At 37.8% G+C, this 72,089-nt stretch overlaps 1 protein-coding gene across 1 annotated transcript; it reads right to left on the reverse strand.

Annotated features, from left to right (window-relative positions):
* Positions 1-15,379: 15,379 nt before the first annotated feature.
* Positions 15,380-44,495, reverse strand: TNFRSF11B (TNF receptor superfamily member 11b). Its single transcript, XM_003933108.3, has 5 exons — positions 44,118-44,495; positions 24,784-25,153; positions 20,609-20,800; positions 18,573-18,797; positions 15,380-16,842 (listed from the first exon to the last, which is right to left on the reverse strand). Exons 1-5 carry the CDS (start codon positions 44,226-44,228, stop codon positions 16,454-16,456), a joined length of 1,287 nt encoding a protein of 428 aa, XP_003933157.1. The 5' UTR covers positions 44,229-44,495; the 3' UTR covers positions 15,380-16,453.
* Positions 44,496-72,089: the final 27,594 nt, after the last annotated feature.

Below are 72,089 nucleotides of genomic sequence, written 5' to 3' on the forward strand. Positions count from 1 at the left end.
TTGTTTTGTTTTGTTTTTGTTTTTGTTTTTGTTTTTGGGAACCACGGAAAGAAAGAAATTGGTAATGCCCAGGCAAATCTTCTAGGTGAGTTTCAAAGACAAGGCAAGTGGTCGTAAAACACTTCTACAGCTAATGTTTGTTGAGAGCATGTTCTGAGCCATGTGCTATGCAGAATACGTTTACCATATATTGTCTCATTTGATCCTCTCAACTCTGAGTCATTATTCTTCTCCTGGGTTTAAAAATGAAGAAAGAGAGGCACCAAGCAATTACTTAACTGACTTAGAACCTGACCACTAGTTAGAAGTGAAGCCGGGAGTTCTGAATACAGGGAGGTAGACTGCAGAACTTCCCTGTTAATCATCATGTTATATCTCCTCTATGCTGTGACAGTTAAGATGAAATTACAAAAATTCAAAAGAACAGTGGTTCTCAATCTTTCCTGCATAATAGAACTGTTGGGAGAGCTTTGGAAAAAAATCCTTTGCTCAGGTCATATCATGAACCAATTTAATCCATATCTGATATGATTTAGCTGTGTGCCTATTCAAATCTCATCCTGAATTGTAGCTCCCATAATTCCCATTCGATGTGGGAGGGACCCAGTGGGAGATAATTGAATCATGGGGGCGGTTTCCTCCATACTGTTCTCGTGGTAGTGAGTAAGTGTCACGAGATCTGATGGTTTTAAAAGGGGATACCCCTTTCATTTGATTCTCATTTGCTCTTGTCTGCCGCCACGTAAGACATGATATTTGCCTTCTGCCGTGATTGTAAGGCCTCCCCAGCAACATGGAACCGTGAGTCTATTAAATCTCTTTTTCTTTATAAATTACCCAGTCTTGGGAATGTCTTAGCAGAATGAAAACAGACTAATATCATATCTCTGATGAATGAGACCCAAGCATTTTAAAAATGTGCCCCAGGCGACTCCATGTTACAATTAAGGTTGAAAGCTACTGGATTAGAGGAATGAGAACAATACAGATGAGAATCATTAGGGAAAGCTTCATAGGTGAAGTGTTGCCAAAACTTGGCCTGTGGCAGGGAGAATAATGTTCTCCCTGACCCAAGATGTCCACATCCTATACCCTGTGACCCTTGAATATGTTACCTTCTGTGAAAAAGGAAGTAAGATTGGAGATAGAATGAAGGCTGTGAATCAGCTGACTTAAAGTGGGAAATTAGCTTGGATTATCCAGGTGGACACAATGTAATCACATGGATCCATAATGGAAGAGGGAGAAAGCAGTGAGTGATTTAGAGTTAGTGGCCTCAGAAGGACTTGGCCCAATATTACTGACTTTGAAGATGGAACGTGAATTCCAGGAATGCAGGTGGTCTCTAGAAGTTGAAGAAGGTCAGGAAAAAGATTATTACCTAGAGAGAGTAACCAGAATGGATACATTTTGGCCAACATGATTCTAACCCAGTAAGGCCCATTTTGGGCTTCTGACCTCAAAAATTATAAGGAAAAAAAAAGTAGTGTTTCGTAATGTTATTTGGCATAGAAAATAAGTTGTATTTTTAAGAATTTGTATGAAATTGTAAGTGTTGATCAAGAATAACTGGTTGAAATAAAAATAATAAAGGTTTGATTTTGGAGAAAAAATGAATTGTTAAAGCCACTGTTTGTGGAAATTTGTTTTAGCAGAAAATCAGTAGAGTGGCTTAATAAAAGGGAGAATTTAGAGAAAACATGGTAAGAATGAAAAATATGCATTTAGCTACAGATTATGTTTTCTGTTGGAGCACAGTGTATATTTTGGAGAAGAACATGAAGTCCATGATAGCCAAGCAGAAAAATGTGGTTATAAGAACAGAGGAGGCAAATCTACTGGAGTTTACCAATAACGACTAAGGCATATTGTGGATCATACACGTTCTAGGCACTTACATATCTGCACTATGGAATCCTCTACAATATAGACATTTGTAACTTGCAGTTGAACCATGATTCAAACCCAAGCCTTCTGGACTCCAGGATCAGTGCTTATTCCAGTTACCACACTGCTTTTCCTCCTTGCTAAGACCATTTGGAACTCAAGTGATTTTTCTTATCTCACTTAAGCACACAGCAAGGAACTGATTTCATAGAGGACCTCATGGTGCAGAGATAAAGCACAATTTTTTGTACGAATCTTGTACAAAATTTTTAGAGGAACAAATAAGCGATTACTAGGATGTTTAAGGAAGATTGATCTGTTACAGGCAAGAAGGATTGTAGTAGGTGAAGCTAGAAACAGGCAGATTAGTCAGGAAGTTGGAAAATTACTTGGGCTCCTCAGGGGTTCAACTCTGAGTGGAAGTGGTAGTGAAGAGGAGATGAATTTAGGAAACCTTGAGAAGAAAATCAATTGAAGGGAAAATAACCTACTTGAGAAGGGCAAAAAAATGGCATAGTCAAAGACAATTCCAGGTTTTCAGGTCTGGCAAGATGAAAAGATGGTTGGTGGTGTCCCTGACAGAACTGGGAGTGTTAGAGAAGGGAGCTAGTTTGGGAGGGGTCAGATGGGTTAAGATGGTATTACATAATAAAAGGTTTGCCTGGCCTCTGTCCCTGGTTTCTGGCAGGGAGACTCTAAATCTTAGACTGTCCCAGGTGAAGAGTGTCTTTCTTATGCTGATAAGATGACTTATGATAGGCCCGTATAATTTTGGAACAGGGGATGGTCACCAGAAAGACCAATAGTGTTGAGTAGAGTGTTGGAACTGAGTTGGCCTGACTTCTGGGGAAAGAGAGGACTGGAAATTGAATTCAATCATGTGGCCAATGCCTTAATCATGCTTGTATAATGAAATTCCAATAAAAACTAACACGTGTAGCTTCCCTGTTGGTGCACACATTATTGATGTGCTGCAAGGATAATATGCTGATTCTGTGGTAATAGGGTGTGGAAGCTTTACATCTGGGACCCTCCCAATCTTACCACTGTGGCTATCTTTTATAACAGAACTGTAATCACAAGTATAATGCTTTTCTGAGGTCTGTGAGTCATTCTCATGAATTATCAAACTTGACAGGATTGTGGGAACCCCCAATTTGTGGCCAGTCAGTCAAAACTGTGGTGGCCAGGGGATCTACTGTAACCTGTGGCTAGCATCTGAAATGCAGGAAGTTCTGGGAAGAATTTTGCTCTTACCTGGCGGATCTGCACTTACTTTCACTAGTTATTGTCAAAATTAAATTTCAGTTTATTCATTTTGGGGTGGAAACAGAATAGGTAGATATTAATATGACAAATTCCTGTCTGTGGGCAAAACTCAGTTATGTGAAACCAATTTTCCCTTAATATTTGAGGCAAAAAAATCAGAGAAAATTAAACACAACTTTTAAATATCCACTTCTTGATTTCTGATTGACCTCTCTCTGACTTCCCCCAATGACTTTTTGGGCCATTGTGATGGAATAAAATATCAGAGGTTTTAAAGACAATTGAGTTCAAATTCTGTCTTTGTCATTTACTTGCTGTGAAATAGTGGGCATGTAACTTATTCTCTTTGGATCATAGTCCCTTATCTTAGAATGGGACTACTAATGCCTAATTTGTAAAGCCTTTAAGAGGATGAACATAAAAAGGTAAGATCTTGGTACATGAGAGATGCACAAAGAATGCTATTTTCTGCTGTCCTTTAAGATTATTTCCAATTGGAATGGTTCTTTCTGAAAGACTTTCTTTTATCCAGATTTATCAAAAGGGATTCAAAGTGATTGATGTGGCTTCACTGAGCTTTCAGTGAACCCTCTGACTTTGGGGGATAGGCTAGCTCATCCTCTCAAATGTTACTGGCTTTTAGAGAGTTTTGTCCTAAGAAGAGTTTTATAGTAATTGAAGAATTTGCAATCTCTGCTATGCATGTGAAGAGAGAACATCTCTGCAGTACCTGTATCAGCTTGGCACCACATTTGTCACTGACCAGCTGAGCTACAGGTGGTTCCTGAATGATCTCAATAGCACCATTGCAAGTCATACCATATACGTAAGTGATTTTTCCGAAGAGACCAGACAAGTCTGAAGCCCAGAACGACAGCCAGGCCTGTGGATTTGTCTTTGTCTTCTCAACTGTTCTCTCTTTACTTGCCTTTCCTCCACTTTGTGGTGAGGTGGTTACAGCTGTGAACCAAATAACTGGCATAGTTGTCTTGAGGAATGCCCTGAATCATCACCCTCAAAATGATTACATGAAATGGTTGGGCACCATCTCTTTTGTGAATATTATCTCTTGTGAATAAATATGTTTTTAAAACATGTTTTTACCATGAAATACTGTGATAGAAACTTATAGAGGATGTCCGAATAGGCTTGTGAGGTTTTATTCTACCTATTAGGCAGATAGGGAGGCTGAGCCCAAAGTAATCAAGTGACTTGTCCAAGCCACACTATTTAAGAGAAGAGACAGGATTTGGAATCAAATGTCTTACTTCGAAGCCAGTTTTGAAAAACTAGCTTATTTCTAGGTGGAATCTGCTCCTATTTTCCTTTTATTCTTAGACGCTATCCGATTTTATTTTTTCTAGACACTTTATTATGACTTTATTCCTTAAATATAGTTTAGTCAACAGAGCTTATTTTCAAATTGTTTGGAAATAATATAGTACTAGATACACCAAAGTGTCACTCTGCTGGATTTAAGATTTTTTTTTTCCTAATACCTAGTTTCAAGTTCAGATTTTGGGTTTAACTGACATTTATTCTGGAGGTTTCAGCAAGATTTGCTTCTTTTGCCATCTCCTCTTAGTAAGCAAATCCTGGAGACTTTCCTTGCCACAAGTGTTTAATGGCAGAGAACATCTTGTCACCATACAAGGCATATCCTTTTGAGTGATATATTCTTCTGGCTAGAGAGAAAAATCTGACCCAGACCCCACAAATAGCAGATTTATATTACTTTTAAAACAAGTACTTCTGAAGTCTTGGCTAGTAGATTTCTGGTTTTCAGAATTTTTGCTTTTTCTCTTTTGACTCAATGTCATCACATTTCAGGGATTATACTTGACTTCTGAAGCTTAAATCTAAAGGCATAATCAAAACAGATAATTGGTAGTATGTGTAAAACTTGAGATGATTGGGACTAAGAGTTAGGCAAACGTGTCCAGTCTAAGCAGTAAACAGGTGTACAGATCCCAATAAATGGGTGGTGGATGTCAGGGGAAGTCAGCTGCTAAAGCCGTTAGGATTTAATGAAGTGATAATGATGTAATAAATGAACAGTGGAGGTCAGGGGGAGTCAGGTAATTGGGTCATTGAGATTTAATGAGATGATGTCTATAGTTGTCTTAAGCGTAGGGTTGTGCTCCTTGCAAGTTCTCAATAGATGACATTTACTATGAGGACCAAGGTCAATTAGGGAGCAATAGCAAATCAGTACAAGATGAATCAGTAATCTCTTATTTTTTGACTTTAGGAAACATTACTTTCTAGGAATCTAGCTGGGCCCAGAATCTGGGGCTAACAGGAAAGCATTTTAAATGATGTGATGATTATTATTTCCATTACCATTCCAAAAAGTATGGTAATGGTTATATAACAATGGTAACTTTGGCATTTAACCAAAGTTATATACCATGTTCTTTTGGTATATTTAACTTTTTGTTAAATACCAAAAGTATGGTAATGGAAATAATATGGTTTCAGTTCAACTAAGTACAATGTCAGCTTATAAAGTGCAACACTAGATGCATACACCCAAATAGGAAAGACCCATTTTCCCCCATCTTTATTAAGAGAAGTGCAAAGAAATGAGTATTAGTTGGGCTGATGGGTTCTAAGTTCTGCTAGCTGGGTGATTTAATTTCTTGAATTTTTATCTGGATCCCTAAAGATAATACAAAATGATAGTTCCTAAAATTGCCCAAGAAGAAACCCAGCAACCCACTTCTGACCCATAGAATCAAAATCAGCTTGGAAGATAAACTAGTAATCTCTTGAACAAACATCCCAAGTGATTCATATGATCAGTTAAGTTGAAAAACACTAGGCTAGAACATTCAAATGATCAGTTAAGTTGGAAAAATACGGGGCTAGTTTTAGCTAGAACTGGGCTAAAATCTCCCCTGCCATGCTGTAAGATTTTAAGAGATTAGAAGTTTCTCTAGTTAGGGAGCCATTTTCTCTCCATCTCAATTCCAGAGTAAGAGCTGTGGGTTCCACTGGCACACACCATCTGTTTCTCTCTCTCTCTCTGTCTGTCGCTCTTTTTCTCTGTGCATGTGCGTACGTGTGTGTGTGTGTGTGTGTGTGTGTAATCAATATACTAATAAGATATTTAAAAGTAATTGAATTGCAAGTTACCACACTTCAGGATGGTTTTGGGTATGGCTGGAGCAAAGTAGGAGCAATGAACAGATACATCATTATCTCTTAGAAACCTATGATTCCATGAAAATGATACAGGTTTTATGCATGATCTTCCCTGTTTACCTCAAATTGTCTGAAGTCAGTGAGTCATAAAAAAACAAAATTACTGTAGAAATGTCAATTTGGAAGACATATTTGTTTTAGTTAGAAGGGATTTTGTGGAAATATGACTTATGCCTTTGTGTTTCCAAAGATGAGATGTATTTCCCTGGGAAAAGACTCAAGAAAACCCAAGGAAATGGAAGATTTATTTTCTATTAAATACTTGGAAAAAGATAGACGTCTCAATCCGTTAGTCACAACCAAATGCCAGTGATGGAGTTCCTCCTTTTATGACTCTTCTGGAAAGATTAATGGCTATTTAATCCGACCCTTCCTTTCCACTCTGTGCTTCCACCCCCAGTCTGAGTTTTCTGTTTACTCATGACAGCACTAATAGTCAACCACTTGTTTTAATTGTCTATAGCTTATTTTTGCTCCGATCCATTCTACACCCCTGTGCCAAAATAATCTTTCAGAAAAGCTGCTTTACAACTAATATCAACTTCAAAAGTTCCCATTGTGTTTGTAGATAAATATTATAGAATTAAAGATTCTCAGGTGAACAGGACCTCACAAATCATGACAGCTCCTCAAATTCAAAGATTTATGTCTGACATTCAAGGCTTTCTTATGTACTCCATATATTAGTCAGTACTCTTGTTTACAAGAGAGGGACAGAAACTGGCTTGGGTAAAAAGTGAAATTCAAAATGATTCATAAAACTAAAAATGAGAGAGAAAAGATATGGCTATAACCAAGGGCTAGAACATCAGGATTCTTTGCCTGTCTCGTCTCCCTAATTCTTCTGCTGTATTTCTGTCTCTTGCTCTGACTTCTTTAGATTCAACATCTTTACGTCTTTTCGTGAAACAGAAAAATCGTCTTTGATTCCAAATGTACAGATCCTAAGAAAGGTCTCGGATTGAATATCTTGGGTTAGAGCTGGGGAAAGTTTGGGGATTATCAGTCCGCATTGGAAATATATGGTTAAGTTGAGGGGATGTGAAAGAGCAATTTATTAAAAGAAAATGATATTTAGCAAACAAATGAAAATTTCTGGATAGATAAAGCAATTAATTTTATCTACTACGATCCACATATATTAGCAGTCAGCTTTTACAAGCTTATTTTATACTAATTGATTTTTATTTTTATTTTTTGAGTTGGAGTTTTACTCTTGTTGCTCGGGCTGGAGTACGATGGCATGGCACGATCTCAGTTCGCTGCAACCTTTGCTTCCTGGGTTCTCTTGCCTCAGCCTCCCAAGTAGGTGGGATTAGAGGCACCCACCACCACACCCAGCTAATTTTTGTGTTTTTAGTAGAGATGGGGTTTTACCAGATTGGCCAGGCTGGTCTCCTCGAACTCCTGTCCTCAGATGATCCATCTGCCTCGGCCTCCCAAAGTGCTGGGACTATAGGCATGAACCACCGTGCCCAGCCCTCACTGAATTTTTATACAAACCACATGGATCTAACCAGTGTTTCCCCAACATGTTACATACATTTTTCCTACAAGACCTAGCTGAAGTTACTGTTTCTTGGTCTACCCTATGGTTCAGAGATGACATTTGATGACTCTGCCCTGTTTATATAACTCAGTTGGCACTAAGCACATACCATCTCGTATTACTAATCACTCTTTTGTGTGCATATCCTGTTTCTTCAACTAGATTATAACCATCTTCAGAACAGATGTATTTAAACTCAAGTATAGAGATAATTACTGCTAGCTATGATTGCGATTTAATTTTTGGTTTGTAATTTCCTAGTTTTGGAAAGAGAAGTTTGAAATATAACAAGGAATTCATAAAAAAATTGGAACATAGTTGTATTCAACATCAACAATTGGAATTTTTGTTCAATATTAATTGAATTAGTTCAATACTAATTAAACAGATACTAGATAATAGCCATTGGGAACAGATAATAGCATTTGGGAAACTTGATGAAGGTAAGAGACAAGTAAAAGTTTGTCCCTCAGATTGACTTTAGGTATTAGTTAAGGAAACAACTCTGAAGGAATTAAGTATTTTAGAAAGAAGCTATTTCCAGGTTTATAGAGCTCTACATTGGTAAAGAAGGTCTTAAAATTCTCTTTTATCAGAGCATGTGCGTGCACTCTCTCTCTCTCTCTGTCTGACACACATGCACTTGTACACACACAATCACAACCTAAAACTCTATGCTCTTGAATATAGTGGTGGTTTCCAACTGTATCTCTTGCTTAGAACTGGATTTAAAGTACACCGTTTTGAGTACTCAAAAACCTTTCCAATGAATTAAGAAATGAGATTTTCCACATACGAATCAGAAAAAGAAGATGACCTATTGAATGAGTTAATTAAAATAACAAACAAAAAAATAGCGTACTTCAGAAAATGTTTTTGCTAATCTATCTAGAATAGAGACTTTCAATGTAGTTTTGATATTTTAGACTGTAATATTAACCCATAAAATATTTCATGACTTGCATAGGTTTCTGGGTGGACAGGAGGACACAGTGGATCGGGACTCATGGAGATAATTTTAACTCCAATTTAATCGTTTACTACAAGTCTTTAAACAACGAAATTGACTTAATATATTCTGGCTCCTACCCTGGTATAGATGAAACTGGGAAATGTAGACAGCTATTATTAGTGATACTCTCTAACTAATGACAAAAAAAAGTCAAATTCAAGTTCAAAAATTATGACTTTTAAATACTCATTGGAGAACTGAGGTCACAGAACAAATAACTGGCCCCGAATCTAAGGGACAGTAACTCAAGGGAGAGAGGAGGTACAAATGAGTGCCTGTCTGAGGTTTGATACACCTGGATACCAGTAGGAAGAATTCAGTAGACTGGCTGAAGAATCAGTGAAGGCCTAGAGTGGCTTGGTGGAACAGTGCGGCTATCTCTGGCTATTAGAAAAACTGGGGGAATCTGTAGCCTTTTGCAGGATCTTTCTCCATTAATCCATTAAGCACTCAAAATAAAGATCAGAAAAAGCCATGCTGTCTTGGAGAGCAGTCGCCCTGCATGAGGGCAACGAATCTCACTGAAAAGTGTTTAATCTAGGGAGGGAAAGAAAAACTGCTGACTTTAGGATACTGATGACCACTCATTGCAGAGGAGGAAAGGTAACAGAATGGAGGAAATAGAAGTGTATTCCTAGAAGAGTAGTTGGATTCAGTGCTGAGCCCACAGATATAGCCAAGAGAAAGGCAGGAGAGTTGAAAAGGCCACACACCCCAGGGACACAGACATACTTAACAAAGTCTTAATGAGAACAACAAAAACTGTACCTAACACCCTATACTGTGAAGCTAAGAAGCTTCCAACAGCAAGTAGCAACAGAATACCGTAGAGGGAGGGATAGGAGAAGAACAAGAGTGCACAAAGAGAACCTCTTAGAGGCATAGTTCAAAGGTAGACCTAAGCCTCAGAATCAAGTGAAGATTGCTCTGATATATATCTGCCACCCTAGAAGTAAGCTGTCTATAGGAATTTGAAATCTGTGGTTCACTGAGTATAACCATAGCAACAACAACAAAATCATAAAACCTGTTCAATTGTCACTTGGGTTAATGCAAAACCCTATATTAAGGTTCTACGGGAAGAAAGAAAGACATGGCCATTGCCAGGTATAAAAACTATCTCCCAGATTTTCCTAACCTGCAAGACTTTTAACAACAACAACAACAACAAAAATTGAGGCATACTAAAAGGCAAGAAAAAACAACACATTCCAAAGTAACCAAGCAACCACCAAATAACTTCAAGACTTACTATTAAGCAAATGTCATTAAGATAGTGTGGCATTGGTGAAAAGATAGACTTAGTAAGTTATTGGAATAGAATACAGTGTCCAGAAGTATACTCGCACAAACATTTCAACAAATTTTTAACAAAAATGCAAAGGCAATTCAATGAAGAAATGCTAACCTTTTCAACAAACCACACTGGGGCAATGGGCCATTCATATGCAAAAAGAAAACAAAGTCTTCAATATATGTTGTACAAAAATTAACTCAAAAATGGATCCTAAACCTATACTTGAAATGTGAAGCTATAAAAAAGCATAAGGAAATCTATGTATGGGTTTTGTATGTGTAGATATGACACAAAAAGCACAATTCATTTAAAAAGATAAACTGTACCTACATCTAAAACTTTTGCTCTGTAAGAATACACAGTTGAGAGTATTAAAAAGTAAGCCCTAGATTGCACAACTATGTTTGTAAATTGCACAATTGAAAAAGGGCTTGTCTCCAGAATATGTAAAGTACTCTTAAAACTCAACAATTAGAAGGAAATAAACAATATAACATAAAAAATGGGCAAAAGATCTTGACTGACATTTCACCAAAGAAGATACATGGATGGCAAATAAACATGAAAAGATGCTCGACATCATTAGTATTATGTAATAAACTATGTCCCCCAAATGTGTATGTTAAAGCCCTAACCCTTGAGATGTATTGCGAGATGGGACTTACAAGGAGATAATTAATTTTAAGTGAAGTCATAAGGGTTGGACGCTAATCACATAGTGCTGGTCACCTTAAGAGAAAGAGACATGAGCTCTCCCCCTCTGCATGTGCACAGAGGAAAGGCCATATGCCGATACAATGTGCAATGCAAAAGCAGCCATTTAAAGACCAGGAAAAGAGGCTCCAGCAGAAACCAAGCCTGACAGAACCTTGATTTTGAACTTCTGGCCTCCAGAAATATGGAAAATAAATTTCCGTTGTTTCAGTACCCAGTCTGTGGTATTTTATTATGGCAGCCCTAGTAAACTAATTCAATTATTCATTAGACAAATGCAAATTAGGAGCACAATAAGATCCCGTGAAACAATTTAAGAATGGCTAAAAATAAATAATAAAACATGACAAAATGAGGTTCTGGTAAGAATGTAAAGCAATAAGGACTCTCATTTATTGTTGGAGGAAATGCAAAATAGTACAGCCAAGTTGGAAAAGAGTTTGGCAGTTTCTTACATTTAAATATAAACTTATTATATAACCCAGCAATCTTGTTCACATAAAAATTAGTATGCAAAATTTATACTAACTTTATTCATAATCATCTCAAATAGCAGATAACTACGATATACTTCAGTAGGTGAATGGAAAACCAAAACAATGGTCATCCGTTTAATGGAATGTTACTCAAAAAGATAAAAGAGCAAACTATTAATTCATATAGCAATATGAATGAAATGTTTAATACTTTTCACTATGTGAAAATAGTCACAAAAGGCAATATATTGTATGATTCCATTTATATAACATTTTAGAAAAGGCAAAATTACAAGAATGGGAAATAGTTCAATGGTTGCTAGAAGTTAGTGGAGGGGACACAGACTAACTACAAAGGACCTACCCAGTGACATTCTTAGAGTAATGGAACTGTGATGACGGTAATATATTGGTGGATACATGATTCTATGCTGACGTCAAAACCATTGGTTTGCCACAAGAAGTATTTAATTGTATGCAAATTTTAAAAAATTCAGGTTATAGGGGGATTCACCAGGATATAATGTAGACTGTAAGAATTAAATGTAATTATTTCAATATATGACATAACTTTACAGAAGGGGATGAGGATGAAAGCTGGCCCAAGTGATTTTGAAAAACATTTTGAATGGACACCATAAAGCTGAAGACAAAAAGAACTGTAAATTAATACTATATTCTAGTTGATAAAATTGTTTCTCACAGGGATACCCATTAGAAAATTTGAAAATACTTTACATGCATCTGTGGTTAACAAATAAATAAATTATATATAATGTGAGCCATGTTTTTCACTCTCAGAAGGATGACACAAATAATCAGAAGGAAGGAGAGTGAAGGCTAGAATGAACCCAGTGACTTATATAGCTGTGTGTGTTACATAGAATATATATGTATACAGATATAGAAATAAGTATTGTAAACATATGTGGGTTAACATACATGTTATTTACTTACTCTGTCTACTGAGATGTCCTATAAACAGTGACACCTCAGTGGCAAAGAGCACACCTGGCACCTGGATTGTGGTTTTTAAGTACCATTTTACAATAAAAAAGAAAAATGCCTTATTTTAGGGTTGGGGAAGAGGAAATGCAAGTTGAGTATGGAGAATCTACTAGTGCCAGAAAACACAAAATATTCAAGAAAAATAAAAGGATGGGGAGGGCCATTTTGAAAGGAAACAAGAGGCAATAGCCAAAGCTGAAACAATTTGAGAAAAATAAATAGTGATAGTATTGGAATGTAATCCAAAGAATAACATTAATATTCTTGAGTCCATAAGCATATAAATAAATGATTGACACACATAGGGAGAAGAAAATGAAAGTATTTAAATGTAGGGGACGTGAGGGAAATAGAAAATCCCCATTAGAAAAGCATAGTAACAGTTGCTGCAGGCAAAATTGATTGTTGAATGCTAAAATTAGTGGAAGAATCTTTAAGAAGAAATGGTATTTTCAAAGCCTTCCAGAATCTCTTCCCTAAAGTAACTAAATCTGTGGTGGTTTTAATATATTACCACAAATTCCTTGAAATCTCTTTTTCCAATATGAAGAGTTTAATTCTCCTTTCCTTGAGTGTGGACTAGATCTAATGTTCTAACAAATAATTCTAATGAACAGAATATATCAAAGAAGAAAATAGTAATGTTACAGTGGAAAAACCTGGCAAAGCCATTTTAACCAAGTTATCACATTTAAATTAACATCAGCAGTAATTAGTCATGCTGATATGGCCCCTGATTGGATACACTGCAAAGAGTTATGGATTTCACAATATTCTTTCCCAAACCCATAATCTCAGTGTATTCATGAGAAAACATCACAAAAACAAAAATTGAAGGATGTTTTACAAAAGAGCTGATCACATCTCTTCAAAAAGCATCAAGTTGAGGAAAGACAACACAGGCTGAGAAACTGTCACAGATCGCAGGAGCCTAAGGAGAAGCGATAATGAAATGAAACATGGGCTCTTCAACTGGTCTTGAACAGAAGAAGAACATCACTAAACACACTGGGAAAATTTCAGTAAAATTGGGAGTTTAGTTAATAGTATTATACTAAGATTAATTTCTTTAAATAAGTGAATAATAGCAATGAAAAATAATTTCAGAGGAGGCTAGGTGAAGCGTGTACTAGAAAACTATTTACTATATTTTCAGTGATTCTGTAAATCTAAAATGAATTTAGAATTAAAATTTAAAAAATAGAAGAAAATGGACTGTCATGATATTTACAAATTTTATCTCCCCCGGAAGAGAAGCTCAAGACAAACTGAACCCAAAGGAGCAACCAGGGAGGCCAACCAAATAAGCATTTGAATAATTTAGCCTTGACGCGATGAACTTTCAAACTTTTCTTAAACTTTGTGGAGTTGTGTAGACTATTTCATTTTCTGCAGAGAACTTTAAAGGAAGAACTGGTGCTGCTTAAGGACAAATGAAGGCTGTTAGTTTACTCTTGGCCTTCTGCTTCTGCCATCAGGATGTCGTTTCCACCACTTTTGTCATGTGTAGTATTGCAACAGTGGGACGCCTGTTCCCCAGGTGAGAACCTCTTGGCTTCACCTTCACTTTTAATTTTTCCGGGTTTATGAGTCTGTGTGATATTTACCTAGGTGTAGACTTCTATCAAGGTGGCCATAACTGATCTAATTTCACAAGTCTGCTTTCAAAGGGATGGTCTGTGTCAACTCTGAATTCTAAGTCATAGTAAAGTGAAGAAGAGGATATAGACGAGGAAGAGATAGGAAGCAGTTACTGGGCCCTGTTCCCAATGATATCTTCTTCTTGAGAAGTGCAACTGATAAGCAGGGACAGAGCCTCAATTTCCATGTCTTTACATCAGTCTCAACCTAGGATAATTAGAGTCTCTTTCCTGGAAATTTGGAATTTAGAACTAAAAGATACAAAGATGTTTGACTAGGAGAAAGAGCTGAAACTTCTGCCCCAACGGACCCAGAGTTCTAGAGAGGCCTGTTTTAGTGCCTACTAATCTCCGGTCCTCCTGTGCTAGCCTCACTGAGGTGTGGCTGGGTTTTTACAACAGAAGGCAGTCTCTCCCCTCTTACCTCAACTTCCTATTCTGGGAGTAGAAGGAACCAGTGATAGTGAAGATAGCTAGTTGCTATGTTACGGGTTTTAGTTGCATTTTTCTATAAAACAATCTTGTTCGGACAAGCATGTGGGAGAAAGGACTTCTTCCCACACACACATTGAGACAGACGGCAATTGGTCTGTGATCTTGTTTGCAAGAGATTCTGTTGGTCAAATGCCTAAAGATAAAGGTGAGATGGCCCTTAGATTGTACCAGCTTAGCTAGCATTGCTAAGCAATTGTTGCAGGCTCTGAAAATAAAAAAAAAATTGAGCCACCACCATTCTGCTCTTTCTAAAGCTTGGGTACCATCTCTATTAGTGTCCTGTGGCTGCTGCAGCAAATTCCCACAGACTGCATGGTTTCAAACAATAGAAAAGTTACTCTCTCACAGTTCCAATGGGCAGAATTCCAAAATCCAGATGTCAGCAGAGCCCCACTCCCTACAGAGGCTCCAGCAGAGTGGGGGTAGCCCATTACTGGCTGCTCTTAGCTTCCTTGATTTACAGCTACATCACTTCCACTTCCGCCTCTGTCTTCACATCACCTTCTCTGTTTGTTTACTCTGTGTGTCTCATAAAGAAGACACTTGTCATTGGATTTAAGGCCCACCTGAATAACCCAAAATGCTTTCTTCATCTAAAGATCTTCAGCTTAATTACAACGACACTTTTACTAAATAAGGTAATGTTCACAGATTCTGGGAATTATGAAAATACCTTTTGGGCGACCACTATTCAACTCAATCAACACACTACTCTTCCAATTATTCTTTTTTCCCTTTTCTTAAACTAAGTAATGCTAGTTTCTGTTATTTGCTGTCAAAAGAGCGTACATAGTTTGGTGTCTCAAGGTTGGTGGCAGCAGTTGTAAGTGGCTTGCACTATCTGTAATCTAAGGCTGACTTCAGAAGTTCTCCAGATTTAGTGTAATAAGTATTACTTTGGAACTTGCTAAAATTGCAAGTTTCTGCTCTCATTGCCAGAGTTTTTCAACAAATTGGTCCAGGAATCTGCATTTTTAACACTTCCCAGGTTTTGCTGGTGAAAACAGGGAAAGTATGAAAGCTCAAACCCATTAATGTCCCATTCAAATAAAAGCAACAGAAAAAGCAATAAAAAATAATTTGAAAACTTTAATAATGTCAATTATATAGTTATAAAACCAAAAAATCTTTTAAATAAAGTACATTCAATTTCTTAGAGCATCTAATATTCAGATAATTTATATTTCATATACTTTCCAACATTAAACAATTGACTAAATAATGCATTTTCTATAAAATGATATTACAGCTTATACAGATAAAATTATAAAAATACTCCACACAGAAAAAAATGGCAGTACCTATTAGAAAAATGCGACAAACTTCCCATTAAAAATATATATTTTATCTCTTTTGTCATAAACATAATTTTTTCTTTCTAAAAGTAAGTCTTATACCATTTCTTTATAGGATGATAATATGTACAAACCCTATATCTGAATGAATATAAATAGCAATACTGTAATAGTGTTACAGATATATTAGTAACTTTTACAGAAAAAAATATGGCTTTCTAATAAAAGCCTCTAGCATAGCTGAAGTCTCAAAGCTATTTAAGTTAGACATTCTCATATTCAGTAAGGCACAATGGAGTCTAGTTTTTTTGTTTGTTGTTTTGTTTTTTTTTTTAATTTCCATCTGAATTACTGCAAGCAGTAGTAAGGGAAAATATAGTCAGTAGATAATGGACCAGATCTGATAGTTTGATTAACCATTTGGGGTTTATTTGGGGAGATAGTAGTTCTTTCTCCACATCCTAGTTTCTTTTAATGTTCTGTGGCAAAATCAGTCATTGGTGATGAGAAAGAAATCACTGAACCCCTCAAGTGCCTGAGAAACAGTTTACTCATCCATGAGATCTGGCCAATTGCAAAGAAACAGCCCAATGGCCATTTCCAGTTATAAGCAGCTTATTTTTACTGATTGGACCTGGTTCCCTATCATTTCTAAAAATAACTTCTGATACAATTTATACATTGTGAAGCTATGAAGGAACCTGATGGTCTTCTTTAGACTCTGAGTGACAGTTTTGGGAAAGTGGTATGTCTTCGAGTGCTTTAGCGCGTGCATTAGGCCCTTCAAGGTGTCTTGGTCACCATTTTTTATTCTCCACAAGCTGAGCAGCTTCAGGATCTGCTCACTGGATTTGCATGCCTTTGTTGTTTTTTCAATGTCTTCTGCTCCGACTTTCTTTCCCGGTAAGCTTTCCATTAAGCTACGAAGCTGCTCGAAGGTGAGGTTAGCATGCCCAATGTGCCGCAGCACGCTGTTTTCACAGAGGTCAATATCTGCATAAAGCAAAAGCCCAAAAAAGCATTCACATCATTTATATTCATCCAATGCCATCATAAAACCAGCCTGAGGCAAAAGGTTCTTACAGAATTTCATAATTATATTTCAATGGTACCCTTTTCCTTTTTTTGAGGGGGGTTAAGTGACACCATTTATTTCTAAGAACTGAGATAAATACTGTTTTTTGTTATAATAAGATAGTATGCTATATATTCTTGACATCCATCGAAACTGTGGATAAAGCCCCTAATTTTGAAAATTAACAGTAGAAAATAACACACATCACTCTGTTTTCTAAGAAAAGCTGGGAAATTAAAACCCTAACATTTCAGAAAAAGAAAGTATTCAAGTTAGCTTTGTAATATAAAGTTTCATTAATAGGCACTAGTTGATGAGTTTATTGCTCTAACTAGTCTTTAAAGAATACACATAGCACTAGAGGACTGCCTCCATGAAGAGGATATCCGAAAACCCAAAAATATGAGGTCAAGGAACTGAAGGAAACACCCAGTCTGGAGAATATTTCAGTAATAAGCTAGGGTATAAATCTAAAAGGAGGAACTAACATTTCTATTAATGACATGAGTCATTTAGTATCTGCGAGCCCTAAGGCAAATCAGTTCATCTTTTTGGGCTAAAATGTCCTCATTTATAAAATAGGGAATTTGGTTGCTTCCAATTTTAACAGTCTCTGATTTTCTCTTTTCTTTTGGCTTCAGGGCTAATTATATGTTCAAAGAATACTTTTGGTTTGCCCAAGACAGAATAAAAGTTTACTCTCTGCATAAATAAAAGTGTTCAACTCTCAAAGACATTGGTGTCCTAAAATCTGTTGCCTAGGTTTTAGATACTTGAAGTTTTTAGGGTTGTGCAAGACTATGCAAGTCATTTTACTACTGGTGAGGACCAGAATGAATTTCTCTTTGACCCTGTCTGCATTATGGAAAGCCTTCATCCTTTTTCTTCTAGCATGTCCTCCCAATGCTAACTGAAACCAGAACTCTTTCCATCCTGTGTCCTAAAGCTTACAGTCCACAGGATGAAACTCATTTTCTTCAGATTCTTTCCCACTTCTCTCTCTTCTCTCTTTATTTCTCTCTCTTACCATTTGTAAAGGAGAATCTTTATATAAACCTATAATATGTGAGAATGTTTCACTTTAAGTAGCTTTTTCCTACATGAGTCTCAAACGCTTTACAGACTTCATCTCATTAATCCTCACAACATACTCTATTAAAATGGTAACTTTAATATAGGACATATCATGAGGATTAATAAGGGGGTATTTGTAAGAGACGTGGAGCCTACCTGGAGAGAATTACCAAGTAAATACAACAGAGCTTCATGGTGGAGATGCAATGTATGTTTCAAAATGGTTAAAGAGCTTCTCCTTGGTCATCTAGAGAGGGTGTTTATAGAAGAACTAAGGGATCTGGCAGCATATTCCCTGAGATACAGTCCTGACTTCAAATGCATTTCTCTTCTCTTGGAGTGTTCAACATACTTTACAGAGAAACTGGGGAGCAGGGTGAGCACAAAACCTTGCATAACTGTTTTTGGAATCACATCTACATTATCAGTTGATGGAAACTTTTTTATTGCAACAATGATTACAACAGGGAAATGTGATCCATACAACTTAACAGCCATGCAGTCTTGCTTCTGATGTATGATAAATGGGTGTCTCTGATTTCTGATTGATCTTTTTATTTTTAGATGATCATACCTTGGATGATCTTCTTGACCATATCTTGGTCTTTGTTTTGATGTTTCCATAACTTCAGCAGCTGGAAAGTCTGTTCTTGTGAGCTGTGTTGCCGTTTTATCCTCTCTACACTCTCTGCATTTACTTTGGTGCCAGGCAAATTGTCTACCAAGACACTAAGCCAATTAGGCGTAAACTTTGTAGGAACAGCAAACCTGAAGAATGCCTCCTCACACAGGGTTACATCTAAAGAAAGGTTAGAAAACCAAGAAGATTTACTCAACAGTTGGATTTCTGAAAGTCTATTCAATACAAACTAAAACAGAGAAAGGCCCACACAATTGAATTTTGCAAGATAAAATATGCTAAAATACAAAGTTTGAATAAAATCAAGCCTCTGTTGGCTAGTCTTAGCAGCAAAGACCAACTGAGCTTATGTGCCTTCCAATGTTCTTTTTCAGGCATTGTTTTCAAGAGAAAGTTAGTAAATGTCTAATTAGAATAAAATATTTCTATAAATAAGTTACAGTCAAAAATTCCTATAATTGAATATAAATATTAACATTCTGTTAAAGGTTTACCTATTGCCCACAGGGAACTTCAAGATAAATGTCAAAACAAATATTATCACTGACTTTAAGGAATTTGAACAGTAATTTAGAATAGTTTGTTATTTTATGCCCAAAAGCCAGAGCATCTGGGTAGCATAAGTATGTCCCCAAAAAATGGGAGTAATGGGAGTTTGTTTTTGGATTCATCAGACCTGGCTTTGAATGCTAGTTCTGCCATTCCACTACCCGTATTTCATCTAAAACAACTTACACAGTGCTTTTGTAAATATTAAAGCCTCTATAGCACAGTACCACATAGTAAGTGCTTAATAAATGAAAAAAGTAAATTTAGAAATGAATTAGATTAATTAAATACAATGTTAAAATTTGATCAATCCCTTTAATACCACTTCCTTCATTCTTTTTTAAGATAAGAAAATAGAAAGGCTAGATGCCTTGCGTACGATTTCAATTACACAGTGAAAAAATTTTGGAACTGGGTTGGAATCTCATTTTATATCAATCTGCATTCCTATGCTTCATAAACTTCTTTGTAGTACAAAAAAGTATTTGGGGAGAGTCAAGCTGGTTCATACCATTGCTTGATTAAACACAAAAAAGAATATCATTTTTAGTGTGATGCATCTTTGAATGAAGGTCTGATATTAGTCTAGTGGTAGGAGTGACAAGGTGACCATACACACTAACCTGATGAATTGTCATCACTACCATGGAATGCATTTGAATAACTAAAGATGATTTTCTTTTTTGTGTTTAATCAAGCAATGATACTAGTGATCTGTATGCAATGAAAAGCTTAACACAATCAGAGTAACTTGGAACTTCCATGCAATAGATGCACTAATACCATAGATAGCAAAGCCAAGTACACATTTCTAATTTGTCCTTTTTTTTTTTTCTGAGATGGAGTATCCCTCTGTTGCCCAGGCTGGAGTGCAGTGGTATGATCTCGGCTCACTGCAACCTCCGCCTCTTGAGTTCAAGCAATTCTCTTGCCTCAGCCCCAAGTAGCTGCTGCTACTATAGGTGCCTGCCACCATGGCCAGCTAATATTTGTTTTTTTTTTTAAATAGAGTCAGGCTTTTACCATGTTGGTCAGGCTGGTCTTGAACTCCTGATCTCAAGTGATCTGCCCACCTTGGCATCCCAAACTGCTGGGATTACAGGTGTGAGCCAACACACCTGGCCTAATTTGTCATCATTTCTATATCACTTTGCTTCTAAGCTGCCAGTTTATACTTTAGCCCTTTGCCCATGAGCAAGATTTGATTTCAGTGTGAAAGGAGAGAAATTCAAGCATTGAGGTGTTATCTGTGAGAAGATGACTTTTTGAGAGATTCTGAGTCTTAGCTAGTCTTAGCTAGTTAAGATTCAAGAAAGGGGAAATGTGAGTTTGACCAAGAATGCAGACAGAGTCCTTGTGTTCAACGCAGAGAGAGTTGATACTCCAAAATCATACAAAGACGTATTTTGGAATGTAATTACCTATTCCACATTTTTGAGTTGATTCATTGTTTCCGGAACATACATTGTCGTGTGTTGCATTTCCTTTCTGAGTTAGCAGGAGACCAAATACACTACAATTTGTGTGTTTTCTACAGGGTGCTTTAGATGACGTCTCATTTGAGAAGAACCCATCTGGACATCTTCTGCAAACTGTATTTCGCTCTGGGGTTCCTACGGAAAATACCAAGCAATTTAGTACCTTCTCACATCCTTTCTCAGCAGATGCCCTCTTAATACAGTTGTGGAAAGACTTTTCACTTGTTTTTTACTGCTACTATTATGTTGTACAAAACTCTAGGCATTTTCATTTTTCACTTCATTAGACAGAGAACAAAACTTCCACCATCATCCCCTTTGGCAGTTTCTTCTCCTTGTAATACAAATGCAAGTCAGTTTTCTCATTACCTACAAAAGGCTCATGAAAAGTGAGAGGAAAAAAAAGAAGGGTAGGATGTTCATTAGTCCTGCCTCTGCTGAGCAGCAGTAAGGCCTTGTTGTCAACCATATTCTTCATACAATTATTCCTAGAAAATCATCAAGGTAACTGCTGTGTGTCTGCTGTAATATCACTCTTCGAAATTAGTACCCATTGAATGCTGCATCATTAAATTCCAATCAGTTCCTACTGAAGTTCTTTCTTTCCTGAATCCTAATTGTGAAGCAACTCATAAGTATGCTAACCTTGAGACGTAAAAATTTACAACATTATAATAAACTTTTGAAGGTGGCAATAAAGTTGGCCGCTGACTCAAAAGTGTACGCCTGCAGTTAAGCTACATAGTAAACGGAAGATGATATACTATTTGCTTAAACTGTTTAAAAGAGCAGAGTCGTTAAAACTTCAGGAAGGGTGACTGCAAGGGCATTTGACTTCATGATGGAAAGATATTTGATAAATGTGAAAAAATCATTGGCAGGAAAATTTGAACCAGTCAACAACTAAAGATGCTTTTAAAAATAAATATCTTCAAACACTTGACTATATTACGCCTGGCTAGATCAAACATTCCAGTGTATCTGAATATGAAAATATCTCCATCTAGTGTAAGCTATTTGAACAGATTTAGACTTCAATATTCATATGTAGATTTTACAGGCTAATTCTGGCTTATGCAATATAACACATATGAAAGAGACAAATGAAAGCTACAGAAAGTTATTAAACTTCATTTATAAAAAGTTTCAACCTCCTACCTCATTATATCTTTTACTGAAACCAGAAAATAAAAAAGGGGGAAAAATGGGTTGGTTCTAGTTTCATCTCCTGTCTCTTTCCTTTCTAAAGGGATGGATGATTCATTGACCTGTAAAAATGACAAAGGGCTGGCAGAAAAAAAGGAGCAGGAGGGGAAACCGCAGCCTAAAACCTTCACAGATTAAATGTTATTTCCAGCATTGCACTGAGGGGTTTTTTTGTGTTTGTTTCTGTGTTTGTTTTTAGTACTTTTCTACTACATCCTACTCCTTAATGGCATCCAACTCTACACCAAATTCTATAATATCATAAGCAGAGGTTATTTGGGCAGGGATTCCATGGTGTTCTTTCATTGCGAATTAACTAGAAATAAGTGACTTGGACACCTGGACCCAGGTCTCCCTTTGTTGACTGACATATACTCTGCATGAAGAAGAATCTTTTTTGAGGGGGGAAGAGGGATGGAGTCTCATCTGTGTCACCCAGGCTGGAGTGCAGTGGTGTGACAGCAGCTCACTGCAACCTCAGCCTCCTGGATTCAAGCAATTCTTCTGTCTCAGCCTCCTGAGTAACTAGGCTTATAGGCATGTACCACCATGCCTGGCTAATTTTTGTATTTTTAGTAGAGGCAGGGTTTCACCATGTTGGCCAGGCTGGTCTCAAACTCCTGACCTCAGGTGATCCACCGCCTCAGTCTCCCAAAGTGTTGGGATTACAGGCATGAGCCACCATGCCCAGACTAAGAATCTTGCCATTCTTCAGATACATATCTGTGGCTTGAGTCTTCTCATGCATGCTAGTGATAAGATCTTATGTGTAAGGTATTTCTTTTAGGTAAGTTAGCTTTTTAAATTATTTAAGAGAAAGACTCTAAGAATGATAGAACTAATGTTTCATAATATATTCAGAGGCTTAACTAATGACCTTCCTGAACATAACTTCCCTCTTTATAATTGAGAGTGCTTTTTATGAAAAAAAGATCTATCTAAGTAATGATTCTTTTACCTTATTACTATCAGTGGAAATATAAAAATTATAACCTGGCAGGCAGAATGTGAACTATAATGATGGGGGAATTTGGCTTTACAGTTGAGAATTCACCATGCTTGCTATAAGTAATTCCACAGAAATTAACAGAATGAAGTAAATAAAACATGGCAAGTAGACAATCTGATTTCAAAACAGCAGCAGCAACAAAACGGTTATTAAATACTTTTTAGAGTAACACCACATAGTCTTTCCTTCTCTTTGGACTGGAAACCTCTTATTTCCCAAGAGGAACTGCTGTGTGGGTTTTTAGGGAGGGAGAGGTAAATAAATCCCACTGTGGTGCCAGTGTACACAGAGTAAAATGTGTACTTTTGTTCTGAGTCTTCTGGCTGCCTGCTTACTTCATTTTACAAACAGATTTTCATGTTTACTTAAGAAAAATCCTTGTTATTTCCATTATTTTTCAAAATTTTCTAGTTTCCAAGCTCTGTAGCCCACATTTAATATTTCTACCTATACAACTTACTGAATGAATTAAATAGATTTGCTTTTATTGGCTGGTATTCTGCACCCCCACCCCACCCACTACAATTTAGCTTAGCTTTTGAGTCCCAAGTACCAGCCAATAAAAAGTAGGAAGTATCACCAATTCCAGTATCATCAAATACTCAGACTAAGAGGAATTTTAGGGGACTCTCATGCAATTTGCATCTTCTGTGATTAATTTCATAAGATTCACTATTTGAGAAACTGAATAGATTTTTATTTTTGAATATGTTTCATTTGTATACCTTTAAACTGAAATGATTGGTCATCTAATAATTTAGACTTTGTATTTCACAACTTTTAAGAGTTAAAGTAGTTACAAATAATTAGCATTGATTACCCTGTTGTTCTTAACCAGGAGTGATTTTGCCACCTGATGACATCTGACAATGTCTGAAGGTATTTTTAGTTGTCGCATGGGGGAAGGACTGTGATTGGTATCTAGTGGCTAGAGTCCAGGGATGCTGATAAAGTTCTACAATGCATAGGACAGCTGCCCACAAAGAGGAGTCCAGCCCAGGAATCCAGATATTTCTTAAAATATCAGTAAAGCCGAAGTTGAGAAACACTGCTTCAAATTGAGTCCTCAGTATCTATACTGGTTACTTCCTCCATCTAAGAAAGTGGATGCTCTTAATTTTCTCAAGCGATGAAAAGTTATAGACTAAACTGAAGCTTCGCAATGTGGTAGAAAAAAATGTGGGTTGCTCGTTTAAAACATTCAATACACATGAGCCCTAACCTATGCTGTTCAAAATGCAAAAGTGAAAGTACTTTGTTTATAGACAAGTGCTTGCTCTTGGCTTGACAATCTGTTTTGTCTGAGATAAAGAATAAGCTCATTGAAGAGATGCTGCTATAGTCTTTATCCTCCCAGACACTCAGCTCCCATGCTAAAGGAAGAACTAGACTTGTTTTTAATAATGAAATGCAATTCCCCTCACCATTCTCATTTTTTACATAATTAATCATAACTGCTTATTGTCAGCACTCCAGAGTCTCATTAATATCAGCATAATTACTCTCTTGGTATAAATTAACATTTCTGATGTTTGTCAAAAAGCACTCTAGTTTGAAGGTGTCCATGCTGAAGTGAAACATAGAGGTACAGATCAACTATCAACAGTGCAACTCAAGTATGTTTCTTAAAAAAAAAAAAAAAAAGCAATCCATCATGCATCTCATAAGAGAGTAATTTGCTGCATTTGAGATTTGTCACTAAACTGCCCTGTCATGGCCAAGTATTCCTCTGAGCAATGGTCCTTTGGAAGCACTCCAGACACACAGTACCTACCTGGCAGGTTCCATTACCTTTGCAATTTGCTATCCTATGATGTCACCAGAAGAAAAGTGTTCTCCTAAACAGTCACAACTATCTGACTTTGCACGATCCTAATTAATTTTGCTGCACATCGACACGTACCAGCTTGCACGACTCCAAATCCAGGAGGGCAGCTCCTATGTTTCAAGCAGAACTCTACCTCAAGGTATCTTCCTTCCTTGCATTCGCACACGCGGTTGTGGGTGCGATTGCACTCTTGCTTGATGTACTGCAGCTCCTTGCATACAGGGCTACAGTATAGACATTCGTCACTAGTGTGCCAGCTGTCTGTGTAGTAGTGGTCAGGGCAAGGGGCACACACGGTCTTCCACTTTGCTGTACAGTGTTGTTTTAGGTAGGTGCCAGGAGGACATTTGTCACACAACAGCTGATGAGAAGTTTCTGCGTCATAATGAAGGTACTTTGGAGGAAATGTTTCCTGGGTGGTCCATTTAATGGAGATGTCCAGAAACTAGAAGGAGAAAGGAACACAGTGACATGTTAGCATGAAAATAGGGCTGTTCTTACGTGCAATAGTATCATTTGACTAAAAAAGTCCTGTATTACCTTAAGCCTAATGAGATGCACCACAAAGTAAGCTTAGAAGCCATAATTTTTGCCTCTAGTAGCTTAATCTCAAAGACCAGGAGTGCAGATAGCAGTAAACATATTAGGTAAAATCCAGGCTCAAAGATGACTAGAGTAGAAAGCTCATCAAAATAGAACTTAAAACACTTAGATGCACTACTGAATTAGCATGTGACCTGAAAGACACTTTGTCTTTTTGGGTTTCAGGATTATCTCTAGGTGAGTAAGTTGGATTAACTAGCAGTTCTCAGAAGAGCTACACCAAAATCACCTGTTAAAAATGTAGATTCCTGGGATTCATACCCTTAAGTCATCTTATTCCCCTGATGTGGGATTGGGCCTGGGATTTAAAATACCTGCAGTGCTTCTGACGCCTGGGGTGCATGCTAAAAATTTCTCTTTTAATTTATTCATTTGACAAATAACTACTGAGCCCTTAGTATGTGCCAGGTTTTGTTCTGGGCACTTGGGATGCAACTCTGAATAAAATAGGCAAGGAATTCTGTCCTTATGAAGTTAACAATCCGATTAGAGAACTAAAAATAATACATTGTAATAAACTCTGCAAGTATTGTTTTAAAAGAGAGAGAGAGAGCAGGTAAAGGAGACTGGAAGCATGGAGGGGAAAACAGGGAGATTAACATTTCTAAGCGGGGTGGTCATATTGGACTAAAGGATACCTCTTTTAGTTTTCCTGTTCTAAGACTCGTTGATTCCAAGAAAATACTAATGAGTTGGTAATATGTGAAGGCACATGATTATAACAGTCATTCCTATCATTCATTCATGCAACAGATACATGTTGAATGCCTACTAGGTGTCAAGCACCAGGAATATGTTGGTGAGTCAGACATGACCCCTATTCCCATAAGCTTGCAATTCATGAAAAAGATTCCTCGAATTTAAGGTTGACATTTTCTCTAAAAATCATATTGACCAGCAGTCTTGACATCGAAAAATAAAATTAATTTAAGTAAATTAAATGACCACATCTCTTCTGGTGTAATGGGATAAATTTCAGGGAGAAGGCAGGGTTCAGAAGTTTCCATACATAATGGCAGGAAGAGGCTTGTGCAGTAGCGGGAAGAAGATTCCATGGGCAAGGGTGCCACTCGGAAGAAGAGTTTCAACTGGCTATTCTATCTTATATTTAAGGTTCCCCAATGGTCTTCCAGGGAGCACTGAAGTAGTTCTTCATACTAATTACAGGAATCACACACTCAGAAGAAACTGTGTTATTTGTGTGTACAGGGTGGTTTGTTTGTTTTTGGTACAGGGATCAACACTGACTATTTTCAGGATTTGGGAGGTGGTAAACTAAACAATAATTTTTTCTAAACTCTCTTCTTTGCAGAATTCAGGAAATCTCAGAGAAACCCCCTGACCTGGAAAAAGCATGCCAAGCTAGGGAAACAGCACACCCTTTTGAATTAGGGATGGCAAAGATAAAGAATGGCCTTTTTTATAAGCTTCTGAACATTTTAACTGAAGTAACTTCATTGATTTCTTAAGGGAATATGGCAAGTGTTTGGGCTGAATTGACCTAATATGAGTGATAAACTAGAAGAGAAGAATGAAACATCTCATCCAGAGTCACTGACCTTTTAACGGAGACAATTTTCAAGAGAGGGAATGTTACAATGTAAGGAACTCCCAACCAACAATATGCAAAATTCAGTGCAAGCTCAGAGCTGCTTCAGTGGTCTTTTTGAGGACATTCTCTTGATCTGCATGTTCTTGATTTTTCCTGAGGCTTATAATTGTCTCAGGGGGAGTGGGTTGTCACTAGATTAAAGAAATGGACCAGTAGGGAGAGGCAGCTTTGGTTTGCTCTGAAATCTTACAGAAATAGATGTAATCTATTTCTTCATTCAACGCACATTCATTGAGCAAACACTATGTACCAGGCATCATGGAGGGAACTTAGCATGTGGCATGCATAAAACGCAAATGGTCCTTGCCTTCAAATTCACAGCTGAGTGAGCATGTAGGCAATAATAAGTAAAGAAATAATTACAACAAATAATTCCAAATAATGATCAATGTAATGAAAGAAAGCAAGATGACATATCTGACTTTGTTGCTAATTTGTCATTTGAATATATAATGGGACATCTTTCAGGGCTCCTTGTATGGATTTGGCTCCAATATTTCTAAAATTCTCAATATTATAAAATAAGGATTTCCTGATTCAACTTGCAAAACTGTGAAAGTAATGAGAAATATGATTTTCTCTTGCTATTCACTTTCAATTTCCTGGAAAGCCACTTTGGAGACTTCTGTTTGCTTTCAAGAGGCCTGGCTTAGACATCCGGAGGGACTCCTTTATCTTGAGTGCCACTGCTAAGTGAGTCACATCCTGGTAGGTAGGAGTCTTGAAGTTTTCCCCAGCAGAACTTCCCACTGCTGGGGAAGTTTCCCATTTCAACATGGTTCAGGTGTGCCCATTTGGTCATCAACATGGACTCTTCTCTCCCGTACCAAAAAATGATGATGGGGTGGGAAAACTCCACAGATGGTACTTGTGTTCTTCATTAGAAGAAGCTGTATAAATACAGATATAACCAAGAACACTAGTGTAATTTCTATTTTTCTAGGTATCTGGACATGATATTGTGGGCTTTCCAAAACCATGTTTTGGAAATTTGTTGCTTTTTCTTAAAGATTGAGGTGAAAGGAACTCACAGAGAAAATAAAGGAATAAGGTCAACGTAAAAATTAGAGAATATGTTAATGAAGGTAATTTCTCCAAGGCTATCACATGGAATAATCATATACATTTTTAAAACTTGGAAAGCCTTAAGAAATTACAAACTTGTTTTCAGCAAGTTCAATGGGGCCTCTGTGTTTTAGTTGAAGATTTTCCACTTTGGTAAAAAGGCAGACTCCATGTGGCCAAAATTGGATGTTTAGGTCTCAATCTTTGGTTAGCCCCAATTCCCACACAGAATTTCTGGAATCAGTTACTGGACAGAGGACGGGCAAGATTAATAGAGCTCTTCATCTCAGTACTTTCTCTTGGTTTCTTCTGCTTATTTCCTGGAAAAGCAATGAAAAAGATGCCACAGGACAGGTCATCTTAGCATTGGCTATAGCTCCTTTGCCACTTGATGACATTTAAAACCTAATAAGTGTTCAAATATTCATTTCTGTGTAAAATGCAGTCCCCTGATAAATGTCTACCTAAGCTGGGACACATGCATAGGTGTGTCTGCAGAAGCATAAGGTGCTCTCTCTAGAAGGTCCTGCTCTTAGATGGTGCCACTGCACTCCAGCCTGGTGACAGAGCAAGACTCTGTCTCATAAAAGAAATAAAAAAGAGGCAGATACTCTATTTTTTGTGTTTTATGCTTGACTTTTTAAAAAGAATTAAATGACTTTTTCTGTATTCTGTCTTTCATCTTCCCCGCATTCCCTGTCTACCCATCATTTGGTATAGACCACTTATGCTTGAAGAGAATCTGAAACTCTTCTAATCTAGCACTTCCCGTCAGTCGAGATTTTCTTCCTGAAGCCTCCATTCCTCTTTTCTTGAAAGGACAGTTAAGGTTGCATCTCAGCTAGCTTGTCCCCTTCCTTGCTTTCCATCTTTAATGTTGAGCATTGTTAAAGAATTTTCCATTTTAAGCTTAAGCATCTTTTCTCATGTATCAAATGCCAGTAGACCATGGTAGTAGGTAAAGATGGTAGGTGAGTTGAATTAGCTGTTCTCTAATGCCTTTTCTAGCTCTACCTTGTATTATCCTTTGGTTTCATAGTTTAATTACCCAGTAAACTTGGAAATAAATGTCTTGTTCTAACCCCCTTCATACTTCTTGTTCCACCTTGTTTTATTTGTGAAACCCTTCTTTACAGCAGAAAACATCCTCTTTTCAGATTCATCTTGCCTTCCATTCGCTCTGTAACACCACCTGATGCCCCAGCCTATCAGTTATGCCTTCCTTCTAGCAAGCCAGCTCATGCTTGATCCTACCAGTGGACTTGTATGCTTAACAAAAGTCAGTTCTGAAACTGTTCATGCTAGTTGTGCTTGTAACTATAATTGGGTAATTCAATTAAATATTACCTAACTCAACAAACATGAGTGTGAAAAAAAAATTATTTTCCAATGAAAAGTAAATGGAATGCTTTGGAATGACTTGATAAAAATGAAGCCCTTCCCTTACCCTCAAAATAAAACACACGAGGCCTGGCGCAGTGGCTCAAGCCTGTAATCCCAGCACTTTGGGAGGCCGAGGCGGGTGGATCACAAGGTTAAGAGATCGAGACCATCCTGGTCAACAAGGTGAAACCCCATCTCTACTAAAAATACAAAAAATTAGCTGGGCATGATGGCACATGCCTGTAATCCAAGCTACTCAGGAGGCTGAGGCAGGAGAATTGCCTGAACCCAGGAGGTGGAGGTTGTGCTGAGCCAAGATTGTGCCATTGCACTCCAGCCTGGGTAACAAGAGCGAAACTCTGTCTCAAAAAAAATAAAAATAAAAATAAAAAATAAAAATAAAAATAAAACACACGAAAAACAACCTACTCTATAATTTGGAGTAGGTGAGATAACTGTTAAAATAGTGAAAACATCTAGAAGGATCATTTAATCAATTAGTTTCATAACTATCTTTAAGTTCCAAAACTGAATGGACAGATAATAATTATAGAAAAGGGTTTGTAATAAAGACAGTGTGAGACTTAGCAAACACAGTCTCCAAGAAGGGATTTAGTTGTATCTCGAAATAGAGAAGAATGAATGCTTACTTAAATGTTTTAAGTCAAAATAAAATATTTAAGATCTATGTGTATAATTTTAATTAAATGTGCTTAGCTGATTTTTCAGTTACTCAACTGTTGGTCGCAAACATACAAATTTCTAATGATAATTCCTCATATTTAAGAAGTAGAAAAATTGTCATAACGGTATATGCAGGAAGGAAAGAAGGAGTATATTGAACACGGAATTTTGTTTTTTTTTTATTTCAGTTTTATTTTTATTGTGACAGGGTCTTGCTATGTTGTCCAGGCTGGTCTTGAACTCCTGGGCTCAAGTGATCTGCCTGCTTCAGCCTTCCAAAGTGCAGGGATTATAGGTGTGAGCCACCATACCTGGCCTGTTTTGTCTATTTCATTCAACTGTACATATATTAAAGCTACTCTGTGCCAGACAGTGGAATAGTAAACAATGAATATAATATTTTGGTTTGTATCTACTTTAGAATGTTTAATCATTATTGTTATCATTAAGTCTCCACCAGCTATAAAAATGAGTCAAGGTAATTAACTTGTTTCACAGCATAGTAATTAGTGCAGGCAGAATTCAAACTTAGAGCGTGTGCCATATAAAATGAATTTTTTGGTCACTTCCTTTAATGTTTACCAAATGCTTTCCCTTACACTACTGCCTTCGTGCATAGTCCAAGAGTAAGCCCTGAAGTGCTTAGTTTTCATTCAGTCTCAAGTGTATAAAGTTAAAGATAACCAATGTTAGGAAATCAATCACAGCCTTCCTCAAGCCCAGATATATTGAACTTGACTTTTCTCTGTGCTAAGACTAGCTCTTGTTTAAAGCTACTGGGTTGAAAATTTCTCAAATCACGATTGATTTGACTAGAGAATTCCACTGATAAGCCTCTTCCTAAAAAACAAAAGCATATACTTCCTCCAGCAAGTTTGTTTTTGCATTATGCAATGCAGCCAATCCCATACTACTGGGCTTGCTCTGTGTATGCAGAACCATGAGTGACACAGTGGGTTTCCATTTATGGAAATTCATTAAAAGAAGCCCACACGAAGCCTGAAATAACCACTTGGTTTGGGAGTTCCTTTTGTGATCCCTCGTCATGATCTTTGCCGCAAAGAACTATTTGAAGACTACCCAGAGTTGGCTAAACTTCTGGTCAGTTTGAAAACCATGTCAGTTTACAGTTTGTCTTAGCCAAGAAAAGAAACATCCAGGATATGTACCATGGTGGATTTACTAAAGATCTCTTGTAGTATATGTTATGAAAGTTATCAAAAACAAACTCTTTTCCTGAGTGTCAGTTTGATTTTTTTATAGTCTTATATTACAGCTCCTCTCCCCTTTTCCTTCATTCCTCAAATAATTCATTTATTCATGCACTTATTGAAACAACTGCTATGTTCTGAGAACATGGGTAAGTGGTGGAGTTAAGTAAGTTAATGTAAACAGGCATCCAAAAGCCAATTCTGATGCAAAATATTCACAAATCACTGCAAAACAATTGGAGGCATAAAAGTAGAGAAAAAAAGAGCAATAAATGACTCAACAGAAAAACAGTTTGGAAATTGTGAGGGGCACTGGTAATGGAGAAAGAGAAGAAGGAACAGATATGACATGTTGGCTGATTCATTGGGAAGGGTGGTGCTAAGAAGCAATTGAAAAGCACACCCATAAATTATAGCCAGTAGGTATGTGGTGTTGCCATTAATTACTGACAGCAGGAAGAGCCAACAGTTACAGAGAAAGAGAATGAATTTGGTTTGGAACGTCTATCTGCCTTCTATTGAGACTCAAATGATGATGTCTGGTAGACAATTAAAAGTATATATTGGGAACTCAGAACAGAAAAACAGCTGAAGACACAGATTTCATGGTTAGAAGCACATAGAGTTCTCTAGAAGCAGAGAGAGTGGAGTGACATTACCCAAGTAAATTATGTACAAGCCAAAAAGGACAGCAGTGTTAACCTTTGAGACTTACAAACATTTGTGAGGTAGGATGAAAAAGCGAAGGATTAAAAAAAGCAGAGATAGCACAGAGACTTTTAAGAAGGATGCTAAATGGGTAATGAATATGTAAATTCTGAAAAGTGCACAGCTTGGCAATTTGATCAATGAGAATTAACAAAAGCATTTTCAGTGGGAAACCTGCATGTAGAATATGCATGCCACAATTACAAACTGAGCTCCACCACTACTTATTAACCATGATATCACCTCTATAATGAGAATAAGCCTTATTTTTACCTACCCCATTACAATTGCTATATTTCAAATCAACAAAGGGACATAAACTTGATAAGAAAATAAGGGTCAGACAATCATGAGACATCATTACACATACTAATTACACAGGAGATAGGCACTGGGAGACATTTCAAATCAGACTCATTTCTGGAGACATTTTGAAGGTTCTTGTGCCGTATGAAGTAATACACCTAAATTGTACCATATGTTCATTATCTACCCTGTTCTTTTCTCCAGGAAAAAGCACCTTGGACTTGTTGATAAATTAGTTTCAGTATTTTCCCAATTGGCATCATTTTCTTGGTGTAGGACACATGACTCAAGGCAGTTCCAGGACTTCGCTTAGAATACTCAGTTAGAAAACAATTTGTCTCCATATTTCTTAAATACGTAGCATGGTGTCTTACACATGGCAAATATTCAATATATCTAACTGTATTCAAATCAATAGACATATTGATTATATATTATTAGGATCATTGGAATTACACAGATGCAAATAAATAGTCACAATTTAAAGGACATTTGCAAGGACAAGCACAAAGCCTGTAATTTTCTCATCTGTGAAATGATAGTGATGACGGAATGTGCCTAAAGGAAGATGGTTTTTAAAGCATCTTTGATTTCACATGGTGTTTTGTTTGTACTGTTCCATTTGTTCTTAATTTCCATTTTAAAGGTGAATGTGTGAAAAGAGCAGACAATTCATGGGAGAGGTTTATCTACTGCTGCCAGTTCCCCACCTGAGAGTCTACCACTGCTTAATAGTTTTCACAATAGCCAGTAGTTTGGCTGAGGATTATGTCTCTAGGTAAGGCAGGAAGGGCAAATGAATTAAATCTGTTCATCTATACAGACCTGATTTGCTGCCAACCACTTTCCTAGGAGAACAGGGGAAAAGAAACATAAACAATTATGATTTATTAGGTGAGTTACTAGGCCAAATTCCACACTATTTTGCTTCCCTTGAGGCTGAAGAACTGTCTTCAGGTAAAATTTAACTTTCAGTGTAATTTGTGTTCCCTTCAGAAGCTTCCTGTAATAGTCTGAAGGATTTTAAATTAATTAGCAATACTTGTTTGTGTTTGAAATCAATCATAATTGTTAGGTTGAATTTGCGTATGGTGTTTCTTGCTTCTTCAGGGGAATTTTGTAGACAAATAACATTTGAGAGATTAACAAATGAAGGCAAAAAACAACAATATCAATGAAAAAACCCTCTGAGAATAGAGAACTTCTAATACAGGAATATGCTTAAAACTTTCCCAAGAAGATACGCAGAAAATACACTTATTTTGGTTCATATATCTTAATATTTCTTCCTTTGGACTTTTGTTAACCATCAGATTTGAGAAATAGCATCAAGTTTGAAAGCCAATTCAACAGCAGGGATAGACGAATTTTTCATTGTAATCATCTCATTTAGGCCCACCTGACGAGCACAAGGGTAACATGACTACTTCAGGGTCTTCCAGATACAGTCCCTGGCATTCTGGCTCAGAACTGGCAATGCATTTTTGTATGTTGATATTTTTGAACATCGATTTTTAAATTCCATTTTATCTCTACAGTTGCTTTTATTTGAAGATTAATCCATTGTTCACATTACCTTATGAATCCTTTTTGGTTATTAATGACCTGTGTTGAAGCCCAATCAATATAGACAATGGGCAGCTGGTGAAAGTTAGATATGAAAAGCCATGTGGTGATGAAATGGAATAGAAACGAGAAGAAGAGATGGACTAAAACAGAATCCAAGTTAAACCTGTAGATATTTACTGCATGTCTATGATGTGTGAAACATCATGTTGGAAGCCTTGGGTGATATGATGAATAATAATAGCTTAGTATACTATAATATTATCGTATAGTGGGCTTTATACTCAGCTCTGTCTTCACATGCTATTCTCATCCATCCTCTGCAACCACCTCTAATGAGATATGATTATTCCCAATTCACAGGTGAAGAACCTGAATCTCAAAGAAGTTGAGTGACTTTTCAAAGGTGTCAGAGCTAGCACACATTAAAGCTGGGATTTAAATCCTATCCTGCCTGAACCTACACCTTTAACAACTGACTTTTCCCTTTGGGAACTTGCAATCCATGAAAAAGATAGACCTATAAATGATCCACTACAACACAACATAAAATTCTGTAAGATTTACTACATATCTGTCTACCTATCTACCTACCTATTTGACCATCCATCCATCTATTCGTCCCCCTATCTACCCATACTAGTGAATAAATGCTTCTCCCTTCCTCTCTTGTCCTGAAATACAGTACTTTACACAACCTCTCTGGAAGATGGTCCTATGAGATTGAGTAATCAGTTGCAATTTATACTAAGCAGTAGCTTCTCAGTAATTTACTCCCTTGAATTTGTTGTTCTTCCTTTTCTATGTTACTCATCATACACTTACTCCTGCTTCTCCAGGATTGCACTTTCTAAAAGGTACTAAAACAGAAAATTTCTTTGCTTTATGCTCTGTTACCTAGGGAATGTGAGTTTAGACTCATGTCCACTAAGGCAAGGGCATTTAATTGCTAAAGAAAAGAAATATGTTCCCCTCACTGCGTCCATGTGTTCTCATTGTTCAACACTTACTTATGAGTGAGAACATGCAGCGTTTGGTTTTCTGTTCTTGTGTAAGTTTGCTAAGGATGATGGTTGCCAGTTTCATCCATGTCCCTTCAAAGGACATGAACTCAGCCTTTTTTAGGGCTGCATAGTATTCCATGCTGTATATGTGCCACATATTCTTTATCTGAGAGGAATAGCAGGGGGTGAGGGGATTGGGAGGGATAGCATTAGGAGAAATACCTAATGTAGATGATGGGGCAATGGATGCTGTAAATCACCACCATGGCATGTGTAAACCTATGTAACCCGCACTATCTCCACATGTACCCCCAAACTTAAAGTATAATAAATAAATTTTTTTAAAGAGAAAGGAAATATGGTGAACACCTGAAGCTGAAGAAGGAGGTGAAAAAAGGACGAGAAATATACAGAGATAACTTCACCCCAGGATTTGATCATGAGCCCCATCCTGGGCATTCTTAACCCCTGTGGAAAACTCTGGGTTCAGCATATCCACAGAGGTTTTCCTCTGATTAATGGGTATTTTTTTTTTTTTTGAGACGGAGTTTCGCTCTTGTTACCCAGGCTGGAGTGCAATGACGCGATCTCGGCTCACCGCAACCTCCGCCTCCTAGGTTCAAGCAATTCTCCTGCCTCAGCCTCCTGAGTAGTTGTGATTACAGGCACGCGCCACCATGCCCAGCTAATTTTTTGTATTTTTAGTAGAGACGGGGTTTCACCATGTTGACCAGGATGGTCTCGATCTCTTGACCTTGTGATCCGCCCGCCTCGGCCTCCCAAAGTGCTGGGATTACAGGCGTGAGCCACCGCGCCCGGCCTTAATGATTAATGGGTATTTTTCAATGGACTTGGCTAACTGATATATACTAGCATAGAGCAGAAAATCTTCTCAGCTGGGTAACATTAGGGAAAGTTACCTAACTTCTCTGAACCTCAGTTTCTTGTCTCTGAAATAGAGAAACGAATCTCCGTATCATAGGCTTTTCATGAAAATTAAGTGAAATATGGTATGGAAGGTCCAAATACAGTACCTATTCTGAAAATGATTAGCGTCTGTCTATTTTATGGCTTCTTCCTTTTGACTTGGCTTACATGGGCAGAAGGTATAGATGAAGATAACTGAACTGCTACAGGGGAAGGGTCAACTCAAAGCAATGAAAAGAAAAGCATGATCCCTGTTTGGTTACTGTCACATAATAGGGTGTTTGATTTGGAGTCTACTGTTGAATGTCCATTGACCTTCCCACTTTGCAGCCCAGCTAACCCTGTATATGATCTAAATTTTGAATTTTTGAGTTTTCGGCATCAGAAGACACATTCTTCTTCATGAATCCTTCTAACAATAGCTTTGATGAAGAAGGAGAATCTAAAATCACAGAGTTCATCTTTTGTGATTTGTAAATGCTCTTTGTGGTTGCTTACCCTCAGTGATCAGATATAACTGGGGTTTGGTTCCTGAGTAAGTCAAGGCTGGTTGGGTTTTATGCCATGCCAATAAACAACTTCAGACATCTCACTGGCTTAAAAAAAGAATGAAGGTTTATTTCTCAGTCATAGTAAAGTCCCTAGTCGATCTGCTGAAGGCTCTTAACATTGTCCTCTGTCCAGGACCTAGGATGATATAGCAACCAATATCTGAAATATTGCTGATTTGCTGTGAAGGAAGAAAAGAGAGAGCAAGAAAACAACTTTGGGAGGGCTGTATACATCAACTATTAAGTGCCCTAATTTAGAAGTGACTTAGGTCATTTTAACTCATGAGTTACTGGCCAGAACTATTCACATTCTCTCCGACCCCATCCTCCCCAGAAGACTGGGGTACACAATCCCACCAAGCCTCTGGAAGGCAGAAGAACTGGGAACAATTGGCAAAGAACCCTCACAAGTACACCATCCTCATACACATTGCTCGTGCTTTCTGTTTGGCATTTACTTTAGCACAATCTAGTTGACTTGTTTTATTTTTTTTTTACTGGACTTTAAAAGAGACAGGAAACAGAGTGTGGGTGCAGAGGTCTCTGTCTATCAGCCTGGTGCATTATTCAAGTGTAGTTGTTCATGGTCATGCCAACCTACCCATTATCATGCTTATTCTGCCTGAAGGTTTGACATTTATTCCAAAGAATGGAGTGAAGTTGTCAAGTACGTCCTTGTGAATACAAATTCAAAGAAAATTCCACTCAGTGAGTCTAAGGAGACTGCAAGTGACCATAATTACATCTCTTCAGTAAGTCCTGAGGGCATGTCTTGAACCTGGCTTTTAACTAAATGGAATATGAAAAATAGGCACACTTATAACTTCTATGCATACTGGCTAAAGACAAGAAGAATGTTTCTCAGAATGAGAAAATCTCTTTTTTGGCTTTAAAGAATAATTTGTTGCTCTAAAATACGTAAGTCATACTACCTAAAGGTAGGTAACGTTTCAAAAGGTGCTTCATCTTGTGGTCTTACTGATTTAAATAGATTTATTTTACATGAACTAATGGGGCAGAAAAAACTTTCACAAAGGCAACAAAATAGAATATTTAAAAATGTTTCTGTAACATAATTTTTACAGATAAATATGTCTGTTTGATATTTGCATGTTTTGAGCAGGAAATAATGCACAGTCAATCGTGTGTGTGTGTGTCTGTGTGTCTGTGTGATAAAAATTTGAAACTACATCAGACCTTCCACATATTACCTGCTGTAACACCTCTATTTTAGAGATGAGAGAAGTAAAACCCATAGAAAGGGAGTCACCCATTGGAGCTCAGAGACCAAATAGAACTGAGAACTTTGGAACCTGGGTTTTATCTAAATGGAATATGAAAAGTATGCACATTAATGACTTCTGTGCATACCTAAAGACAGGAAGAATGTGTCTCAGAATGAGACAATCTTTCCTCTCACCATTGCCATTGCAAAAGTGTTGTCAGCATGACCCACAACTGAATTGTTAAATTACATTTTTTGTTGATGGTGGTAGTGGTGAAATTGATCCAAATTGATGGTCAGGAAAATTTGTTAAGGAATAGAGTACTGATATTCATATTTCTAAGAATAAAACAAAAATTTTTGAACAAGAAAGTAGTATTACATGGCAAGAGAACTGAGGTTTCTGGATCAAAGACCAATGAAGAAAACTGGATTTACTAAAGGCAGCCACAAAACTGAGATGAGTCACTGTCTTGTCTTAAATCTAAATTAATCTGGACAACTATTTCCCTATTTCATTGGTGATTATTTAAGAGGCTGTTACAGAAAAGGTCCAGTGTGAATTGAAGTACAAATCTTAAGGCTATTCATTTTATTTTTAAAGAAGATGGCTTCAAGGAAATCAAATAATATTTCAATGAATATTAAGACTATAAATCTAGAGAGGAGACTTTTTTTTTTTTAATCACAACAAAAAACTGGCAAATCAAGACCATTAACAGCACATTACTTTTTTTGGAAGGGCTTTAGGAATTACATTTCATTTCCTCTTGCATCCTCTATCCATTTATGGTCTGGCTGATTCAGGTGCTTCTGAGAAATTTGAGTGAAAAAAATCTACTCAAGCACCTCGGAAATTATGTCAACTTGTAGCTGGAAGGAACCATTTTAGTGTGTCTGCAGACCGTTCTAGCCTTGGAACATTCATTTAGAGAGGCCAGGTAAATGTGAGAGAGAGAGGGTACCACTCAGTTTCTTACCTAATGTGTTGTAACACTATTCTTATCCCTTACAACTGTCTAAAAGGATTCTTTTTTTAGACTTTGTATGCTAGTTACCCCAAAATATTCTGTGGTACTGAGTTCCAAAAACTAATTACATGTCACATAAAAACACCGTCCTTGTATCTATTTCCAGTTGGCCATACCTCACTCTTTCTTCTCGCATAGATAGTTTAGGAATGTTCCTAGGATTTCCGATTCACTCGTTCCTGCTATTGTGGGTTGCTAAGTTTTATTTTGATTTTTGTTTTCTTTTCTAAACATGGCTGCCACTGCTGTTCATATTTGCATTTTGTTTACCAGACTGTTGATATCAGGATTCTGCTCTGGGGGTGGCTTCATGCTCTTCTCTCCTGCCAAGTGAAGTCATCCTTCTCTATGGCTCCAAAAATCCTCTCTAGGCTAATGAGACATATTTTTTTTTTTTTTTTTTATCTCCAGCCCAAGCTTCTCCTACATTCTGAAATGTTTTGTATCTAAATGCCTACTTGACATCTCTGAGACATATTACAAACCTATAAAAGTTATTGAACCAAAAATGAACACTCGATGCCCAAGCCCAGTATCATTCGTTCTCCACTCAGTAGCTGTATATACCTGTATTCTCTACTCAGGAGATAGCACACAGTCTCAACTGGATGGGAAGGCCAGAAAAGCGGCCCAGCCAGGCTTAGATTATACTCCAAAGGTCAATGTATCAAGCTGGTTCAGTTTTGTTACTTGTTTAAGAATGGGCTTTCATGAAGGTACTGATAGGAACCTTTAGAGTAGCAATGTACAAATCTATTTAAAATATTAGTGAGGTGGGTAGGGCGTTCTGTGTATATTTTCAAAGAGATCAAAGCCAACATTAGAAGAGAAATCTCTGGCAGTAAGCTAAATTCAGCTGGAACGTTCATGGAAATTGCTAGGAGAATATCTAACACCCTAACAAATCTCTTTATAGTTACTTTGAACTCAGGAAACACACCTTTAGGGTCATGTGCTGTGGAGACAGTGGGGCTACAGATGAACAAGATGAAAAATCTGTGCTTGCAAAGAGCTTATACTGTGCCACAGAGATGGTGCTGTCCCTTAGGAGAAGTTCTAGGAATCTGTGGGGCACTTCTCTGGCCATAATGACTGCATGCTGCTAGACCTCCTGACAAATGAAGAATAACCCCACGTCCCACACACATTCAAGTGTCCTGTTAACAACTGATAGAAGTAATCTGGAATCACAGCACCAAAGCCAATGCTGACCATGTTTCTGAGTCACCAACATTACACATGTTCCCCAGTCTTTATTCCTAGTGGTGTGTTCATGGCAATTTTACAAAAAGATGCTAGCATATCACTACTTCTTTATGTCTTCCAGTGAAGCCTATTTTATTATAAATTACTATCTTTTTATTACTCCTTTATAGTATAGTTATGCCAGTATATTGATTTTTAAAAATTATATGTGTAGGTAAAATAGATGTACTCTGAATTTCATTTCAGGAGAGGAAGGAGGTTGTTACAAAGGATTTATTGTAAAAGTACATGGGAAGAAATCTGATATAATTGAGAACTACTGCCCTACAGGGTAAACCATACAAATATCCTGGTAATTTTGGCATCTCTGCTCCATTGTAGCAACATAAGGAGCAGCTAGGCATCATCAGTCAAGGCTTTAATGCATATGTTTTTGTAAGATTACTGTTCCCCTTCAATATATTCCCTAGTCTTTTTTTCTTCTTTTTATTTTTTGGCTGCAAAAGAGAAACTCGAACTACATGAAATGCTATTGGTTAATAAGATGCTAGAGAAAATAATGCTCTTTACAAAAAGCTTTCACACAAAGGGAACATCCCAGCCGGGGGCTGAGGGTTGCCAAGAGCAAAACCCATTAGGCAAGGTAGTGGCTAGGAGAGCAAAAATACCTGAGTGTGTGTGTTTAGTTCCCTTTGATCAACACTGCCACAGCTGTCCTCCTAGAACTAACCGGATAAACCATCTAGGGCAGAATGCTTACTTGCCTGATCAATGGAATTCGACAGCTATAGTTTAAACTTAAGAAGTAAAATTTAACACTAAATTGAAATTAGAAATTGTGCTGGAGGTTGCTAGGTGACCCAGGCCAGGAACGTTGCTATGGACAGGGATCAGGACTGTTTTGGCTTGAGGCTATGTCAGATTTTCCTAGAAACTTCAGAGTATTCATTCTCTTTAAAAACAAAACAAAACAAACAAACAAAAACTTTAACCACTAGGGGGAGGGAGAGGAAACCAAAATAAACAACAATAAAACAACAGAAAGCCTCAAAAGGCATTATTCTACAGGAAAACAGACAGACCAGACATTTTTCCTGAGGAAAAATAAATCTACTCCCTCCCTGCCCACTTCTCCACTCCAACACCTAATATCATAACACTAATTCAGAACTTAGCTTTGAGAAGTTCAATGAATGGTTCTGATACTACACGATGGAAGTTTCAGTCATCAGTTAAAACCTAAGCCTGAGTGAAACAGAGTGGGCCCCTGCTTAACTGCATTAAGGAACATTCCAGGAGAGCTGACGTCTGTGACATTAGCAGTAATGACAACATCCCATCCCTATCTCCTTCTCTGCTCACCTACCAGCATATCCTCTGTGCTCACAAAAAGAACCTAGAATTCTATTTTGCTACACAATTTTGCCTTCTCTCACTTCTTTGGTCCAGGATATCTGATTTTAAATCTCCAACAATGAAACATCATAACCCTCCTACAGGATGACAGTAGGTGGCCATCTCTCCATCCTCTGAGTATCATCAGCACATTGTTTACGTAATTCACTTAGCTCTAGATTGTTCTACAGTTAGTTATCTGTGAGTATCATGCTGGAAGCTAGTGTTGATATGAAACAGAAACTTTATGTGGTTATCTTGGATGTATGCATGTAATTATCATTTTATAGAAGACAAAACTGAGATTCAAGAAACAAGTTGGCCACAGTCATTTCTCTGGCAAGTGGCAGTACTGGTATTTGAATTTTGGTCCACATGATACCACTGCACTAGAAACTTCCTTTATAAAGTATTCCCAAGTCACCTAGTAGTTTCTTTTTTTGCAACTCTATATACATAATTACTTGGCCAATTCTCCTTTATCCATTAGACTGTGGGTCCATGGGGACAGGAATAGTGTACATCTTGCTTTTCACATTGTCCTAATGACTAGTGCTAGTGGAATGCCCATTATTATTTATTTTTTTTTTAATTTTTTTTTTTTGAGACGGAGTTTCGCTCTTGTTACCCAGGCTGGAGTGCAATGGCGCGATCTTGGCTCACCGCAACCTCCGCCTCCTGGGTTCAGGCAATTCTCCTGCCTCAACCTCCCGAGTAGCTGGGATCACAGGCACGTGCCACCATGCCCAGGGTGGCTCAAGACTGTACTCCCAGCACTTTGGTAGGCCGAGGCGGGTGGATCACAAGGTCAAGAGATCGAGACCATCCTGCTCAACATGGTGAAACCCTGTCTCTACTAAAAATACAGAATGCCCATTATTAAAGAACTAAGTATCTGTGGAGCTCCTAGTTCCTACAATGGCATCTTGATTTTAAAAAGGGCATTTTGGACTCTATGTTTAAGTACAGAGTGTCCATTGGCAATCATTTTCACAGTAAAGTAAATCTCAGAAGCTAAAGAAAGGGGAAGCAAAATTCTTCCTATATAAAGTGTTTACTATGTTTAAGACACATACAAAGTCTTCTCCTTTGATAATGCTGTATCATCTAAAATTAGTACTATCCACACATATGTCTATCTTCCTGTACAGATGATGTATAAAAAATATTTGACTATCATTTATGGATACTTCTAATTAGAAACATATTTAGTGGACATCCTGAAATTTAACTTATTGCTAGTGTGTTTATTATTAAATATTTGACAAAATAAAAAGCACTAGGAAGAATAAAAGTGTCCCCATATTAATAGTAGAGTCATTTACACTAGCCCCAAACTAGTATGATTAAATCAATTATGGTGTATCCATACAATGGAAGACTATACAGCAATGAAAATGGACAAATTATTATATATCCTATAATAGAGATGAATCTCACAACAAAACTTTGAATGAAAGGTGTCAAATGCAACAAAATGCATAAATTCCATTTATAGAAAGATCAAATACAAGCAAAATTGACCTATGGTGTTCAAATCAGAATACTGATTGTTCTGGCTGTGGACAGAGTAGTGATGGGAACTCCTGAGGTGCTGATAATGTATTTCTAGATCTGTGTGCTAGCTCACAAGGGCTCACTTAGAAAAACTCCACGAGGTACTAATGACTTGCACAGTTCTCAATGTGTTATATTTTAATAAAGATTCACTTTTTAAAAAGCTCTCCATAGTATCTATACTGATGAAGTTATACACCCACACCCACCCACACACACATATACATATATATATATATATATTAACATACTTATGTATAGACTCCTATCCAACTTACCGTTTCTTTAGTGTCTTTGCTATTTATTTACATATTTATGTTTCTGTATCCTAGGACCTAAGTGGAAGACTACCTAGCCTTCTATTCATTATTTGTGGGTTGGAGGTTGAAATTCAAACGTTTACTCAAACACATCCAAAACACATATATGGCTTAAATATGGCTTTTCCTAGCCTTGCATAAATGTCTGATTCACATCTTGTGTATTCTACACTCTAGTGACATAAAGAAAATAAGTCATTGGTCATAGAAAAACCTACATGCAAATCTTATTAACCTGATTAAAACCTAAGCTTAAAATAAAGAAAAAAATAGAAGAAGTTAATCTAAGTCACAGAGATTCCTTTCTTTTCCAAATAACATTGTAAAAACAATTTTAGCCCTATTTAGTGCTGAACTTCAATTATTCATATATATTTTAGAACATAATTAACATACAGCCAATATTTTCCACAGCATATTGAAGTTGAGCAGTGAAATAATCAATTTTAACAATAAAATTTTATTCAGATATTAAGTTGCATAGTTAAGAAGTGTGAGTGTATGTGAGAGATCTTTTCTCCAAATTATTCAAAATTTCCCATACTTGTATTAGAAAATCTAATAATCATGTCATATTCAATATATCCAAATTCTAATTATAATGGTTTTAAGAAGACTAACATCTTCTTCCAACTTACTCTGAATCTAAGGGACCACTTCTTTGCCACTAATAGTAAAAGTCCAAGTTCATTAAGCAAAGACAGTATGGACTGCATGAGGGCGTTAATACTCTGAGATGAAGACAGAGGTTAATGATTTAAAAAATTTTTCAAACAGAAAGTTCTCTCTTCTCTTCTCTTTCTCCCTCCCTCCTCTACCTTCTCTCATTCTTGTCTTCCATAAACTCAGCAGAAACTTTGCAGTGTAAAAGGACATCCTAGGGGAATCATGGCACAGCTTGAAAGCGGTTTCCTGCTCCAGCCTGATCCCAAGCCTCTCCTGGGAGGAAGCGAGTGGAGCGTTCTCCCCGCAGGCCCGCTGGTGGGAGGTCAGGAGACCAGGTGGCAGCAGCCTCCCCAGGCGCCGGGCACCCCTCGGCTGGCCCAGGGACTTACCACGAGCGCGCAGCACAGCAACTTGTTCATTGTGGTCCCTGGAAACCTCAGGCTCTTGGAGGCGGCGGCTGGGCGAGCGCTCCGGTGCGTCTCTGCAGCCCGTGCGCTCATCACGTTATATATAGTGTCCCGGGAACAGGAAGTATCGCCTGCCTTTGATCAGTCATTTTTCTATCCTGGACCAAACTTTGCACCTTTCTTTTTTAGGAAGCTTGGGCGGGAGCGGTGGGAGGTGTGCAGAAAACTCCAGGGTTAACGCTTTCAGGGCTGGGGCGGAAAGGATCCCCCAGAGAGGTGGGGCTTGAGGGGTGGGGCGGTGGTGTCTGGACCCTGGGAGAGCAGGGGGATGGGAGGGGAGCCACCGGGGCTGTGGAACAAGGCGGCTGCTGTCTCCTCCGCGGGGCTCTGAGGTTTCCCGGCCCCTTCCCGCCAGAGGCCGGCCTCCTGGCAGTGGGGACCAGCGGTGGGAGGGCTGGGCGCACGCTGGGCAGCCACTGTGCTTGTGTCTCCTCCACCCTGAGCGTCCGATTCAGCCAAGATCCGGACGCAACTGGAGTGCGTCCCAGACACTTTGTCAGCTCGCTGGGTGAAAGCTGTGAGTTTCCGCAGTGCCCTGTTGCCTGACCCCTTCACTTCGGGTTCTGCAAACCTCAAATTACAAGGCCCCTCTTTATGCATGACATTGTCTCTGAGCCCTGTTCAGGGAGTTTGCAATCATTCATCTTCAAGTTTATATAGTAGGAATTTTTCTAACTCATGTCTGATTGGCCCTTAAAGCCCGTGCTGTTCCGCATTCACGCATTGTTATCTGGGGTAGTTAGAGCCAGAAAGAGTCTGCAGAGTGAAAATTGGACTGCCTAGCTCAGGGAGAAACTTGAGGGGCACTATCTCCTTCACCAACACCATCATCATCAAGGGGCTATTGGTACTGGAGCTTCCTACGAGCTGAGCTTCTGGAGTTGCCTCTTCGAGGTCTTTCCAGTAGCCTCAAGTTATAGACAGATGCTTAGCACTTTGCTCTAGGATTCACTGTCTCCCACATCAATCCCACCAGCTGTTCCTCTGGAAGTTAGACTTGATGACTTAGAAATTATTGTCCCATTCATGGGTTACAGTTCTCAGTTTGCCACTGAAACTGTTTACAGATGGCTGAAAAAGTCCCTGAAGAGCTGCTTCCTCATCAGGGCCAAGTGTTCAAGTTGTATGTCTCCCGAGAAGGGCAAATGCTGCCTTTCACCAGACTGAAGGAGAGGAAGGGGAAGAATCAGGAGAGGGGACCCCTGGAGAGCAAGCATGGCCCACCGGGATCAGAGCGTCTACCCCTTCCAATGGACATCCTTCCACCAGTTTCAAAGTGGATCCATAGACTATTCCACTGTGCAAATTACAGAAGACGGGGTGTCATTCAGCTTTGTCCCTCAAGGGCCAGAATATAACAGCATGCTGGTTTCTTAAGTGAACTAGTGAATAAATGTAGCTCAGTGAGTGTGGACAAAGTTATATAACTCCAAATTACCCCTCATATTTTGAATCTTTCTTTTGACATCTACAACCTGAGGTACCAACACTTAGTCTTGTCATGGGACTCAAGTCAATCCAAGCATTAGAAGTGAAGCACCATATAAAGAGCAGCATTATTGTTTTTGTTAGAGTAATATTTTTCTAGGATATTATTTAAAGGTGTTTTTCTCAAAACGTAAAATGATGCCAATATGTGAGTGTCAGACATGGGAGAAAACTAATTTAGAATTGAGTCCTGCAATGTTAACCCTGGGAAGGGTTCACGTCTCCTTAAGCCTCATCTATAAGATAAAAATAGACTGATATTGTAGAAGTGTAAGAGGAAGCAAATGGAAGCATTTAAAAAAGAATTACATAAATGATGGTGATCACTAGTTGTGAGCATTGACTAAAGTAATGCATGTAAAATAACTCAGCACAATGCCTGGCCCATAGGAATTATTTCCTATTGTTATGATTATTCTAGGGGAGTACCTCCGATACTACCTTACGAAGATACTTACATAGGCCAACATCTTAGTATACAGACACCTAGATTTGAGCCCCAACTCCACTTTTTCCTAGCTCTGTGACCTCAGACTAGTTGCCTATCCTATTTGTGTTTCCATTTAAAAAAAAATGTCTATAATGAGGATAATAATCACATCTACCTCAAAGTATTGTAAAGATTATTATAAAGATTGAATTAGATAAAAGATGTAAAACTCAAAATAGTGTCCAGCACATAGTGGGTGCTCATTAAGTGTTGTTATCATCTGAGGTTCTCATGGGGACATTTGTATAAGCACAAGGCAAATCTAGATTGTAAGCTCCTGAGGGCAGGAACTACATATTTTTCTATGGTATTTGCTGAAGCTTTTAGCTCAAATTCTGGCTCTTTCTGTAATGGAGCAATGATGGTGATTTGGGTATTTGGGGGATTGGTAATTAGCTGTAATCTGGAGACAGATTGGGGCACCATTTATCTAGAATCACAAAATAGACTGTGTATTGACTGTGCATCTCAGGGCCTAACTGTGGGCCTTTTATTCATCACCCACTGACAGGAAACTGACAGAGACTATGAGTTATCAGTCATTTCATTTGTTATATTCTTGGAGCAATCTGGCCAATCCTCTAGGGTATTCCTAAGTAATCTACTACTATGGGCTGCAAGCTCTGAACACTCTGAGCCAGAGTTCATTTTAAGATTTAATTGGAATGGACCCAGGGATTCCAGACTGAACCCAAAGGGGGACGTACGAACAGTATCTGGAATACTACATTCATCTTCCTGTGACAGATCCCTCATTGGCAGAGGCTGTCAGTGACATTAAGCAGAATGTCCCATAATTTCACCTTCTGTTTCTGGACACCAGATATATGTGATGCTAGCTTTCTAGGGGACATCTCATTATATTCCTCATGTCCTCTTTCTTAAACTCTTCTGAATTAGGCCCCAAGTTCAACAGATTTTGGATTGCCACCCAATGACACACTACCTACTTCCTCCAAGCCCTCATTTTAGCCACTCCTAAAACTTAGAGAAATGGTGCCTGAATATTAAGAGTTCCTATGGGGAAAAAACTTCATCTCGTTAGCACAGTAGCACAGCCCATGATTCAGAAGGTCATTTATAATCATCATCATGATGGAAATACCTGAGTCTCAGGAAAGCAATTGACTAGGGTGATTTGGGAGACAAGGCATGCAGCTCTAAGGTGACTGGTCAAGTGTCCAAAACGTCTTGTGCCTAAGATTCCTCATCTGAAAATTGGAAATACTAGCTCTGATTGTGCAGACAAAAGGATATTAACTTAAAGAACAAGAATAAATTCCTTGTTATTTCATTGTTGTTAAAAAGAAGCTTTATTCTGATTTCACAAAAGGAACAGAAAAAGGAGGAGAAGAGAAAAGTGAGCAGATAGCCCATTGATTTATTTCATTAATGATTATCAATTTATTAAAAAGCACAATATTAATTATATTAATATTTGAGACAAAAGCTGTTTGTCCTTATAGGTCTTCAAGACTATGTTTTAAAATGTATATGTATGTATGCCTTAAAAAATGTACAGAAAGATAAAGCTATCTAGCTGACTCATTTTCTGATGAAGTAAGTCAACAATTGTTTAAGAATTTGCCTAAACTTGTTGGACTAGGGGTCAGTAGCTGCTGTTTATGGTTCACTCTCACCTGTAATGTGATGCTGGCATTACTAGCCATACATTAAAATAGGACTTTCTTTGAAAATTGGCCTTAATCAATCACACAGATATATAAATATAAACAAGACTGTGTGCTACATGAAGAGAAATAAGTGGCATTAGAAGGACCTGACCCTGTGTGACTTTTAACCAGAATTCTGGGTAACAAATGATGACCACGTGGTGAGGAGGTGGGGGAGGGAAAGCCTTTGAGAAAGGAGGCCAGAGTATCAGTAGGTCTCCCAGTGGGAGGAAGCAAGGTGTGATTTAAGGAATTAGAAACATTCCAGTACAGTTGCTGCATGGAGAGCGAGGCATTTCGTGGTTCAGGAGGGGCTGAAAAGGTGAGTGGACAATGGTCAGGTTGCAGGTGTGAGTGATTCTGGTCTGTCTTCAAAGAACCATACAAAGCACTAAAGAGTTTTAAGCATAGGACTGTGTCTTAATCACTTTGCATTATTACAACAAAATATCATAAACTGGGTGGCAAATTTAAAAAAGAAAATTTATTTCTCACAGTTCTGGAGGCTGGAAGTTGGAGATCCAGAAACCAGCATGGCTGAGTTCTGATGAGGGCCTTGTTCTGATTTGCAACTGCCAACTTTGCCTGGTAACCTCCCATGGCAGAAAGGTTCTCTCTAAGGTCTCTTTTATAAGGGTCCTAATCCTATTTGTAAAGGCTCCACCCTCATGACCTAATCACCACCCAAAGGTGCCCTCTCCTAATACCATCACCTTGAGGGTTAGGATTTCAACATTCGAATTTTTGAGGAACACAACATTCAGTCCATAACCAAATGACACCATCATTTCAGCTGCTGAAGGATGTAATTCTCTGAACCTCACCCTGCAAACCTCTCAGGGCAATAAATGCAAATATAGACATGTAAGAGAAAACTCTCTGAACCTGCAAATCATAGTCAAATTGATGACACCTCTGAGTAGGGAAGTTGGGAAATAAGGAACAATAACCTCAACAGTCCATAACAGGAATCTGTTCTGATCAGCTCAAGGAAGAGGCACAGCCTCTTGTTTGTAAACTTTTTGCCAGTCACTCCATTCCCTTCAACTGGAGTTTCCAGAAACTCAGATAGTCATCTAGTGCCTACTCAGTCCCAAGAAACTCAGTCCCAAGAAACTGATGCATATTACAAATAACCACTAATTGGATGGCTTCTAAAGAAATAAGTATTTAAATCAACAAAGTGTTAAAGAATACTGTGCACTGACTCAGGGTTCCTCCTCAAAAATTATTGATGAAATTTGGTCATCTCTAGTATTAATTCAGAAATTCTCCCCACTTCCCTGATGCCCATGCAATTTGTCTGTACCTGGCTAATGAAGATGTCTTCATTAGATAAAACCTCTTAAAACTATTCTCTTAACAGTCAGTGAGGTGCTTCTATCTGGGAAAGTCCCCACCTGGAACTGAAATGAACTTTCAGAAACAGAGGTTTTGATGAGATAGTTTTCAGAGAAACTTGCCTACAAGAGTAAATTGCTTCCTGAAACATGTGTTTACCTATAAAAGCCTTAACCTAAAGGAACCTTTTTAAGTAAATAGTAAACTAAAAAGGGGAGTGAAGTCCCTTAACATTTAATGAAGGGCTACCATTAACAAATCAGGAAAGAAAGTATGTCTCAGCACCAAAAACATAATCATTCATTTATTCAGCAAATATTACCTACTATCTACTGTGTGCCAAGCTCTGAGTTACGTACCCTGATACAGATCAAAAGTCCCCATACTTCTGAAGCCTACAGCCAAGTTGGAGAGAAAGAGTTACCAACTAAACTGAGAAATAAACTCTTCAGATGGTGATAGGTCAGTTTTAGAGGTTATGTCTATAACACAAGTTAAGATAATGCACGGGTAACTGACTATGAAGACCTGCTTTAGCTGAGCTTTTTAGGGAAAGGTTGGAGAAGCCACTTTTGATCAGACCATGGAGGTAGAGAAAAAAGCACATGAGGTGGCCCAAGGGAGCAAAGTCAATGAGGCTCGACCCAAGGGAACCGACAGAGAGAAACCTTATGTGTCCAGAGAGGTGAGCAGGGCCAGTCTCTGCAGTGTCTAGGGTGTAAGGGTAAGGACTCGTCAGTTGAATCTATGGACAGTAAGAAACTACTGGCATATTTTAAATGTGAGTCAAGTGATTTGACATATATACTAACAGGTAATGTGGCTTGAGTGGAAGCAGGAGGAGCATTGGGTCATTGTCTCTAGGACAGTCATCACTGAATGCTTAGAATACTTTAAGAATGAATTCTCTAGCCAATCCTGTAACTCACATACCCATAATTTCACCCACAGAAGCCCATTTTGCCACCATTATGCTAGGTAACAAAGCCACTGGTGTTGCTCAGAGATGGACAGGGCTGAATCCCTGGCATGGGAACCTTCTGATGAAATACTAGTTCCTCTCCTGGGAAGTGGGAATCCCAGTGAAGTCAATTGCCCACCTGGAGAGAGTGACTCAACCTGAAGAATGTGTACATAAGGTCACACTGCCTGTGTTGAAGTATTTTGAAATAAATTACAGACATAATAACAGCAATCCAGAGCAAGTGAGTAGGCAGAGGAAAGAGTTGTGTGCAGGGAATAGCCCAGACTACAGCGGGAGAGAAAGAATGGGAATTGGCTCTGGAGGAATATGAACAATGCATCAACAAAAAGCAGCCCTACTTTCATCACCGCAGTTTCTTCTCGGTGCATAAAGCGGCCTTTAAGGGTTCATATTTCTGTAGGTTCTACTTGGCATTTGGTGAGAATTAGGGGGGTGAGAGCAGTGGAACCTGAAAACAATCGAAGTCATTTTTCTTTTTATTTGGGTAGGAAAGACATTGTGCTTTAGGTTCTTCTCTCAAAAGACACACTGCTTCTGCTGAGTAGAGTTACAGGAAAGCCTAAGGCACACTTGCATTAATAAACCAGTTAACAAGGTTTTGTACAATGGCACCAGAGGCTGCATCTAGAAATGGTGAGTTACTTGTTCTAACTCCAGTCAGTGTATGGCAGTTTTGTCTTCTTGGCAAGAAAGAGCCTCAGGGCTGGGGCTTCCAAATTCATGAACACTATGGGTCTTCTGCTCAGGAAAAAAAAAAAAAAAAAGTGTATCTAAGTTGACACAAATGTAGCATTCAATTTCAAAAAGTTCAAGGCCTATGGCTCCAGTGGGGAAATTGATTTGGAATACGATGAGACCTTTCACTGCTCAGTTTCAAAGAGATGTTTGTACCTTGGTTAGTAATAATATTGTTGTATCATTTGTCATATTTCAATATTTATCTTTCCAGTGTTCTTGACCAGGATACCAATTCTGAATTTTCAATGAGGGTTATATAAATGAGGGCTGTTTTCTCCTCACTAGTGCATCATTACACTAACCAAGTCTATAAATGGGCTTGTCCTTTGAAATTATGTACCCTCAACAGCTCAGATCTCAAGGCAGCTGATTCTGCCTGGCAGGTGTGGGATGTGTGATTGAGTCATTCTAGAATCTCAAAGAGATATTTGTTGGAGGGAGAAGCAAACAGTGACTGATTCAGTAGCTCCTTGGCTTCCAAACAACCTGGTACTTACCACAGTTTACATTTGAAGGAAGCTCTGCCCCTTCTTTAGTGGTTGTTAGATGTAGGGAGATGAAAGGAAGACAAAAGCAGAAGTTCCAACCAGCGAGCGGAGTGGGAAGTGTGGAAGAGGGGATTTCTTTTCATGGTCTTTTTAAAGAACAACAGAAAATACCGGTGTCAGATAAGGCTTAGAGAGCACAGGATGAAGATCTGGAAGTTCCATAGCAAATCTGGTCATCTGAGGCCTTTGTAAACTGAAAACAATAGAGCAGAGTCATTAGAGCTCAGGCTCTGAGGCTAGACTCTTGCATGTGAATCTTTATTCATTTGCTAGTTTTGTCTTTTCATTGCTCTGTGCCTCCATTTCTCGAGGCAATAAAGAACTGAATAATAGTATCCACCTCCTAGGATTGTTTTGAGTATTCAATGAAAAATATATACAAGGCACTTATAACAATGCCGGGCAAGCCATGAGCTCTCCACAAACATTAGCTCCTATCTGCAGTTAAATTCACTGCTGAGTTACTTGAGAGTGATCGTACCTTGTGTGGTGTGGAGATAGCTATTGGGTCATTGCATGAGGAGATGTTATAATTTTAAAGAATGTTCATGCTACAGCTACCATCTATTTAGAAGTATTAACTAGTATACAAAACTGAAAATCTCCTGACAATCTGGCAGTCATGTCAGCTGCGGCATGTGTTCCCAAGTGCTCACAATGTGTTCAGCCCCATGCTGGACACTGAAACCTACGGAAATTGGCTATTCATGTGTCTTCTTTGACTTCTGTCTAGTCTCTTGATCAAAACTTGTTCTATACTTTTTCACATGGATTTTAAAAAGCTTCAGTAAAGAAGTAAACACAGGAGGTCAGAAAGCATAATAAGTATGGCATGAAGTCTTTAGAGGTTTAGAGATAGGAAGGATACATTTGAAAGGAGATGCAGATGTTATTTGGAAAGGCTTCTTGAAAGAGAAGGTGCTTCAAACATTAGCAGTGCTTTTGAGAGGCAGATATGAGAAGGAAATGGATTCCAGGCAGGAGAAACAAGGCAACTGAAGACCCAGAGGCGAGTAAGAGTGGTGTGTGTGGTGGTGGTGGTGGTGGTGGTGGTGGTGGTGGTGGTGGTGGTGGAAGAACAGGTTCTGCAGCATGTGTGGTTCCAGCAGAGGGCATCTGTGCAGCAATGGGGAGAGAGGAACTAGTCCCGGTGCTAAATCTGCAGAGAAGGAAAGGACTAAAAAAAGAGGTGTGGATGATTTTCAATTCCAGGTGCTACTGTGTTACGGACAGTAGAGGCTCAAAAGATTTTTGAGTGTGATCAGACTTAAGCTTCTTTTGTCCTTATTCTCTTTAAAGTACTTTTGCATACTTTATTTCATTTTGTCCTGATAGCAAGGTTATGAAATGTGTAAGGGAGCCATCGTAAGTCTCATTTTGCCTAGCTGTGTCATGCTCATTGCTCATAAAGCAGAATGATCAACAGACTGTGCTGTTCACAGGCAGGAGAAGGATGAGAAGGAAGGGCACCAGACAACATGGATCACCTGTGGACCAGGACTTCTTCTACTCTGCACACCTACTTATTTGGAAGCAGAATCTGTTTCTGTTCCAAACTCTGCTGAAAGTTTAAATAAAAATAATGTCCTTATTCATAAAACATACTGTCATGCTATCTTTAAATAGGCACTGTCAACTTATATTTAAGCCATACAGCAGTACATAACATTTACATGATGTTTTTAACCAACGAAAGATCATTTGATCCTTTATTTGACCTTCCCAATAACTAAAATGTAGATGGACTGAAATATGATTAATATTCTTACTACAGAGATAAGTAAAGTAAAACTCAGAGAGGACTGGCGACTAGTCCAAGATGGCACAGTAAGAAAGAGACAGGCTCAAAATTAAAGCAAGAACTTGAACTCTAGATTCTTTCAAAAATCCCATGCTTCATCATATTTTGTTAGCTGTTTCTGTTCAATGTAATTCAAACCATGATCCACTATTTGACAGTAAGCTTCAGCAGGCTAACTGGTATTTTTGACTACGAGTAGAATTCTTTCTTTCCTGTGTCTGATGTGTTTGAGGCCTGTGGGTGGGTGCCAAGATGGAAGACTACAAGTGGCTCATCTGATTCAGGGTGTGGCCCTCTCTGCATGGTGCAGAAATTGGTCAACAACATTCAGGGACCCTGCCACGCAGACTTTGCTATGAGACATGTTGCACTTTGTTGATTTTTTGGCCTGCCTTCCTCTTCTCCCATCTCTCACTCCTTTCACTCAGGCCAGAGGAGCAGAGAGAGTCTGACACTGAAGCCCTACCTTTTCTGGCTAGTTACCTACCCATCTGCGTCAAAGTGGTGTTGGCTTCGGCGCCTGGGTGGCTGGACTGGACATCATTCTTGGGCAGCTATTATTTCTTTCTAATGGTTTCTTGACCTTTAAAGCCAAGGAAGGTTATTTTTGCTTAGAAAGACCTTAAGATTTCAATGGGAATTTTGGTTTTGGATATTTTTAATGTCCTACTCTATTCCTAAAAAATGAAAAGAGGCGAAATCACTTCCAAAGAAGTACTTTGCAAGTTGGCATGTCAGCTAGAGGGCCCACAGCTGAGCTCGTGTTCTCCTAGGCCTCCTTGTCTAAATGAGTCAGGGAAACTGATCATCCCCCTGTTGTTTTGCATTTACCTAGAAGCCAACACTCCCACAGGGCAGCGGTGGATGTAATTTCTGGCACCCATACAAAAATGTTGAGAAATATTTGCAGTCTCTTTAGAATCCTGTAAGGTAAACAGCATACCATGGTCTTCTGGGACAGCACATGGAAAGTCCAACTGAGAGGAATAACTGACTGTGGTAGAGGTTTATTAGTATGATGAGGAAAGTCCAAGGTGAATACTAACCTATGCATTCTATAGGCTATCCCTGTATATTCCAGGGAGCAATAATGTTCTCCTCTGAAACTATTGCCAGTCAGTGCTTAAAGGAAGTTTTGTTGAGTGCATGGATGGATGTCCAGTGTATTCATCACCAGGGCTTTAATGAAAGCATTCTCTTTACCTGGAAGGTCCTTTATCCAACAGATGCATTCTTTTTACAGCTTTATTGAGGTATGATTGATATTCAAAGAACAATAAATATGTAAGCTGTACAAATTGATGACTTTGGACATATATGAACCCCTATGATACCATCACCACAATCAAGGTGATAGGCATATCCAATACCTCCCAACCATCCCTTTTGTTTCTTTGTTTTTGCTTTTGTGGCAAGAACATTTGACATGAGATCTACTCTCTTAAAAAAAATTTGAACTTATTTGAATTTATAGTATTGTTAATTATAAATACTGTGTTATACAGTAAATCTATAATTTATTAATCTAGCATAATTGGAACTGAAGACCAATTGAACAACACCTCCCCATTTCCCACTCCTCAGCCCTCTGCAAACACTGTTGTATTCTTCACTTTTATGATTTTGACAATTATAGATATCTCATAAGAGTGGAATCTTCAATATTTGTTTTCCTGTGACTGGCGTACCCAAATTCATTCTCATATTCACTCATCAAATATTTTAAGAATCTTGTAGGTGACAGGCACTGGATATGAATAAGTGGGTTTTCATGTTCAAGAAATTAATAATCCAGTCGGGGAGACAGATTAGTGATAAATCGAAACTGAATGTGTAAAAGACAAAGACTGCTATGGAAGTACGCAGCGGGGAAGGGAGCCTGGGTCTGGCAAGTCAAGGCGGACGGTCTGACGGTTACAACAACCAACCAAACAAACAGGAAATCAGCTGAAGTTCAGTTCAGGAGGTACCAAATAAGATGATAAGGGTAATAAAAACTACCATTTATAGAATATCCATTCATTTTAGTCTTTTGCATACATTACCTATTTTCCAAATTAGGAAATTGAGGCTCAACAACTTGCTCAAGTTCACTCCACAAATGATTATCAGGGCTGAGGTTACGATATATCTGCCACTAGTGTTACTACATACCACATGAATACAAACTTGGTTCTTGGTTAACATTTCTATTCTTTATGGCTGGTCACTTGTTTCATATTACGCTCTCCCTCCGTAATTCCAACTTAATTCGTTCATCAGCTCAGGGAGCTCTCTCTCGACACATCCTGTCTACTTTTATATTTCACTTTAGCACTTGTCATCATCTAATGTGCAATATCCTATTTCATCAATTCTAAGATGCCCATTTCTTCATATTTTTACATCTCTGAAATCAGGATGCATTAAAACATCAATGGTATGGAAGAGTTTCAGATAGCCTTTTCCTAGTCTACATATAAAAACAACAGAGCATGCTTGAATTGATAGCTCTAAAATTCCTCAAATACGTAGTATTTTATTTATGTTATATTTCTTATTTTCTGTCTTTCTCCAGTAGAGTATAAGCTCCAAGAGGTTAGGGCTTTTGCCTGCCTTTTACATCTTTGCATTTCCTATCTCTTGGAATATTGTTGAACAAATTAATAGCTGGATAGATACAGAGTGCCTACCATGTGTTGGAAGTTGTGTGAGGTGTTAAACGTAGAGTGAACAGTAAAATAGATATGAGCCTTGCCCTCCCAGAGGGATGTATGTTGAACAAACAGACAAACAAATGAATGCATATACAAATATGTCATTTTATGTGGGGAGCTAAAAAGTGAAAACAGTGCTATGGAGCAAATAAATGGGAACTGAGGTGTTTTTCAAATTTCATTTAAAAAGTCAGGGAGAACCTCTTTAAGGAAATGACATCAAAGCTGACACCAGAGAGATGAAAGTAATATGTCTAGGAAGCCAGACTCTTGTTGCCTGGCACACATAGCCAATATTGACCATTCTAGTCTAAAATATTTTCTCCTTTCTTGCCACAATGTCTGACCCTTGTATTTGCATGTGCTTTTCGTTATGTTTTTGCAGATGCCCTTTCTGTCCACCTAGAATACAAATGCAGCAATCTTGTTTGGTAGAATAGAGCACTGAATTAGGAGACAGGAAGCCTGGGTGGTAGTTCCAACTTAGCCCCTACTTTGCAAATTGAGGAAGGTAGATAAACTCTCCAGTTCTCAGATTCTTGCCTGTACAATTAGGTTACATTAGAGAATCTCTAGGTGTCATTGAGGTTTAGCATTTAAATTCTGTATTATTAATCCATTTAACAAACAGTTTTGAGGAACTGCTAAGTACTAAGCTGTTAAACTTTCTGTAGGGCACTGAAGAAATTGAGATGAAAGGAAAGAGAAAGATACGACCTGTTTGTTTATGGTACTTATGATCTTGAGAAGTATCTTGATACTTTGATGACTTCAATATAATGTCTCATAGAATCTCTTCTAATTTTGAATTTTCAACTATTATAATAGTCTTTCTAAGGAGTCAATCCTGTACCCAGAACCTCTAAGTAAAGGCATTTAACTCTGCTTGCCACCAACAGATCGACTAGATACTGTTGCATTAAGTTTTAGAACTAATGGATGAGAGCAGGTCTGCGAATCTAAGTTACTTGTAGGAAAGTAAGTGTAAGCCAGGGTACCAAAGAATTGAAAGCAAAGGTCATCTTGTTTCACCTAGGTGAAGGTAGCAGTGCTGTAGGGAGGTCAAAGAGAGAGACTTCACAGGGCATTGATGTTTCAGCTGAATTTTGAGGAAGGAGAAAAGATTAACCAGATATCTTTCCTTGGGATGCTTTTAACTGCAAAATACAGACTATCCAACTAAAAGTGTATTTGATAAGAAATGTAATGATTATTCCATACATTCCCTGACTCTGTGTCTTATAATACAGAGACAGGGAAATTCTAAGCTCAAATGGAATCTCAGTAGCCCAAAATATCATAAAGAACTCAGGCTCTTTCTACCTTTCTGTTGTCACCTACGAATGTTGGGTTTTGTTCTTAAGTTTTCCCATAGTGGTTGCAAGATGACTACCAAATCTCTTGGCATAGTATTTTTTATACTTTATTTTTAAAAAGGGTCAAAGGTGGAAACTTTTCTGAAAATTCTCTTTACCAAAAAGAATAACCATGCTCTTTTTGCCCCGTTTTCCCCACTTCTCACCCTGCTCAACAAGATTCCTGGTAGGTTCTGGCAACCAGGGCTGGGCCACACACCCAGACTCTAAATGCAAGAGAGGTTGGGGAAATGTATACCTGGCATTTCCAGTCTCCATATGAGCTAGCAGATTCTGTCTGCTAGGAGGAAGTGAGGGCACAAAGCGGGCGAGAAGTAAGTGGAGTGATTACTGGGTAGGCCTTCAACATGGTCTTACAAAACAAGAAAAGAAGGAAAGGGGAGTTGTTCATGGATCTCATGTTCAAGATCTGGCACGGTGCTTTGCTTTCTGCATTGCAGGCATTACATTGATATTTTTTGATTGTGGAATCATTATCATGGAAATAGAAAATCAGTGTCAAGTCAGGAGAGGAAGTAGTGGAATTAGTTATTCTTTCCAGGCCATGACTAGATGAAAAAAAATTAATTATATTATTTGAATGGGTGGCTGTTGGTGTTTCTAGTGAGTGGTTAAACCGAAATACTAATTCAACATCAAGAGAGGCAGTGGTGGCATTTTTTTAAACCATGTCTAATTTGGCAATGGTTATATAATCTAAAAGCAAATCAGGGAAAAATCTTGAGTTAAACGGAAAAAGACCAGATCTTAGGAGATGAAAATTTACTAAAAACACCATGTGTACTGTTTCGATGAAAACAATAGCGTTTAAGAAGGTCCCAGGAATAGGGAAAAAAATTTAGTAGATCCTAATAAAGTACTTACTGTTTGTTGATTACACATGGAAACTCACAAGAAGGAAGCAAAAGAGGACACCACATTAGTTCATTTAAAAAAAAAATCGACTGTATACAAAGCAGACATTAACGCTTTTTGGAAAAGTTTCCTTTGCCTTTTCCACAACTAACAAACAAAACAGGAAGCCGTGAAGTTTTTTTCCTACTGTAACAACGAAAAGAATATTGCATTCAGACTGAAAGAGACAAGTCATTCTTTTGGAAGGAGTGAATTATTTTAAATGATTTGTGTGAAGTAATGCAGGGAGATTTCAGTATCAATACGAACTTGTCATAGCACACTGATCCTTTGAAATATCTTTTATCCATGTCTTTTTAAGCCTGTCAAATCCTTGTGCAGAACTGTGAGAGCTTGCCCAAAGAATAGAAAACAATAGAGATTAATAAAAGATATAGATTATTTCCCGCTGTTCTTTCTTGGATGAAATTGTCTCACATTTTTTTTTTAAATGACTGGGACTATTTAACTGCAATCATAGTGTATTTTCTGTGGTGTCTTAAATTGGAATTTTACTCTTCAGCTCTACTCCATCCTGCCTTTCTTCTCAATGAAGGCAGGAAAAGGGGCCGCAGAGGACCATAGGAGGTTGGCTTATGTTTAGCCTTTCTGCTTTTATAGCATCTGCTGTGATGTGTCAAGCCAGGTACCACATTTCTATCGTAAATCATTCCTTCCATCTGCACTAGATTCACAATGTTTTTGGAGTTATTATATTCTTTTGTTGATCAGCTTTCTAAACCTTAAAGGTAACGATGCAGTTTCTACACTTCTTTCAGTATCTAATAAGACCCCGTAAAATGGTTTTACCCCAGGAATCCATGTTAGACTAACACAGGGAGATTTTATGTCTCTACTAGGTCTACTTGGCTTGGCAGGCCAAATTAAAATCTCTGTGGGAGGGGTCTGGCAAAAGTGTTTGGAAACACTTGTTTGATTTATTCTCATCTACACATCTGGTTCAGAACCATTGGCATATTTGAAATAAGAAATTTACCATCAAGAGAAAAAAAAAAAAAAACAGAAAAAATGGAAAGAAAACCAAAGGCGGCATAGGCAGCTCTTGCCTCTTATATGACACCTTCATAGTTTGGTAATACAGAAAAATGGCACAGTATAATGCTAAAGATGATACAAATGCCCTGGATTCAAATTTCTGTCCTGCTATGAAAGTAAACTTGTAGCTGTTCTATGCCTTAGTTTACTTACCTGTATAATAAGTATAATAATAATGTCTGCAGTAATTTTGGAATTTAGTTATGTATTATGTATAAGATTAAATACTTAAAAAGTCCCTTCTGACTGGCATAAATTAATTGCTCAAACAATGTCATTTGTTATTGCAGCCTGCTCAGAGGCTCAGAATGGAAGTTAAATAATATGTTTTATTAGGAAAAGAAAACATAAATAATTGTTAACAAAGGAATTTTGTTCAGGAGCTGGAACATTTTAAAAACTGAGATCCACGTGAGATTTTGTTTTAGGTCCTGGGTATTATAAATGTTAAAATGACATTTTCATTAAAATAATTATATTAGCATTGAGAATGCTAGAGCAGTCCCCTCTAATAGCATTAGTAAAACCCTAAAGTATCATAACATGGCAGAAATTACTGGGGTGGATAATTAAGGATGGTGTTATTTCCTGCAGGCTAGGGTTATTTTGGACTGGATTATCCAATAAGAAGTTTAAAAATGCATTTAGTACAAGAAGAAGACATGACAAGAAAATGACAGTTCTTTAAATGAAATTATTCAATATAGATATTTCAAAAATATATTTAATTAGTCATTAAAATAAAATTATATATTTGTTTCAGCTATTTATATATATTTTGTGTTTAGAATTTTTTTTAATATAAGTAAGAGTAGGACACAAAAATTTTTTTCAGTGCTTGGGGTATATCTGATGGTTTATAGTCTGGGCCTGAGTCAGATTCACTTCTAGGGATATGCGAATTCCACGTGAGCAACTTCTTTAGACAGTGTTTGCTTGTAGTGATGTCATTTTGTGGGTGGAGTTAGTAGAAATTCTGTAACTAAAATCTTTGCTCTTATCCTCAAATATATGGCATAGATGCTAAACCATCTGGTTATGCAATAGACAGGAGTCACCTGACACAAATTCTCTTTCAGCAACTCTGATTTGCCATAGAACACCTTTACTAACTTCACAATAGATTGTAAGCTCCACAGCAGCAGAACCAGGCGCTCTCCATAGTCCCTAGCCTTCACATCAGCAGTGGGAGCATCCCAGAATTTCAGAATCAAAGGAGTGTTGTGATAGGCTGAATAATGTTCCCTCAAAGATGTCTACATTCTAATACCCAGAACCTGTGAATGTGTTAACTTACACAGTGAAAGAGGTTTCACTATTTGACTAAATTAAGGATCTTGAGTTAGGGGCATTATCTTGAATTAATTGGCTGGCCCAATCCAATTACAAGGATCTCTATAAGATGAAGGCAAGAGGATCAGTGAATAGAAGGAATTGTGACAATGGAAGTAGAGTTTGGAGTGTTGGGGACAAGAGCCAAGAAATGCCAACAACCTCTGGAAGCGAAAAAAGAAAGTAACAGATTCTCCCCTGAAGTCTCTGAAAGGAACTAGCACTGAGAGTACTTTGATTTTAGCCCTATAGGACTTATTTTGAACTTGTGACCTCCAGAATGATAATAAATTCATGTTTCTTTAAGCCACGAAATGTGTGACAATATTATAGCAAACATGCTCAACTAATGGAGACCTCATGCATCATCAAATTCAATCTCCTCATTTTTGATTAAGTGATGTAAGGCTCAGAGAGTTTGGATGTGCACTTATTCACTCATTCAACAATTTATTCAGTTGCAAACATCTGCCAGGCACCATTAGCAGTAAACATATGATCTATACTACACCTTTTTCTAAATCTTTCCCCTAGGACCCTGGGAATTAGAATCTGGAGTGGAGAGGGCCCCAGAAGGGAGATGTTTGGAGTTGATAAATTCTAATGGTGGTACGCCCAATCCCCAGAGCTGTACTCTTTCCTTTCCTTCCAGAGGCTGAGTAATTGACTTGTTTCTTATTTTTTTTATTATTCAGCTCCTTCTTATTTTTATTATTCAGCTCCTTATAATAAATTCATTCATTTATGCAAGTTGGATAGAGTGGATTTCTGTATTTATTATACCCACTGTAGCAAATTATCTAAATAAACAGTTGATGGTGTCCTCTGATCACTTCAAAGGTTTATGAATGTTTTAGATCAATGATTCCTTTTTACAAAGGGCATCTTATTCCACAGAAATAATTGTCAGGTCACTAACCAACTGATGTTGTCATCCCCAACAAACCAAGTCCACACCCTCATCTCAGCATTTGGGAAATATTTTTCTCTGTTTATGTGGAAAAAAGATTGTGAGCCACAGACTGCATTTGCAATTCTCTGATGTCTGAGCTGCTAAAGTGTGTTATGGCTAGAATTGTTTTGTTATAAATATGAATTTCTTAATAATTTCAGTGAGCATTATCTATCATCCACAAATGGGAAGACTGTTTTTATTGGATAACTTTTTAAAATAGCTAAGGATGGGGTGGTGGCAGAAGTATATTTTTAATAAGTAGTCATAATCCTATTTAAGGAGTAGCAGGTTATTCTAAGAAAGAGAAAGGACAAGTCAGAGCAGAGCTACTGCCTGTAGGGGCACAGGTCTATGGGGGTACATTCAATGACTCCAGGAATAGGATCTCAATGACTAGTTTCAGACATACTTGAGACTTCACTCTGTCTTCCCCTTTCTGACCTTGGCAGTCTCTGATAGAAGCAAGATTCAGTAGGTTGGTTAAAAGATTAAAACTGAATCCAGATTCCACTATTTAATTTCCTTGATCAACTTAACTGTAAATGGTAATATTAACATCTATTTTCTGGGTGGTGTTCAAAGAATCAAATGAGATGAGATAATATCTGTCAAGCATTTAGCAGTATCTGATGCATAGTAGACTCTCAATATATGTTTATGTTTATGCCTTTTTTTCCCCCAAAGCAAGTGTGACTAAGTACATGCTTTTGCTTTTGTATCTCCAGGAGATCCTTAGAAAGCGTTGTGCTCTTTGCATGATACAATACCCTTTCACACACATCATACTGTTTTGTCATGCCAATAATTTAATGAGTAAGTACTATAATTATGTCCTTTTTATAGAGAAGGAAAATGAGGCTCAAAGAGATTAAGCAACTTGACCAATGAGCACAAGCATAACACTTGTCACAAATATGGCTTGCACTCATATCATCAGACTCAGAACCCCTTCATTTTACAGTCCATGCTTTTTCTTTGAAACTTGCAGGAAGCCTGACACTGAAATGGCCAAACATCAAGCCAACCAGGTTAGGATTATCTCTGTCTGCTAGTCTTCCTATTTTCACTGTCCGTAAAAACATATGACTTAAGGTCAACCCTAGATATACCGAACCTTCACCAAGAAAGAGGCAGTTGGGTCAGTGTTAATTTGAGTGTGGCTTCCTCCCTCTTTAGGACTGGGAAACCACATTTTAATCTTGGTAGGGTCTCAGGCAAGTGACCAAAAGAAAAAAAAAATGTGCTTTCTATCTTTCCATCCTTCACGCCCAAACTCCACCCCCAGCCTTGAGATGCTAGTCTGCACAGACTACACTCTTCCTTGCAAGGTCACCTCGGGCTGATTGTTTCTTTGCTGAAACTCATAGGTTGTTTTAAGGCATGATTCTCTTTTTCTGGGTTCCATTAACCATTATCATCGCCATTTTTGGAGGATGGCAGGGGGTATTACGAGTGCTAACACTCTCAGGATACTACATAACATTGTAAACATTGTCTTATTAAATCTTCCTCAGTTTAGCCCAATTTTTAAATGGAACATGAGTGATAAAATAGGTATCTCCAAATAGTTCTAGGAAGACCTACCATAGGTAGATAATGGCTGTTAATATCAGTTTTTTTTTCCCTTGTCTACAAATCAGAGTCCTCAATTGCATATGTCCTTTAATGACTGCTTTCTCTTTCAAGGGTTTCCTATGCAGTCATTTTAATTTGGTTTCCCTTATACAGAAAAAAATGTTGGTTACATGGACATTGTGAGGAATATTTAATATACAACCTCATAGAAGAGTCTAGTCAGATTTCAAGGTAGTAGAATATAATATAGGGGGAGTAGTGGTGTCAGATCACTTGGTTAAAAAATCTCAGTTTTACCACTTGCTCACTATTTGATCCCAGTTTGCTTAAACTCTTTTTACTTCAGTGGCATCTATTAAAAACATACTTTGCCTAATAGCATATTACAACATTTAATTGAGTCAATGTATGTTCATAAAACATTCCTGAAGATGGACATTTGTGTGTGAAGCAACCCAGGAACCCACGTGAAAGTAAACAAAAGCATTGCAGTGCTCTGAGTTACTGAATGGCCCACATAGCATTACTTCAAAGTGATGTGGAAACTCTCGCAAGTTTGTTAACATGCTAAAGATCAGGTAATATTCTTTCACAGAACAGTGAACACATTCCACATGCTGCTCTGAAATTATTTTATATGTGTTTGTCCCCATCTCATCTCCTGATGACTTCTACCAGAGAAATGTAACACTCTCCAGAGAAGCTCGTGGTACTTTCTCCAGTTACTAAACACTAGAGTGTCACTCTCATGTTATGATAAAAATTCTCAAAGGGGATTGCATCCGGGGCTTTTGACAGCTCTATGCCACACCCCCACCTGCAACTAGACTTTTAACCGCTATCATTTTAAGATTAATTTTTACTTTACTCCTTCCCACTCCCACTCCAAGCTCATCCCCGATTAGTTTGAGGTTTGGTCAAACTGAATGAATTTGTTTTCTGCTAACACCTATGTGTCTCCTTCTTAAACTTTTTCTTAAAAAGTAGCACCTGGTGTGATTCGAAACTTTTTTTTTTTTTTTTTGAGAAGTTTCGCTCTTGTTACCCAGGCTGGAGTGCAATGGCGCGATCTCGGCTCACCGCAACCTTTGCCTCCTGGGTTCAGGCAATTCTCCTGCGTCAGCCTCCTGAGTAGCTGGGATTACAGGCATGCGCCACCACACCCAGCTATTTTTTTTTTTTTTTTTTTTGTATTCTTAGTAGAGACGGGGTTTCACCATGTTGACAAGGATGGTCTCAATCTCTTGACCTCGTGATCCACCCGCCTCGGCCTCCCAAAGTGAAAACTTCTAATTTATCTCTCTTGATGGTCATATTTGCCTTGGGTAGGTGAAGTTATGTTGAGCTGATGATCAAATTTCTGATCCTACAATTCATTTATTTGTTTAACTTCATTTCTACCAGCCCAGGTCTCTGGAAAGAAGCAGAGATCCTGAGGAATGGAATTTAAGGGCTTAACTCTAACAACTGCTGGTTTTACTCCATTCTTTGCTTCAAGAGAGTCAAATAAAGAGCTACTTCCAAGTTCTACTTTCTTCTTTGCCCTCTGGAGCTGTGGGTACCTGCTCTTACCATCTAAAGGGAGAATGTGGGAGTAAGTCATGTGATTTCCAAATTTGTGTATCCAACCTGGGCTTTCCACCTGAACTCTAGATCTAATGTCTACTTGGGAATGTCTGATAGGAGTCTCAAACTTGGCAATCTAAGATAGAACGCCAGTTTCCAAATTGTACCCTTACCTCCCCACAAAAGTACAACAAACTGACAAAATTATTTTCTAGTCTTCCCTTGTAGCCTGAGTTGCTCTGGCTAAAAAGCTCAGTGCTACCCTTGACTCCTCTCTTTCTACCATTGTCCATATTCAACACATCAGCAAAACTATGAGCTCTGCTTTTGAGATCCATCTACCTTCTAGCATAATCATTACTGTACCCCTACTCCAGATGTATTAGTGCATTTTCACACTGCTGATAAAGACATACCTGATACTGGGTAATTGATAAAGGAAAGATGCTTAATTGACTCAGTTCAGCATGGCTAGGGATGCCTCAAGAAACTTACAATTATGGCAGAAAGGGAAGCTAGCATATTTTTCTTCATATGATGACAGCAAGAAGTGCCAGGCAAAAGAGAGAAAAGTCCCTTATAAAACCATCAGATCTCATGAGAACTCAGTCATCATCACGAGAACAGCAGCATGGAGGTAACCACTCACATGATTCAATTACCTCCCACCAAGTCCCTCCTATGACATGTGGGGATTATGGGAACTTCAATTCAAGATAAGATTTGGATGGGGACACAGCCAAATCATATCACCAGGTAACTGATGCTTCTCACCAGAATCATGGCTTGAGCTTCCTAACTGTTCTCTCAGCTTCTCCTTTTATTCCATTTTAGTTATGCTTTAATAAATAATAGTTCATTACAATATTAGCAGCTTAAAACAGAACACTTTTATTATCCCATAACTTCTATGGACCAGGAGTCTTGGCACAGTTTCTCACAGGGTCTCCTATAGGACTGCAATCAAAGTACAACCCAGGGCTAAGGTTTTATCTGAAAGCATGACTGGGGAGAGATTCACTTCCTAGCTCTCATAATTCAGTTCTTCAAAGGCTATTTGCCTGAGAGGATCTCAGTTCCTTTTTGGCTGCTGGTGAGAGGCTACCCTCAGTTATTTGCCATGTACATTTCTCCACCATGGCTTCTTACTTCATCGAAGTACACAAGCCAAAAAGGCAAGAGAATCTACTAGCAAGACAGAAGTTGCAGTCTTCTACAAACTAATCACAGAAGCAACATCCCATTACATTTACCATGTTTTCTTGGTTATGAGCAAGTCATAGATCTTGCTCACACTCAGGTGGAAGGCATTACACAAGAGCATGAGTAGCAAGAGACAGAAATCATTGAGAAGTTGCCTACTACATTCTCTTACTCTTTTTTGTTCATGTAGCAGTTGGAGAAATCTTTTAAAGCATGAGTCAGGTCATGCCATACCCATACTTCAAACTTTCCAACTATTTCCTATGTAACTCATAAAAGACTCCAAATTCTTCAAAATGTACTTGCAGCATCCCCATCTTATGTTACGCTTTCTATGCTCACTCTGGTCTGGGAGTACCAACTTTCTTATTCCTCAAACCCACCTGGCCTGGTGACGTTTCAGGACCATTGCACTGCAATTCACTCTGCTTGGAGCCCTCTTGCCCCATGTACATTTATGGTCTGCCTTTTTAATTTCAGACTTTTGCTCCAATGTCGCCTTTCTAAGATGCCTTTCTAGACTGTGCTATCTGAAACAGTAATTGCTTTGTTGCTTTCTGCCTCCTTACTTTTCTCTATTTTTATTCTTAGTATTATTTTAACTGCGTACAATATTATATACCATATTTAATTGTCTGGGGTTTTTTTAATCACTAAAAGGAAAGCTGGAGCAAAGTCTGCCTATTTTATTCATGCAATACATAAAGATCTATTTGGTAAAATACAGGGGAAGTTTGATAGGATAAATGTAAGCACTTAAGAAGTAGAAAAAAGGGGAGTGCTGATTTCTTCTAATAATTGTACTGAAATCATTTTTATTGGCTCCAAAGCCTTTTACCTTTAAATCAGTGGCTGACTTTAACTGAGATTTTTCAAAAGGGTGCACTAAAGGACTGTGCTCTGACCCAAAGGAAGAGGTGTGATTTCCTTTAATTAAGATAAGAATTCCTTCAAGGACATTGAGTTACCTTTACTGCTGTCTTATCAGCAACTTTGTGTCACTAACTCTGTTTTGTCATTGCCTCATTCTGGCAACAACTGTGAATGAAGGGATATTGGCATGAGGATTTTGATCATTAGAATTGTGCATTCTCACTCTTCTCAATATCTCTCACAGTAATTAATAAAGTGGCATTTATTTTTATAAGAGAAAGCATGGGTCAGCTCATGCCTTACCTATATGATCTCTCTCAGAGAGGTTTATAATTCTGAAACCTGTATGACCTCTTAGAGAGGTCATAGAGGTATGGCATGACCTGACTCATGCGTTCTCTTATAAAAAGAGATGACAAATCTGAAAAGCAAACGGCACAACTCTGCACTGTGATCTTTTATCCAAGTGGCAGCCATAATAAAACACATCTAAAGACATTATCCAACCTTACTTATTACTGTCATCTGGTATTCCAAGAAGGTTATATTTGTTTAAATGCAATAATTGCAGGTCTTTCAAAGTCATCAAAATAAGCTTAAAGTTTACAGTTTTTTGCTGGGGGAAAAGGGAGACGTTTCTGTGGCATTGGCTAGGAATGTTACTTTTAATGGACGGATTTTCATTTGATAAACTACACAAAACAAAACAAAAATGCTGCAGAAATTTTTCTCAGTAGCTGCTTAATAAAGCCTAAACTGGATAACTTCCATGCCCTTCAGGGTTTCAGAAATACAAACAGGAAGTTAACATTTCCATAGCAATAATGATTCGGTAATAAAAGCTGAGGAGAAACAATAAAACAGAAGGTCAGGATAAAAGCAATTTACATTTTATTAACATCTTAACACTACATCAGAATAGATATTAAATATTAAAATAGAGTCAGAGTGTAATTAGAAAAGCATCTGTAATCAAATGACTTTTTTTGTTTGTTTTTAGGCGTGGCTTTGCTCTGGTCTTGTGTTAAAGTGCAAACTTACATAGCATTTCTAAATTCCCTCAACTTGTAAATTCTGCTATGTTATAGACAATTTTTGCAGAGTAGGTTTATTTCTTGTGTAAATGTTATTTTCAAGGAAGAGGCATATAACTTATTGTGTCATTCACTTCATTATTGTCAGACATCATATAATTTAATGAATATGATGAAATTCAGTGATTGGAAATGAGTCAAATGAATTATTTCAGATACTCTTCTCAGCCAATAGAGTGACAGATTGTCCTTTAGGCATGGACAGAGCCTATAACTGGTAAAGTCCCTTGAGTTTTCAAGTGGCTTGGATTCTTCTTTTCCAAACTATTAATCGTGCCTTCTCTCCGACCATTAGAGGAGAGAGGCAATTTCCTAAGGGAGCGATAAGATACATCAACACGGTATAAGGAAGGAAGAACTGAATGTCAAGGAGAGAGAAAAGTGAACATTCCAACCCTGAAGTAGAGGAAGAATGACCAGGTGATGGTGAACCACTGTTAAGAATAGAAGGAAAGAAGGCGGTGTTAATTCTGTAAACCACGAATTTGTTACTGTGACCTTGAGCTGACCAGGCTTCCGGGCCTTCTGTCTTTGTCAGGTGTTAAGCTTATGAGGCAGATAAATAGCTAAGAATTAGCAAACTGATTAAAAAAAATTGGAATTTTTTGAATTCCAAAATTCATCACTCCCATTGTAAGGAGCATCTATCTTTCATCTGTTATCTTTTGTTGCTCCAGTTTCTTTAAATGTTTGAAATACCTTAATCACAGTTTTTAAGACTTTCGCTCCTTTAAAAATGTGCTGACCATCATTCTCAGCAAACTGACACAAGAACAGAAAATCAAACACCGCATGTTCTCACACATAGGCGGGTGTTGAACAATGAGAACCCGTGGACACAGGGAGGGGAGCATCACATACTGGGGTCTGTCGGGGGGAACTAGGGGAGGGACAGCAGGGGGTGGGGAGTTGGAGAGGGATGGCATGGGGAGAAATGCCAGATACAGGTGATGGGGAGGAAGGCAGCAAACCACACTGCCATGTGTGTAACTATGCAACAATCTTGCATGTTCTTCACATGTACCCCAAAACCTAAAATGCAATAAAATATATATTTAAAAAATTTTTTTAAAAAGTACTGACTGCCAGATAGTATCCAAATAAATTCTTGTTCAATTATAATCACTATCCTCTTTTATTTTCCCACTTCACCTCTAGTTATTGAAATATGATTCTGATGGGGGAAATAGCACTGGTTTTGAACATTTAGTTGCAATCATGTACTTTGTAGTTTATACACGATGCATTAAAAATAACTCTTTTAAGCCTACATCCTAGTCCTAGAGTGCCCCCACTTATTTGGGTCAACACATGTGTGTTAATATGCCACAGTACTGATGGGATTAAAGAATATTCTCCTTGTTGTAAATAAATGCCAGCCTGTCAGCCAGAGAAATTGCAATGTGACTTTCCTTTGACTATAGTTGAGATAAATTTATATACTTGTACTTAAAATGCACAAATTACTTTTCCTGACATAGCCTTTAGGTTGTTAATACTGGTGAATCCTGTATGAATAGTCTCATACTACTGTGATTTTATTGTACTGAGCATCTATAGGAAATTGTGTAAGATATTGTGTAAATGGAATGCTGCCCTCTTATGGTTCCACTAATCCTTCCAGGGTCAAACATAAAGCCCCAGTCACTAGTTAGGATACTTAATAGAAAGATAAAAGAACTGCGAGAACATGAAAAAATTAGCCCACACTGATTTTGCAAATAACAAAGTGGAGTTGAATGGAGGAGACTTGTACCAATGTCAAATAAGTTGGTAAGATAAAGCCAAGGATAAAATCAAGTTTATTGCTTCTTTTATTCTAATGCACATTTGAATATGATTTTTAACTTCTGGTTTCATAATTCAAGGGAAATAATAAAATATCAATTTTACCAAAATAAGTCATTATAGGGTAATCTCACTAAGTCAATATGGTGTCACATTTCCTCAACTGTTAAAGGATCTCTTCATTTTGTCAAATTAGAGGTCTCGAATATCCACCAAAATTTGAAAAGATCTCAAATATCAAACTCAAAAATTTTCCATTTCCAGGACATTTTTGCTTATATTTTCCTAAGATTATTCTTATTCTTGTTTATTATCTGGGAAGTCACAGCTGAATGCTTATCCAGTATATGAAAGCCTGTCAAACATTGGATAAAAGCTGTTTTTTTCCCTTAAAAAACCCCTTCCCAGATAACGACTTGCGTTTTTGTTCTCTACACAGTTTTAAAAAATATCTACATTCACATTACTGTGATTTATTTGTTGAACATAAATCACTGTGCATTACTTATATATATACATACATGTATATGATTATAGTTTTTATATATTTTGATTGCTGAGGCAAAAGATATGTATTTGCATATAAACTTTAGATAGACACTGTTAAATTGCTTCTGAAAAAGCTATACCAATTTATCATCCTACCAACAGTATACAAAAGCCCATTTTACTGTATGCTTATAAATGCCACATAAGCCTCTCCTCCATGCCTTTTAACTTTCCTGTCATATTTTCTATTACTTAGGCACTTTTAAAACTATGAATTTGGAAAATCACTTATTCATTCATATTTTCCAAATCTAATTTACCAGTTTGTTGCTTATCTTCTAATTTTATTTATGGCATTATTTGACACAGAGATGTTTTAAATTGAAGTCGTTTTCATGCCTCCGTTAAAGTATTTTAAAAGATTTGTTCACAAAGTTTATATAAAATACTCAGATTTTCTTTTAGTGACTTTATGATTTATTTTATTGCCTTTACATTTAAATCTTTATTGGAAATGCATTTTATTCTATGATATAAAGTAAGATAATTTGATATTTTTTCCAAATGGTTACTTATTTATTTAAGCATTTATGAAACAGTTCATTGAAACCCCACCATTTAGAAATGTAACTTTAAATCAAGTGCCAAACCCTTATGTAAACTCAGACCTTTCTCTGTTCTCTCTACTTTTTGGACATTTATTTTATTACTTTAACTTTATTACATGCATTGACATCCAACATTCCACAAATTCCTCTTTTAGGTAAATAGAAAATGACTACTATAGACTTATTTGACATTATTAAAATATAATATGGTAAACAATAATACCTTTCCACCTCAAATTAGCTGCTAACATTGTGATATATTTGTTTTCAGGTTTTTTTTCAAATTACTCTGATATGTTTATAGACATAAAACTGATACTTTGTAAACATGCTTATTATAAAGAATGTAATTATTCTACAAATTACAAATAGGCAACCATCATCCCAATTTTCAAGAGCTAAAACTTGTCATCATTAACATTAGCTAAGTATAATTTCAAGTTTTGTTCATGACTATATAAATATACAAGAATGGATGCATGAACAGACAGGCAGAAATGCATTTATTAAAGTAAATGTGTCTAGAATATCTTTCTAGCTTGAATTCTGTCAGGTTGCAGTCATCCCATCAGCCAGATCATCCCATCAGACATCTCAAAATTTGATCAACTTGAGGAGTCCAATTTTTAGCTCACTCACATGGTTGTTGGCAGACTTCAGTTCCTCATGGGTTGTTGGACTGATGGCCTGAGTTTCTCTTTGTTCATAAAGCTGATCAGAACTTGGCAACTTGCTTCTCCAGTGTTAAGTAATCTGAGAGAGAGAGCCCAAGACAAGTCACAGCCTTCGTACAACCTCATTTCAAAAGTCATGTTTATAATTTCTGCTATAATTTATTAATTCAGAATGAGTCATTAAGGTTAGCCAACCATTAAGGAATACACAAAGGCATGGATACCAGGAAATAAAGATCATTTGGGGATCTTCTTAACACCATTAAACATTCTTTTTTTTTTTTTTTTTTTAGAGAGTTATCTCTCTGTTGCCCAGGCTAGATTGCAATGGCGGGATCTCAGCTCACTGTGACACCTAACTCCTGGGTTCAAAAGATTCTCATGCCTCAGCCTCCCAAGCAGCTGGAATTGCAAGCGAACACTACCATGCCTGGCTAATTTTTGTATTTTTATTAGAGATGAGGTTTCACCATGCTGGCCAGGTTGGTGTCAAGCTCCTGACCTCAGGTGATTTGCTCACCTCTGCCTCCCAAAGTGCTAGGATTATAGGCATGAATCACCACACACAACCCTAATTGACTTTCTTTAAGCTGTAGTCTTATTTTTTAATACCTGTCATTAAGTTAAGGATTTCCATTATATTTCTAGTTG

Source organism: Saimiri boliviensis, chromosome 15, assembly GCF_048565385.1.
Source record: "Saimiri boliviensis isolate mSaiBol1 chromosome 15, mSaiBol1.pri, whole genome shotgun sequence".
In the NCBI taxonomy this organism is placed as follows: Eukaryota; Metazoa; Chordata; class Mammalia; order Primates; family Cebidae; genus Saimiri; species Saimiri boliviensis.

Bases quoted from the DNA above. Each gene is read 5' to 3' on its own strand.
- TNFRSF11B (XM_003933108.3), bottom strand. From the start codon at position 44,228: ATGAGCGCACGGGCTGCAGAGACGCACCGGAGCGCTCGCCCAGCCGCC. The intron at 25,154-44,117 runs GTAAGTCCCTGG...TTCTCCTTCTAG, and splicing joins TGCTGTGCTGCGCGCTCGTG to TTTCTGGACATCTCCATTAA. The intron at 18,798-20,608 runs GTAATTACATTC...ACCTTTCTTTAG, and splicing joins AACTCAAAAATGTGGAATAG to ATGTAACCCTGTGTGAGGAG.